The sequence below is a fragment of the Anthonomus grandis genome, chromosome 23 (genome assembly GCF_022605725.1).
Source record: "Anthonomus grandis grandis chromosome 23, icAntGran1.3, whole genome shotgun sequence".
NCBI lineage: Eukaryota > Metazoa > Arthropoda > Insecta > Coleoptera > Curculionidae > Anthonomus > Anthonomus grandis.
Window position 1 is genome coordinate 584,320 of NC_065568.1, and position 72,089 is coordinate 656,408.

The 72,089-nt window shown below is 38.7% G+C and overlaps 1 protein-coding gene across 2 annotated transcripts; it reads left to right on the forward strand.

Moving 5' to 3' along the window:
* The first annotated feature begins 2,528 nt into the window (after nt 1–2,528).
* On the forward strand, nt 2,529–18,476 carry LOC126749267 (uncharacterized). 2 transcript variants are annotated; one of them, XM_050458966.1, is made up of 2 exons: nt 2,529–10,455; nt 18,094–18,476. In XM_050458966.1, exon 1 carries the CDS (start codon nt 5,531–5,533, stop codon nt 6,773–6,775), a length of 1,245 nt encoding a protein of 414 aa, XP_050314923.1. In that variant the 5' UTR covers nt 2,529–5,530; the 3' UTR covers nt 6,776–10,455; nt 18,094–18,476. The 2 variants fall into 2 exon arrangements, with proteins under 2 accessions (XP_050314923.1, XP_050314922.1); XM_050458965.1 differs by lacking the exon at nt 18,094–18,476 and adding an exon at nt 11,038–11,454.
* Nucleotides 18,477–72,089: the final 53,613 nt, after the last annotated feature.

Here is a 72,089-nt window from a genome sequence, read left to right on the forward strand (position 1 = left end):
AGAGCCTAACAAGATCACCTCCTCTAACTTTGGGAACACAGGAGACAAAAAAATCTGAGGAAGAGAGAAAAAATATGTTAAATTAAACAGAAAATATAAACCTTGAGGAAACTTTCATTTCTGAGAGTGAGACAGATACAGCTGTAGCCTCATCTCGGCGGGAAATTGGTTAAATCAGATCCGAACAGGCTAATAAAAGGAATCTGTTCCAGGCATCAACCGATTCCAAACTCTCTAAAGAGGGAACTTTATGGACGGTCGTTCAAACTAAAAAAAGGAAAAAAATTTCAACAAGCCCGCAAGATGCAGAAGAAGAAATGTACCCAAAATTAAATAGACTCTCCGACCTAATCTTAACTCTTCACAACTTTACTAAAGAGAACAGGAACGTTCATGTTAAGGTCAAGGAACATGCTATGGAAATGAGGTCCGCCATAGCATCAGTCAAAGCAGAGTGCCGAAACAACAAACTTAAGATGCAGGAGATGGAAGAGAGTTACCAAAAAACGGCTAGCGGTGAGCTAGGAAAAAATAAGGGTGCAGCAAGCAAACAACCAGTGTAAGAGATGCCAACAAACTGAAAGCTTCCTCTTAGAATCCAAAATAGAAAACTTTGAGGATTTTGAAAAAGTTTCAAAATTTGAATGGAATTCAAATAACTATCAGGTCACTAAGCTTAACAAATCTGACATACTAAAAATCAAGTGGAAAAATTTCTTTTTTTTGGCAGGCGCAGACCCAAAAAATAGATCAAACAATTGCAAGCGATTTTTGGACCGATTTCCGGAAACAGCGGAAGGAAACACAGTAAGGAGTGGAAGTATAAATACAATCGAACAATGCACAAGCTACTTGGACGAAAATGGCCAAAAAATATCCTTAACTAAAACGGTGACAGCTGCCTTTATTTCTCACAATGAACAGGGCAGACCAAACATGGAGAAGACATTCAAAACCTTAAGAGAAATAAAAAATAGGCTTAGCGCTGACGTAAAGGAACTTTCATCTACCATACCTCCTGGTATAAAATCTTACCAGGAGTACAGAAAGATGCTAGAAGTGATTTCTATATAGTCTATTCCTAAATAAAAACGAGAATTTAGAAGGGAAAAAAGAGAGGACGGAAGCGATTATTATTGAGAGTAATAATAAGTCTTATGCGGAAACACTTAAACGTATGAAGGAAAACATAAAAGACTCAGATACAGTGAATCAGATACAAATGGCAAGAAGCACAACAAATGGAGACCTTTTAATATCTGTCACAAAAAAGGGATTGGGCAGCGAAATAAAACAAAAAATAGAAGATATCGTTAACGGAGAACATAAAGTGAGACTACTCAACCCAAAGGCACAGAAAATGTTGCATATACATGGCATCGACACAATATCAACTATAGAGGACATCAAATATGCCCTAGAAGCGACTGGTAGTATAGAGGATCAATTTGAAGTCAAAGCTCTTCGTTCAAATAGGGGCAATTCACGATCAGCGACAATCAAGGCTAACCGAGAAGATGCCGAAAGACTAATAAAACACGCCAGAGTACGAATTGGTTTCAACATCTGCAGAATACAGGAACGAAAAGATTTGATGAGGTGCGGCAGATGCTGGGCATATGGGCATCGAAACACAATGTGCAAAAACACGAGAACTAAATGCTGCCTAAGATGTGCCGAAGAAGGACATATACGTGATCAATGCACAAAAAATGCTTTTTGCCCGCTATGTGAAAAGGAAGGACATGCAACTGGAACTGCAACTTGTAAAGCTTTTAAAGAAGATATGCTAGAAAATAAAGAACAACAAAAATTCCGATCTTCACAATAAAAATCTTACAAATAAATACGAATCGAAGTCTTGCCGCGCATGATATGGCAATGCTCACGGCAAAAAAGAACAAATGCGACCTAATTTTGATAAGCGAGCCTAATTTGAAAAAATTTAAAAATAATCGTAATATATATAATAACGAACCAATAACAGCTGCTATCATTAATGTAAGCCAAAACTTGACTGTGACAAAATATAGGACTGGTACATATTTTGTATGTGTGGAACTAGAACATTACTCTATATATAGTATCTATATCAGCCCTAACTGCACAATAAATACGTTTACACAAGGCATAACGGAAATTGAATTTGATATAAAAAATTACACTCAAAATAAAAAGATCATAGTAGCGAGTGATTTTAACGCTAAGAACCCACAATGGGGTGGAGAAGTGATAAACGAACGTGGGAACGTGCTAATGGAATGGTTCCTGTCCCTCGGACTTAACGTCATTAACAACGGAATATCTCCCACTATGGAAAGGTGGAATGGCTCATCCTTTATAGATATAACAGCAGTCTGTGAACAAATTATTACAAAAAATCCCGTATGGGGAGTCATAGATGTACCATCTATGAGTGACCATAACTACGTTATGAGGCAAATAACAGATGGTACAATGGCGCCGAAAGTAATGTATACATTTGGTTTCACAAATAAAGAAAAAATGAACACTGATTTTCAACAAAAAATCCAACACCACCAAGAAAAAGACAGACCAATATGTTTAATAAACTGCATCGCAAAAGTCTACGAAAATCTTATTAAAAAGAGAATGGCGGAGGAAATAGAAAGTAAGGGGTGTATAAACCATGCGCAGTTTGGTTTTACCAAGGGAAAGAGCACAATGCACGCTATCAGAGAAATATGCAATACAGTGCGAGAACTAGAAGGTACATATCACGCCCTAGTTCTTTTAGACGTCAAGAATGCTTTCAACTCTGCATCATGGCCATTAATTATACGCAAACTCAGAGAGAAAGGAATAAGCACGTACCTTATAAACATTATTGCATCTTAAAGACAGGAAAATCATAGTAGCAAAGGATATAGAAAAGGATATTGGTGGCGGAGTACCCCAAGGATCTGTACTTGGCCCGCTACTATGGTTAATTTTATACGACGATGTCATGACCCTACAAAGACCCAAGGTAAAGCTGATCTGCTATGCCGATGCCTGGCAATGCTCGTATCATCAAAGGTTCCAAGGGAACTAGTAATAATCACAAACGAAGTCTTATACGAAATCGACCTATGGATGGAATGGAACGCACTTCAACTTGCCCCCGAAAAAACAGAAGCCATTTTGTTATGTCATAGACCTCAAGGAGAAATACAGTTTAATCTAAATGGAATTGACATCAAACCAGTCCCAATAGTAAAATACCTTGGTATGACACTAGATCGCCATCTAAATTTTGGAAAACATTTACAAGAAGCACGCAAAAAACTAAACTACACTAAAGGTCACCAAAGCACTAATGGCAGTTCTCCCCAATATAAAAGGTCCTACATCAATGAAACGTAGAACGTTGGCAATGACAACACAGTCAATAATGATGTATGGAGCACCGATTTGGGAAAGAGCAGCCAATTTTACTAAATATTTGCAGACCATAAAATCTACACAAAGACCAATGGCTCTGCGCATATGTAGCGCATACTGTACAGTTTCCACAGATGCAGTACTAGTCCTGGCAATTCTATCTCCGCTGCATCTACTTGCACAGGAAAGAAAGGCACTTATGGAACAGGGCAGCAACACTGAAGCGGATAAAAACAGGGAAAGAGAACATACTATTCAAAAATGGTAAATAGAATGGGAAAGATCAGAAAAAGGGCGCTGGACATATCGCCTGATACAAAATATCAAAAGATGGATAGACAGAAAGTGGGGAGAATTAAATTACTACACAACGCAATGTTTTACAGAGCATGGAACCTTTAGTACATACCTTCAAAAAATAAAAAAGAAAACAAACGATAAATGTTTATATTGTCACGAAAGGGATGACGCAGAACACACGATTTTTAAATGTGACCTATGGACGGAAAATAGAAATATATTATTTAATACTACAGGGAGCCTAAACCCGGAAAACCTAGTAGAAAAAATGTTAAAATCAAAAGAAAACTGGAGAAAGATCGAAAAATTATTAGAGACGATAATGCAAGAAAAAACACAGCTCAAATTAGAATTAGAAAATAGTCAAGACATATAGTTCTCTAATAGAGAAAAATACGGCCCGGGGTAAGAACTGATGCGAAATCCAATAGGATAATTCCAGTTCAAATGCTTCCCCTTCCATCGGCAAAGGGGCCAGCGGTGTTTTAGTGGGTATGGGATGGGTCTAACCGAGTCCCACAGTGCTGGTTACATTTTCTCATCACTGTAACCAGCGTAAATGCATTTCATCGCTATACAAAAAAAAAAAGGGTTAGGTTGGGTTGGGTTGGGTTCCCCTTCGAGGAGCCGCTAGACCTTGTCGCTGATGGAGGGGGCTCAGACAGCCGTCCAGCCTTAAACACCCATTGTGCCCGGTTGGACGACTGTCTGCAAAGGACGGCTCAGGCGCTTACTCGTAGCGCCTCCTAAAAAAAAAAAAAAAAAAAAAATGTTATCCAGTACTCTCACCCTACTTACCCTGTAAACGCTATCCTTATCACACGGTTTCGCTGCCTGGCAGCAACCACTTTTCCCCTCCGACGCTATTAGGTAACGAGGGCTAGGAGACTCCTTTTCTTTCCACCATCCTACCTGAAAAAAAAAATTAAAAAAAGAAAAAAAAAATGGATATATCGACTATGACATGGCAATGGACACGGAACAAAAAAACCTACTAAAATGAAAAATACAAACCAAGAACCGAAGTTTACGGTGCAGGGGAGGGACACCTCAGTACCGGTCGGTGCCGCGGGTGAGCGAGCAGGCCCCGCCCGACCATCAGCAACCTACTGCCCAGCTCCACTGACAGGAAACCAGGTCATAGAGCAGAATAGCGCGACTGGAACCTCTCTGAAAGAAAAAAGGAAGAAATCCAAATCCTGTAAATGTAATAAAAATGATGGCAAGAAACAGAAGCAATAGTCTGACCGCCTGTGTTTCACCAAAAAATGAAAAAAACAAGAAAAATATCAGATACGTCCTTTGACAGATCACTAGAAATGGATGATGAACCATACAAGAAGTCTGATCTGATGACTGATCCTGAACGAAACCATTGACAACATAATTCTAGCCAGCGAGTTTTTAAACAAACACATTGAAAATAATACAAAAAGAGAAGTAAAAGAAGCAAACATAAAACTAAGAAGACAGGTAGAAGTACTAAAGCAACAATGTATAAAGGAATTACTAGAAGATATTAAAAGTGAAAAAATAAAGAAAATGACTTTCGAGGTAGACAGTCAAACAAGTCCAATAAAAAACAGGGACACAGAAAACACTAACACTAACGAACAAGTAAATAAATTCAAAACAAGAACAATCGGCACACAAACATATGACAAACACCAAGACTTTGTACATGAAGAAGACCTGCAACGTCAAACAGCTACGAGGACTAGAAAAAAATATCAAACAAAAAGTTTGAAGAAGGGGTCTTCAAAAATACAGAAATCATAGTAGGAAACCCAATAAATATTGCAACGCCTCTACTAAAGTTATATTAGTAGAACCAAATGATCAGCAGATGGAGAAAGGCATACAAAGCCAATATAAAATACGATTCCCTGAAATCGAATACACGGTGGAAGGCTACGAATCTTTAGAAGTCATTACAAAAACGAAAACTACAAAAGGCTGCTCAGAAGTCACACACAAACTAGTAGTTATAAGGTATAACGATAATGAGGCAGAACTGTGGGAAAACTTAATCATGCTAAGGGACTCTCTGGACAACAATGGGATGGTGACTATACACCAGATACAAAACTGCTCCACAAACTACCTTAGAAAACTGGTCGAAGCAATCTTCCACCAAACAAACATAAAGATCCAAATATACACCACCGGACAGCATGGGGAAAACACAAATAGGGCAAGTAACCAAGGTCCACGGATACGAGAAAGAGAGACCTATGCGATAATAGTGGATAATAAAAACCAGGACTACTCCCAGGTACTTAAGGAGGTAAAACAAAAAATAGGCAAATCTGAGCATAAGGAATGCATTAGGTCGATAAGGACAACTAAGACAGGAAACCTGTTAATTACAACTGAAAAAAACTTGGAAGCATTACAAAACATAGAATCGACACTCAAACAAAGTTCGCTTGAAGTTAGAACCAGCACGGGCCGATTATCAAATGATGAAGACAAAACAACAATATTTATTAAGGGGCTGGAAAAATCTGCCGAAAAACAAGAAATTATTAATGCTCTTCTAGAGAAGGCTCCAACTCTAAAAAATGAAGATATTTCGCTTGGACAAGTAAGAGAAGTCGCAAATTGCACCTTGACAGCCAGTGTTAAAATCCCATCGAAAGAGGCAGATCAGCTGACCCAAAATAGATTTCTCCGTGTAGGGTTAGTGAGATGCATACTACAAAAGCAAATTCGTATGGAAAGATGTAGTACCTGCTGGTCATACGACCATAATACACAAAATTGTGATGGACCAAATAGAACTTCACTGTGTTATAGGTGTGGCAAAACTGGACACGCTGTTAAGGAATGCGAAGAAGATGAGTACTGCCCTCTCTGCCACATCCCTGGGCACAGAGCGGGTACTGCAAGATGCCATACATTTAAGAGGTCCCTCTCTAATAGGAGAAGAGAGGATTCAAAAAAGGTACAAGCGCAAAACTCTGGTAAAGGGAAGAAGGTCACCGAGCTAAAATTAACATCAATCGGTGTAGAGCCGCACACGACCTGCTCTATAGTGATATTACAAAAAGCCACCTTGACATTTTCCTCTGACAGGAACCGAATATAGCTCTAAGTAAAAATTTCATATGTGATCTCGACACTAATATTTTTATCTACATTGACCATAAGATTACAACTGTTAAAACCTCTATAACACCTAACCTAACCTAACTTAACCTAAGGACACGGCTTTGCTGCGGTGGAATTGGAAAACTGTGTCCTGTACTCTGTATATATGTCTCCAAATGTTGAGGATGAAAATCTTGAGAGACTCCTCCATGATATCAGTACCCATAGAAGAACTACGAATAAAGAAGTTATTCTAAATGCAAAGACTCCTATAATTGGGTCTAAAATACAAAACGCCAGAGGACAAATCCTCTCTGACTGGATAGCATAGGAGGAACTTGTAGTAGCCAGCCAGGGAAACGACCCTACTTTCTTGAGCTCTACGGGCAATTCGCGCATCGATTTTACCTTGACGTTACCCTTAATCTACATGAGAGTCGCTAACTGGAGGCTGGAACAACATGCCGAAAACCTAAGTGACCACTGCTCAATTCTTTTCGAGGTACATGGGCAAAACAAAACGGACAAAAGGGCAGAAGAATCTGTAAAATGAAAAATTTTGCCGAGGACTCCGGTCTTACAAAAATAACAGACACAGATATAAGAACAGAAGATTATACCGACGTAATACGAAAGCTATGCGATAAACACTTTAAGCAAATTAAACCAAATAGCCCAAACCGTAAACCGCAATACTGGTGGAATGAAACAATAAATATAATAAGAAAAAACTGTACTAGTCTAAGAAGAAAAATCATGCGCATGAAGAAACAAAACAAGCTTACTGAAGAAGCGCTAACAAACTACAAAGAAACAAAAAAGCAACTTAAAAACGAAAAAAAAAAAGCAAAAAACAAAAATGGAATGAGCTCTGTAGCGACCTTGAAGAAAACATATGGGGTAGATAGAAGCAACAAAGAAAATCGGTTTACAGTGCAGGGGAGGGATCCCCCGTACCGGTCGGTGTCGCGGGTGATGAAACAGGCCTGCCCCGACCGCCAGCAAGCTACTGTTTATCGTCCTCGGTAGGGAACCAGGCTGGGACGAGGACTGCAACTGGAACACCACCACAGACAGGGTTAAATCCCTTTGAAAGAAGGAGCTCGATCCAAAGAACACCACCTAGTATGAACGAAGATACTCTAGTAGCAGAAAAGGACATAACTAACCCAAGCAAGAAGCGAAAGGCGTGCACTAACAGTCCACCCCTGGCAGAGCGCATAAAGGACATCGAGACTTCCCCGAAAATCAATGATTTACAAAAAAAGGTAGGGGAAATGGAAAAATTTATCTCTGAAAATAGAAACGTACACAGAGAAATAAAAGATATATTTGCACATATGAAGTCCCTGTTAAGAAGCATAGTACAGGAACACAAATTAGACAAACTATTAAAGACAGAACAAGAGGTGGGCTACAAAAATGAGATAAAAAAGCTAGAGGACCTGATTATTCTTGAAAGAAATAACTCTAAAGGAACAAATATAGCATGCAAAACTTGTGAAACAAAACCGGAAAAACAAAACAAATTAGACACCATAGACACAGAGATGCCATATAAACATTTCCTTATAATTGTGGATAAACAGTGGGCAAATAGTATTTTTAAAAATACTAAAATTAAGATCGGCGACCCTACAGACTGTAAGGATTCTAAAGTAAAAGTTGTCTTCGTAGAGCCAAAAGACGAAGAAATGAAAGAAAGCATTCAAAGGACATACCGATTTAAATTTCCCGAACTAGCAGAGATTAAAGACGATTACGGTACTCTGTATCGGACTACCAAATACAAAACCGATAATGGAGATATTAAGACTGAAGAACAAGAGGTGGTCAGAATAAAAATAACTGAGTAACAAACGATATAGGCACAGCTCCAAAGACTAAAAGAGGCCTATATCGGGCATAAATGTATTGCATTACATCACATCAAGTCAATGACACTACAAAAACTTCAAAAACTGGTTGAAGCGGTGTTCCATGACACTGAGACAATGGTAATAATATACACCACAAGTCAAAAAAGCATGGAGGGCAATACAAGAAAAATCTTAAGCCAAGAAAGAAATAAGGAAGGCAGTACTTACGCACTTGTTGTGAACAAGAAAGGACAGGCCTATAAGGATACACTGGTGGAAATAAAAAAGGCAATCACAGACCCGAAAATCAGGGATATCATAAAGAGTGTACGGTAAACAAAGGACGGATCAGTGCTAATCATTACTGAGAAAAAACAAGCTGAGACCATAGCTCTACAAAATACCATAGCGGCTATAAAGGAAAGAGTTCAAGAGTCGCACACCAGCGTAAAGGGCCTAAGCCCGGAGCTACCACAAACCATACACCTAAAAGGTATGGATGAAACCACTACAAAGGAAGAAGTGATAGAAGCCATAGAGTCTAAGTTAGGAAAATTAAAAGACACAGAATTTAAATTAAGCGAGTTTCGACCAAATGCTGGCAGCACTTTAGCGGTATCACTATCTCTAAGTGACGCTAACGCTGCTAAGCTGATCCAACAAGGTGATATAAGAATTGGAATCGTAAGCTGCAACATGGAGGAGCGGATAATACTGACTAGATGCAAAAAGTGTTGGGAATACGACCACGGAACCAAGAACTGTATGGGCGTCGATAGATCTTGCTTTAAATGTGGGGCTATGGGCCATCTTGCTACAACATGCAAAAAAGAAGAGGCCTGTCCTCTATGCAGACAGACAGGGCACAGGGCAGGATCTGGGCGATGCGTCATATACAAGAATGCCCTTGCTACTCAAAGAAAAAGTATAAGAAAAGTAAGAGAACAAGCTGCTCAAGACAACCAAAAAGAAGAAAAAAATATTGACAAAGACATAATCTGCGATAATGCTATTATGCTAAACTAAATATATAAAATGGCGCTGAATATTCTATAAATAAACACAAACGGCTGCCTGGCCGCCCATGATATGGCAAATTTTACAGGCCTCCAAAAAAAAATGCGACTTTATATGTGAACCACACAAGAAAAAATGTCAAAGCAGAAAAAACATATATCAAAACGAACAGGCCACTGTAGCTATAATAAATTCAAGTAAACAATATTCTGTTATAAAATAGAACCAAGGAGAACACTTTGTGAATGTGCAAACCATGGCATTTTCACTATATAGCGTATATATTAGCTCAAATTGCACATATATGTAGAATTTGTCGACTGCTACTCAACCTACTTGAACTAACGGACTTGGAGTTGACAAGAAATAGAGCCAATCTGACAAAAATAATAATAATAACAGGGGATTTTAATGCTAAGAATCAATATTGGGGAGGTAATGTCACAATAAAAAAGGGACTGCACTTCTAGAATGGATAATGGCCGTCGACCTGCAAGTCCTAAATGATGAACTGTACCCACTCCAGAGAGATGAAATGGATACTCATATATAGACCTTACAATGGTATGCACGAAACTAAGTAATAATAACGCTACATGGAAAGTCCTTGATGAATCAACAATGAGCGACCACAACTATATAAGGACACAACTACAACTCGAAAATCCCAGGCGGCAACAAATTGCCACCCATATATTTAACCATAGGTCAACATAAAATGCAATATAAAAGGGTGGACAAGAAAAGAGTGCTGGACTAGCCTATCTCGCGGAGAGTGGTCGTGCAAGTTCTTTAAAACAAAGTAAGTAAATAAAATAAAGCTCAGGGGCGCCAGTGACCAAATTACCCTTAAAACACCCCTATAGAATTTAAGTAAAGGGCCACACAATACTTACTATAAAAACTACTGCATAAAATAAACACCCAAGTATCTACGAATTTTAAGTCTTGTAAAAGCTCTGCCTCTGGAAATTAGGGTCAAATAAAAGCTTTAAAATTTATTTTCAAATGACAGGTAAATTTAATTCAAATTTAGGTTGTTAATTATATAATTTTAATTGGGGGAATAACCGTAAGGTTATGAAAATATCAACACTACTAAAAAAACGAGCTATTATACCATGATATTACTTAATAAAGCTTATAAAAAAATACAACAAAGATAAACCCACCTTATTGTGATCACAATTTGGTTTACACTTCTGCCGATATAAAAAAATAGAAAACTGTGTTATCACACCTTTTGTGTCGATAAGTAATATCTTAAGCACTACTTTTGAATAAAATAAATACTTGCAAAAATTACACTTTGGACACGGTAAGTTTTCAATTTAGCCTTAATTTAAGTTACAAAAGAAATATATATTATTCAATTTATTTTCAGCATATAGGCTGCACCAAATTTACAAAAAAAACGACTTATCTGGGAGCCTGGGACACCACAACAGACTCAAGGAAGCGAGGACACCATCAAACAACTGGACATATCTGGAGCTTCATTATACCAAACTAACTTTCATCCAATCTGGAAACTGGAGACCAACGAGGAAGAATATAACTGCTTTGGATCTTTCTTTTCACCCTATCCTTCAACCCTAAAATACCCCAGTACCCACGTAACTTTTGTCATAAATTTAAGAATAAATATTTAATTTAAATTTAGAGTACTTATTTAATTATTTAATTTGTTGTAATAAAATTTTAGAAATAAGCTATTATGTAATAAAATTATTCTTTAGTGTCAATAAAATGTACAGTTAATATCAAAACTTCAAGATGAATAAAGAACTTATTTTTAATATTTTTGGCTTATTATTTATGTCTTAATATTAATAAAATTATTACAAAAAATAGGTTTATCTTTTACTTACACAATGGTGAAATTTTGTGGCTTTTATATACTTTTTTTTTACACTTTCAGAATTCAGCAATGGGAAAGCAACAGAATTAATAAAATTGTTCTAGCTTTCGAGTCCTCCAATATAAATTGATTTATTTAAGCTAAAAATAAATTTAAACCTATTATAGTCACCCAAAAAAACCAATTAAGCTGGAATAAAGTCTCAGAAACTTACCGAAAGATTTTCTATGCTACTATAAGACCAAAACCATTTATCCTGACCAAAGTCAGCAAATGAATTTCAAAAGAACTCCTACAGAGATATAATTCATTTAATTTGCTAATTTTGTAGCTATTAATCCACAAAGGAACGCAAAAATTACTAAAGCGTTAAATTGCCACAAAACAACGATTTTAGTCTGTACTAGTTGCACAGAAGTGGATCTGGGCAGAAAATGACCGATGCTCGGCGGTTTACCGTGAGCGAAAAACCCAAAAAAAACGAAGAACGCGTACAAAGAATGCCAGACCAGGATTCTTTTCAATCGACTATTATTTATACAGGATGGCTGTGAATTAAATAGTAATATACAGTTCGATAATTTTTAATTGTTTGATTAAATAGTTAAGAAACTTTGTTTTTAAAGAATTAGATTAATATATAAAATGGTTTAAACAAAAATTAACCGTTACAATTCCCCCCCCACTAAAAAAGGAGGTTTACGTTAAGTAAACCGAGAAAACTAAAACTATCTTACGACCTATTTACTCTAATCTACATCATCCGTAGGATGCCGCTTTAAATCTTTTATGTGCCATACTCCACAAGACTTTCCATCATCATTTTTTAACTCATAAGTCCAAGGACCTAATTTTTTAGCAACAACAAAAGGTCCTATAAATCGAGGAGCTAGTTTAGCCGTAAAATATCTTGATGCGTCAGATAAGACATAATTTCGACGCCACACTAAATGATTTGGCAAAAGTTCTTCTGGCCGACGCCTTAAATCATAAACTTTCTTATTTACTTCATAAGCCTTAACTAATTTTTGTTTAACTTCCTTAAAGATATCATGTAAGAGCTCAGAATACTCACTTGGTAAATTTGATCTATCAAAAGAGATAGGAAAAGCTACCGTATCTATTGATTCATTTTTGATCAGAAGTTGCCTACCAAAGACCATAAAGTTAGGAGAATATCCAGTCACCTCATGAACTGAACCACGAATTGCCGCTCCAATACGATTTAAATGTTTATCCCATAAGCGATGGTTTTCAGATACAATAGACATAAGCATAGTTTTCATAATTCTGTTGATACGCTCGGTAAAAATAATAAAATAAATTAAAAAATAATAAGTTAAAAAAATAAATAATAAGTTAAATAAATAATAAGTTAATAAAATTAATAAATTAAAAAAATAATAAAATAACGTAGTCCTCTATTAAACGACAAATTGAAGCACTAGTTGCTGCTCTCAAGGGAAAAATTAATGGAAACTTTGTAAAACAACACACAACAACCAAAATATGTGTATAACCCGAAGTTGATCTTGGAAGAGGACCAAACAAATCTGCACAAATTAATTGAAATAGCTTGGAAACTGATGCCTGAGGACTAAGCATTAATCCAGCAGGAGCTTTCTGTTCAGGTTTAACTGAAATACACACCTTACAACGTCTTACAAAATTGGCTACATCAGAGCGCATTTTAGGCCAATAATATTTTTGACACAAAAGTTTGTAGGTTTTAAAGATAGCACATGACAATAAAGATACCACATGACAATATGTGTTATGAATATCTTGAATTAAAGTTTTTCGTTTATAACGGGGTAAACTTCACGCCAAAAGTCATTATCTTGAGCCAAAGCAGAATGGTTTGTCTTAACATGCTTGAAAAGTCGAGAACCGTTTAACCTAAAGGTTGAATATTTAGTCGGATGTGATGAAACTTTATCAAGTAATTTTTTGAACCACTTATTGTGGCTGAGTCTAAATCGGAGGATTGACTAATCGTGTCAATAACAGGTACTGTTCGAGACAAGGTATCGGGTACTATATGTTCTTTGCCCTTTCTATGTACAACTGTGTAATCATATGCTTGCATTCTAATAGCCCAACTCGCTAGACTGCCTGTGGGATTTTTCAGATTATTGAGCCAACAAAGAGAACTGTGATCTGTAACTACAGTGAATTTAGAGCCTTCTAAATATGGTCGTAATTTTTCTACATTTCAAATAACTGCTAAACATTCTCTTTCTGTTACTGTGTAATGTCTTTCATTCTTGTTTAGTGACCTAGAGATATAAGTAATCACCTTCTCACCTTCTGCTTGCTTTTGTGACAAAACCGCCCCTAATCCAAAGACTGACGCATCTGTCTGGACGATAAATGGTAATGAAAAATCTAGACAGGAAATAACTGGAGCATTAACCAAACAGTCTTTTATTTTTCGAAATGCCTCCTCACAGTGATGATCCCAAATGAAACGCTGATTTTTCCTAGTAAGTTTTGATAAAGGAGCAATTAAAGAAGAGAAATTCGGAACGAATCTTCGAAACCATGAGATAACACCGATTATTTGACGAACTTCCTTGACAGTCTTTGAAGTTGAAATATTTAATATACTGCTTACTTTCTCCGGGTCTACGTGTAGTCCGTTTTTATCCACCACATATCCTAGGTATTTTAGTTCTGGTCTACAGAATTTACATTTTTCCTTGGAAACTGTCAAATTTGCATCTTTAAGTTTTTTAAAAACTTGCTTCAGGATTTCAATGTGTTGTTCAAAGGTTTGTCTTATAATACAGATGTCGTCTTGATAAACTATTACATATTTCTCTAATTCGGGGCCAATAACTTGGTCAATTAAACGTTGCCATGTTGCTGGAGAGTTTGATAAACCCATTGGCAAACGACAAAACTCAAATAATCCTTTGCCTGGTATTGTAAAGGCTGTAAGGGGTCGCGACGATTCTTCTAATGGTACCTGAAAAAAGGCTGACTTAATATCTAGTGATGAAATGTAGCGTCCATCTCTAAGTTTATCTAAGGTTGCTTGCACATAAGGTATGGGATAGGCATCTTTGACTGTGGATTGGTTTAACTTTCGATAATCTACAACAAATCGCCATGAAGCATCAGATTTTTTAACTTATAAGATTGGTGAAGACCAAGGGCTGTTACTGGGTCTAACGATTCCTTCTTTTAAAAGTTTTTCCAATTCACCATTAATATTCTGTAACATTACAGGAGATACGGGATAGTATCGCTGTTTTATGTACTGCTAGAAATCTAGTTTCTACATGTGCCAATATGACAGGCATAAGTAAAGCAACAATTTACAGACTTCTTAGTGACAGAAAAAGTGAAAACCGTGAGAACTTGCCTAAGAAGAGTGTAAAGAAAACTGCCGATAGGAAGCCGATAGCAGTTGATGAGACAGCAAAGCATATCATCAGGAGGACAGTACATTCATTTTAATTTAAGAATGAAATCCCAACTATCGACAAAATTTTGACACTTATAAAAGAAGACGAAAATGTACCAGAAATGGGAAAAAAAAATTATGGAAAATTTTACACGAATTACATTTTTCTTGGCAAAAGCAAAATAGAAAATCTATTTTAATAGATAAGAAGAAATAGAATAAGAAGAAATAGTCTGTTGGAGAAGAAAGTATTTAAGGCAAATTAAGGAGTATCGAAAGGAAGAAACATTTATTATTTGGATGAAACCTAGCTTAACGAAGGACACACCGTGAGCAAGTGCTGGCAGGATAAAAATATTGGAAGCTCCCGTCAAGCTTTTTTAGAAGGTTTATCGACTGGCTTGAAGTCTCCTTCTGGTAAGGGCCACAGATTAATAATTACAAATAATGGGAGCTATAAAGGATTTTTAAATGGCGGTCTGTTTGAATTCCAATCGAAGTCAACTAAGGATTACCACGAAGAAATGAACACATAAAACATAAAAGACATGTTGTTGACGAAATGGCAAATCAACACAATATAACTGTACTTCGTTTGCCACCTTACCATTGTGAATTAAATCCTATAGAGTTAAATTGGGCTCAAGTAAAAGGATTTGTGGCTAGAAATAATAAAACCTTTAAATTGAAAGATGTGAGAGAACTTCTGAAAGCAGCAGTGGATAACGTTACCCAAGAAAACTGGAGCAATGCTGTGAATCATGCTATAAAAGAAGAAGAAAAGATGTAGACCCTCGATAATCTTCTAGAAGAAACTGTAGAACCCTTAGTTATAACAGTGAGAATGTATGATTCGGATGAAAGCGACGAGAGTAATGAAATGTGTGATTTATAAATTGATTTTTTTTTTTTTTGTATATTTCGTAAATATTTTTATTGTAATATATGTAAATATGGTTAATAAATTAAAAGATCCTTATATTTATGTACCTTTCTTATAAATGACAAGATATGTTTGGAGAGTTGCATTTATTATTGGTTGGTATTAAAAAAAATGAAATTTTACAACAATTTTTTAAACATTTAAAAAACAATCAAATTGCGGTATTAAACAAATTTTTGCCGGCCCCGGCAGCGCGGTTGGTATGTGCCTGCCTAGCAGTCGTGTGGCTCTGGGTTCGAGTCCCAGATTTGGCATGGTCGGTTGTGAGTGTCCGATTTAGTTTTTAATTATAGAGGTTGTTCCAATTGGAACTCGTGACTAAATGTGCTCAGCACAAGGTCAATAAATAAATAAAAAAAAAAAACAAATTTTTATATTTCATTTTATTTGCCACAGTTTTATAATGAGGCTTTTCCGTTTTTAAGAAATGTTTCTTGTTAATTTAATAAATATATGTTTCTACCTACCAACCATACTTTTTCTAAAAATCTTTATCTAATAAATAATAGATAAAATCCAACATTATTTATAAATTTTTCATAACAGATAATTAGTTAACTTAAAAATTAAAATCAATATCCATCGACGGGACGACACTGGCAACCCGTTTGTCATAAAAATGAACTCGAAACCATTGTTCCGAATTTTACGACCTATTGTATTTGAGACCATACAGGACTTAACATTAAAAATACACTTAAAATTGGTAAAAACAGCCTGGTTTAACATTTTGTTACATGTAGAAAAATGGAAGACTCACCCTATATTTATGCTACTTCTGCATAAATAATGAGGCACTGTGCTCTCACCAAAAAGGAAATAGAGTATACCCAAAAATATTTAATTTATTTTTCAAACCGAAAAATTAATTTTTAGTCTTTTTAATTATTATTTTTTTTTACATATATGTATTTTAAATCCAAAGTAACAATTATACCGGACAATCCGCCAAATATATATCAAAAATTTTAATTAAAATTCAAACAATCAAAACTAAAATTTTTCACCCATCAATAAAGGATATAAACATTCAATATTACTTAAACGCTACAAAATTTATTATTAAAATCGTATTAATTGCATTGTACCAGCATTTCTGTAAAAATAATATTTTAAAACAGCAAATCTCTTGTTACCATGCACAGAAAATACCAAAATTCTACATAAACATCAACGGTATTATCATAAAAACTCAACGCTTATACCTTAACAATACACAAGAATTTCTCAACAACAAAAAAACAACGCACAATTTGAACCGAAGATTGACCAAAACATGCTACGTTATAAATATAAACTCGAAGTCTTTTATTTAAATTTTAATAAAAGAAGATTATGAATTTTTTTTTTGTTTTCCAAACCTAGTTTTGTTTTAATCTACTAGGAAAAAATAATCCTTTTTTTTTGCAGATATCCCAAAATACCAAAACCAAAACACTGAAAACATTATTTCAATAAGAAAAAAATTAAACCCTATTTTCCAGAGCTAAAAATATAATAACACACGTTTAGGGCGCCATTTTGCCACCCATATATTTAACCATAGATCAACATAAAATACAATATAAAAGGGTGGACAAGAAAAGAGTGCTGGGCTAGCCTATCTCTCGGAGAGTGGTCGTGCAAGTTCTTTAAAACAATGGAAGTAAATAAAATAAAGCTCAGGGGCGCCAGTGACCAAATTACCCTTAAAACACCCCTATAGAATTTAAGTAAAGGGCCACACAATACTTACTATAAAGACTACTGCATAAAATAAACACCCAAGTATCTACGAATTTAAAGCTCTGCCTCTGGAAATTAGGTCAAATAAAAGCATTAAAATTTATTTTCAAATGACAGGTAAATTTAATTCAAATTTAGGTTGTTAATTATATAATTTTAATTGGGGGAATAACCGTAAGGTTATGAAAATATCAACACTACTAAAAAACGAGCTATTATACCATGATATTACTTATTAAAGCTTATAAAAAAATACAACAAAGATAAACCCACCTAATTGTGATCACAATTTGGTTTACACTTCTGCCGATATAAAAAAATAGAAAACTGTGTTATCACACCTTTTGTGTCGATAAGTAATATCTTAAGCACTACTTTTGAATAAAATAAATACTTGCAAAAATTACACTTTGGACACGGTAAGTAAAAATAGGTAAGTTTTCAATTTAGCCTTAATTTAAATTACAAAAGAAATATATATTATTCAATTTGTTTTCAGCATATAGGCTGCACCAAATTTACAAAAAAAACGACTTACCTGGGAGCCTGGGACACCACAAAAGACTCAAGAAATCGAGGACACCATCAAACAACTGGACATATCTGGAGCTTCATTATACCAAACTAACTTTCATCCAATCTGGAAACTGGAGACCAATGAGGAAGAATAGAACTGCTTTGGATCTTTCTTTTCACCCTATCCTTCAACCCTAAAATACCCCAGTACCCACGTAACTTTTGTCATAAATTTAAGAATAAATATTTAATTTAAATTTAGAATACTAATTTAATTATTTAATTTGTTGTAATAAAATTTTAGAAGTAAGCTATTATGTAATAAAATTATTCTTTAGTGTCAATAAAATGTACAGTTAATATCAAAACCTCAAGATGAATAAAGAACTTATTTTTAATATTTTTGGCTTATTATTTATGTCTTAATATTAATAAAATTATTACAAAAAATAGGTTTATCTTTTACTTACACAATGGTGGAATTTTGTGGCTTTTAAATACTTTTTTTTTTACACTTTCAGAATTCAGCAATGGGAAAGCAACAGAATTAATAAAATTGTTCTAGCTTTCGAGTCCTCCAATATAAATTGATTTATTTAAGCTAAAAATAAATTTAAACCTATTATAGTCACCCAAAAAAACCAATTAAGCTGGAATAAAGTCTCAGAAACTTACCGAAAGATTTTCTATGCTACTATAAGACCAAAACCATTTATCCTGACCAAAGTCAGCAAATGAATTTCAAAAGAACTCCTACAGAGACATAATTCATTTAATTTGCTAATTTTGTAGCTATTAATCCACAAAGGAACGCAAAAATTACTAAAGCGTTAAATTGCCACAAAACAGCGATTTTAGTCTGTACTAGTTGCACAGAAGTGGATCTGGGCAGAAAATGACCGATGCTCGGCGGTTTACCGTGAGCGAAAAACCCAAAAAAAAACGAAGAACGCGTACAAAGAATGCCAGACCAGGATTCTTTTCAATCGACTATTATTTATACAGGATGGCTGTGAATTAAATAGTAATATACAGTTCGATAATTTTTAATTGTTTGATTAAATAGTTAAGAAACTTTGTTTTTAAAGAATTAGATTAATATATAAAATGGTTTAAACAAAAATCAACCGTTACAAAATCTATAAAAATGGATACACAGATGCCCTTAAGATGACCATAGAATTCAAAAAGGAACTGGTAGAAAAAAGAAAAACGACAAATATAAAAAAATATAGTCAAATGATCAGAAACGCACATAGAAAAAGCACCCCCAGAATACGATGCAGCGAGGATTACCAAATGCCCTATTGGTGGACAGAGGAGGTAGAGTCAAAAATCTTGAATACCAAACACAAAAGAAGGGAATTTCAAAGGTGCAAAAACGCAGAAGAACGAGAACAACATAAAAACATTTATAAAAAAGCTAAGAAGGAGCTAAGGAAAGCAATCAATAAGGCAAAGAAGCGTTCATGGACGAAATTATGTGATGAATTAGATGGCGACATATTAGGGCAGGCGTATAAAATAGTAATGAGTCAACTGAAGCAACAAATTCCCAAGACAAATCTAACCGCAATAGAGAAACTATTAATCTTAAAAGAGCTCTTTATACTCCCTAAAAAAGAAACAGGTTTACCCCTTGAAAAGTATAACTGTGATAACGAAACTATGGGTGATAGCGTAAATGACTGTGATATTTTCGATACCAATGAAATTTTAGAAGCAGCGGCAAAGCTGAAGCCTAAAAAAGCCCCGGGCCCAGATGGGATATCTCCGGAGCTAATAAAGCATCTTGTTAAACACAATACTGAATACTACAGGGAACTATTTAACCAACTACTGGACTCTGGTACATTCCCAAGAGAATGGAAGCAAGCAAAACTTATACTTATAGAAAAGCCAAAGAAAACTCTAACAGAATCCCCAAAATACAGACCAATATGTCTCATTAATACTGTGGCAAAAGTAATGGAACATCTAATAAAATCACGACTATTAAGAGAAATAGAAGAAATAGGAGGATTTAGTGAGACACAGTATGGGTTTGTTAAAGGCAAATGTACAGTCCATGCAATAAAAAAAATACAACGATGCGCAATGCAGCCAAACACGTATCACGCCCTTATACTATTGGACATTAAAAACGCCTTTAACACTGCTTCCTGGGAAATTATTATAAAAAATTTGAGAGAACTAGATATTAGTGATTATCTAATTAAAATAATAGAATCTTATCTAAGCGACAGGACAATAGTTATAGACAAAAACTGTGAAGAAGAAGTCGGAGGAGGAGTACCACAGGGATCGGTCCTTGGTCCCACAATGTGGAATGTCCTTTATGATGGCATAATGAGAATTGCTGTCCCCGAAAATGTGCAGCTTATCTGTTATGCCGACGATATTGCAATGATGATCTCGTCCAAAAATAAAAATGAATTAATGTGGAAAGCAAATGAAGCTCTCCACACAATAGAGATGTGGGTGATGGCAAACAAGCTTCAAATTGCGCCTGAAAAAACAGAAGCTATTCTTCTGGGACATAAATGGCAAAAGGATATATACTTCAGACTAGGAAGAGAGAATGTCACACCACAAAAGCAGGTAAGGTACCTAGGAATAATCCTCGATAGACGACTGCAATTCGGCAAGCACATTGAGGTCACATGCAACAAGGCCAAAAAAGTAATAAGGGCACTAAATGCTGTTCTCCCTAATATTGGAGGGCCGACAGACCAAAAAAGAAAAATATTGGCAATGGCTGTACAGTCCGTGATCTTGTACGGGGCACCAATATGGCGCGCATCATTAGCAAGCCAAAGAATACTCAGGGCAACAAAAACTATACAAAGGCCTATGGCTCTCAGAGTATGCAGCGCCTATTGCACCGTTTCAACAGATGCTATTTTGGTACTGGCAGGATTACCCCCACTCCATCTCTTGGCTGAAGAGAGATCCAGACTTTTCCGATATGGAAGAACAACCACGGCTGCCGAAAAGGCGACTGAAAGAAATGTCACGATGCGATTATGGCAACAAGAATGGGACATTTCGACAAATGGCCATGAAATATTATGACATGGATCCATAGAAAATGGGGGGAAATTAAACTACCACTTGACAGCATTTCATGGGTCATGGCACCTTCGGCAATTATCTAAAAAAATAAAAAAGAAACAAAATGCACTGTGTTTCTTTTGTGAACAAGAAGACAGCGCAGAGCACACGATATTTACATGCACAAAGTTTACACAAATGAGGACTACTTTGATAAATAACATTGGAACAATTAACCCAGAAAATCTAATTGAAAAAATGTTAAGCTCCAAGAAAAAATGGACACTTGTCGAAGACTTCCTGACCAAAATCATGCTAACTAAGATAGAGTACAGATTGAAAGAAACAACGAAGGATAAAAGGCAAAGCTAGATATTATCAGATGTTTAGTCAACTCCATGACAGTTCCTGGTAATATTGTATCAGCTAGAGAGGATAGGGTTTTTAGTGGGTCTGAGTGAGCTCCAACCCCACACTCCTCTGGGCGATAGAACAGAGGGTCGTCTGATTGCAGATTTTCCCAAACCTCTATAAAAAAAAAAAAAAAAAAGGGTTGGGTTGGGTTCCCCCTCGAGGAGCTGCTAGACCTTGACGCTGGTGGAGGGGCTCAGACAGCCATCGGAACTTGAGTCTTGAGGGAGCAAGATCTGGTGGTTGTCTGCAAAGGACGGCCCAGGCGTTTATTTAACGCTTCCTAATCTACTTACCTTTGACTGTCCAGACTTACCTCTTAAAGTTAATTTCCTTAGTTCCCCTGCTCCCTGGAGCGGTGTTGTCTATCCCCTCCAATGCTATTAGGTCTCGAGGGCTAGGAGATCCTTTTCATTCCTCATCGTTTTTAAACGCAAAAAAAAAAAAAAAAAAAAAAAAAAAAAAAAAAAAAAAAAGCGACGACTATGGAGAACTTCTGAGAAGGACACTCGTTAAAAACCAAACTAATATGAAAATGTGGGAATCTGAAAACTATGTACCCCAGGAGGGTACGGCAGGAAGCTGCCGAGAATCCCTCTCTACCACGGTAGGCTGCCCCACGAATTCTGGGGGGGGCAAAATTCCGCGAAATAAAGAATATAAGCAAAATCCAATAGCAGCATGGGAGCTACAAGATATTTCCATAAGGAGAAACTCTCTCCCACGAAGCCCTCCGTGGCAAACGCCATACGTAGTCACGGAGTGTCGCGAAAGAGCTTGTTCAGAATCAGGTGCTGATTCTAAGAAAAGAAAAACCCATGACACGTCATATAATGAAGAAAACAATCCTTCCAAGAAGAAGACAAGCAATAGTGGCACAGGACATGAAGAAGACAGTACCGTCCATGAAACGACATTAATGCACGAAACAAAAATTACCCCGGCTATGGAACACCTTAATAAAAAAATCACAGAATTAATCCAATTTAGTAATGCAAACCAAAACACTCACAGGAAGATAAAAGAGTTAGCGAAGACAATAAAGGCAGGAGCTGTAAAGGTATTTACAGAATACAAAGGAGAAGAGATAAACAAACAAAAAAAGAGGGAAGAAGAAAAAAACACTATAGACGAACTGAAATTAAAAGTGTTCACCCTAGAAGCGGAAAAAAAGGCTCTTGGACATGGAACAAAAAAAATCCAAGGCAGTGAAACAGAAAAAGATAACTGGTGTGCAACTTGCAAAAGGAAAATAGACACAACAATATCATCTCTTGAAGACATAAAAGAGCTTATACAAAAGCCCTGGAGCCAAAGTACATATAAAAGGGCTGAGATAGAGGAAGGGGAAAAAATTAGTGGCCGTCCTGAACACACGATGCTTTTTGCCACGGATGAGGTCTCTGCTGAAGGAAACGTGACTAAGAATAAGAGAGGCCATTTAGAAGAAGGCTTGCTAGAGCGCTTCCCAGGAATCATGGAAGAAGAAAGCACTGAATACGACTTTGGGCACCTCATCGCTGTTGAAGAAGCGTACCGAGTCCGGTCCAGAAAAAATGTTAATGATGCTGGAAAGATTAGAAGCTTAACAATACTGTTAAGAAGAGCTAGCGATTCAGAACTGAATAAAAACGTTTTCCGAATGCTAAAAGAAATAGGAGTGCTGTCTAAAGACATGGGCATGGAGCAAGTCACCATTATTGCTCCAACATACCTAGATGTAAACCTATTCAGAAAAATTATAGAATGTGCCTTATATACAAACGCTGTTACAGTAAAAGTAAGCAATTATTGTAGAAAGCGATCAAAAAAGAACATATGACGAGATGCTAAGGAAGCTGAAGAAAGCTGTGGACAAAGATACCGTAGACCAAATCAAGCAAGTAAAGAAAACTGCTAACGGTAACCTCTTACTGCAAATTAAGGAAGAGTGTAGACCAGAAATGATAAAAAACAAAATTAAATCGGCATTCTCAGACAAATACAATAATATAGAAAGCAAAATAAGAACATCGGGAGGAAAAAATCTTAAAACAGTTTTCATTAGAGATATCGGCGGCACAACAACAAAAGAAGAAGTTGAATACACCCTCATAAAACAAGGATTCCTGCACAAAGACGAGAGTTCAGAGATAGGCATGTACGCAAATCGATATGGCGGCCACACAGCCGTACTTTCTCTTTCAAGCTGTTTAGCGGAAAGATTGCTTCAGCAATACAAGGTTAGGATCGGACTCAATGACTGTCGTATCCAGGAAAGGGTCAACATAGAGAGGTGTTATAAATGCTGGCAATTTGGACACTCGTCTCGTAACTGCACAAACGACGAAATTAACATGCAAAATAAGTGTTTTAAGTGTGGACAAGAAGGGCACCGTAAACCAGAATGTCAAAGCCAGATCACGTTCTGTCCCAGTTGCCAGGTAGAAGGACATCAGTCGGGCACATCCAAGTGCCAACGCTCCAGAGAAGCTATTCAAAAAGAACGGTGGTACAGACGCTCATCCTCGACTACCACATTGAATACAAATGACCAATAAAACTACAGACAACCTTTCTATACTGCAAATAAATGTTCAAAGGAAAGCAGAAGCCCAAAATCTAGCCCAAATGGTGCAACCTCTTGTGCATTCAAGAACCCAATCTGAAAATTACGAGGTTACCCAACAAGACATTATTCTCTTCCGAGGAACCTCATATAAACGCTGCTATCTACTGTAATAAAGGTAACTCAAACAGCTACGATATTTACAGCTATCATAAGCACATTAATTTTGTTTTTGTTGAAGGAAAAAATTATGGCATATACTCCTTTTACGTATCACCCAACTGTTCCATACTGGAATTCGATGATAGTATAAATGAACTTTTTGTACATGTTAAACACACAACAGATACTCGAAAAATACCAGTTATTATAACTGGCGACTTTAATGCAAAGAACGTCATATGGGGCGGCAGATCTACCGACCGACGGGGTGAAATAGTACATGCGGCTGTGACTTCCCTAGGCCTGGTGACTTTAAATGATGGACTTTTTCCAACACTCGCTCGACAAAATGGTACTTCTTTCACTGACCTCACTTTGGCCTCTGAAGCGTTGACAAGACATGACATAAAATGGACAGTACTAAAAGACGATGAGAGTCTTAGTGACCATAAGTTTATCTTAATTCAAGTGTCAACTAAGCCGCTGAAGACATGTAAGTATGTAGAGCGACTGGATTTAAAGCTATTTAAAGAAAATCTTACAAAAGCAACAGTCACAAACATCAACCCAAAAGATATAAACAAAACCATTAACAACATAATTACTGCACACAAATCATCCTGTAGCAAAATAAGAGCAGGTAACAACTACAAACTGCCTTATTGGTGGAATGACGATATCCAAAATGAGCTTAAAACTATGAAAAACCAACGCAGAATTCTTTTAAGGAAGACTAAAAACGAGGAACGACGCCTAGCTCTCCATGAAGCCTACAGAGAAGCCAGGAGAAAAGTATGTAAAATGATTACAACATCTAAAAAAAAAAATTGGCGAGAACTGTGTAGCAAACTGGATAAAGACATTTACGGCGACGCATGGAAAATAGTTAAGGGACAACTTAAGTTCTCTGGGCCTACTGTAAGCGTAAGACCGACTGAGAAGATAGAGACTTTTGAGAGTCTTTTCGCTACAAAACCCCATGCTGCGATGCCTGAAATTAGAAACTGCCACCCGCCCCTGGAAGTATCCGAGGAAGAGCTTACTACTGCTGTAAGCAAAATAAAACCCAAAAAATCTCCAGGTCCGGATGGTATTTTGCCAGAACATGCGAAACTAGCTATACTACAGTAAAAAGATTTTTTTCGAAAACTGTTTACAGAGTGCATCCAACAAGCATATTTTCCGCTTCCATGGAAAAATTCTAAATTAATTCTGGTGGAAAAACCCATAAAACCCGATAATAACACAAAAAGTTACAGACCTATCTGCCTCATAGATGTTTTAGGTAAAGTATTGGAAAGAATTATCACTCAAAAACTTACAGTTGAACTAGAAAAAACCGGAGATCTACATAAAAACCAATACGGCTTCCGTAAAGGTAGGTCTACAATGGATGCGACAAAACGAATAATAGATGCAGTAAAAGAGCACAGAGAGGATATTATTGCTATCATTTGCGTAGACGTTAAAAATGCGTTTAATACCGCAAGCTGGCCAATAATCATCTCCAAGCTCAAGAAACGCGGAATAAATCTGAATTTGGTGAGGATTATACGGTCTTATTTACAGGATAGGACAATTCAGCTGGATCGGAAAACAAAGCGTAAAACCACGGCCGGGGTACCTCAAGGCTCGGTCCTAGGTCCCGTGCTGTGGGATATTCTGTACGATGATATCATGGATCTTGATGCTGACCTGGACGGAGTTGAGCTCTTAGAACACTGAAAGGCTAGAATTAGTAAACAACAACTTTGTTTGAGTCCAACATGTGCACAGGGGCAAGAGGGGTGTTTTGTTTACAAACACATTTGCCGATTCTCTGTTGTCAAGTCGACGCAAATTTACAACGGAGGAAATTTTTAGCTATATTTTAACAACCATTATAACGTTAATTTAACTTATTTATGTTGTATTTTATAGAAAAATTTAAAATAAAAAGTATAAATACCACAATTAACCTATTTTAAGCATAAATATAATATCCTTAAGCAAAAAAAAAAACAAAATTATTAACATTCTTATCCCTAAAACTGCTTCTAAAAAATTTGAGGCGATAACACCGGAGCTTAAGCGCCTAAGCCATACGAGTAGTGTCATCTGTCAAACGGCCTCTTTGTTTATTTTCGGGATTCGTGTATTTTCATTAATTTTTGGTTTAAAAACGAAAAAGACCACATTTTAGTGTTTTTTTAAATTGCTAGGATGGCGAAAACTTGTGTCGTTTGTGCCGCATCATGATAAAAAGGTGATTCAAGCCGATCTTTTCACAAGTAAGTACCGATGCTTTCATAACATCACATCATAGGGTTACCATCATCATAAACGTAGAATAGGGGATCTTATAGATATAAACCTAATAAAAACTTGAATATGAAAGTGTGGGTAAAATACCAAAATATTTATATTTTTAAATGTACCTATCTATATATATTTATGTTTTTTTAATATAGCCATTAGGAAGATATATGAAATTACTAATTTTTTATTGCCTTTAAAAAATTTTGAAATTTATTTAGATGTTGATATCTATGTATAAAGTTAATTTTGTCTTTCCCTAAAATTTGGTCGATAATTTTTTGTTTGTTTTACCATATTGCAACTTACAATAATACATATAGTAATTGGCACCACATATTAATTTATTACTGTAATTTTTTTTGCTTTTTGATTAAATATCAAATACTTATTATAGATTGCCTAATATATGCCCAAAGGGAACAATGGAATTCATTAATGGAAATCAACACAATTAAAAAGAACATATTTGTTTGTTCAGATCACATCCTTAGAAGTGATTTCTTATATAAGGAAGATAATATATCAGCTCTACCTCAAAGGTATTTTTTTTTAAATATATTTTTCTAGTATAAAAAATCGTCACAAAAAGTATTAGTGTTACTCATATAAGCTTTAATTATACCTAATACCTATTAAATTAGGTATGTGTGTAAAATTATTTTTTTACTAGGATTTCTGATGCACTGGTTAAAAACACAGCAGCCGATAATTCAGTTAATTTACCAAGTGATTTACCCTTCAAAGCTGCAGGGGTAGTTTTCCTGAAGAGTGCAAAACCTTCTTTAGCTTCCAAAATAGTATATAGTACAAATAGTGAAGCTAATATAGACAATTATGGATAATTAAAATAGATTAATATTCTTGATACACCAAATTTTATATAATTACAGATCTGATCATTCATCATCATCAACAATAACTATTTCTCATCCAAGCCGTTTTTGTTTAACTGCTACACATTCCCTGACTCTGCCAAGGAAAAGGTACAAATACACTCAAAATAGACTACTAGTTTTATGCCATGTATCATCCTATTCTATATATCTTATTTAAAAGTGATATAGTATTTTATTGTGTTATATTTGTTTAATTAAATGCAATTAATCAAATGTTTAATATTACAAAGATTCTTTATAATAACATACATTTTATTGATCAATTGGATTATCATAATAATTTTTTTTATTTTTTTCTTTTTAATTTTGGTAATACTATATTTTTATGTATATTATTCTAGGGTAAAATCAAAATGATATCCTGAGGACCTAAGCACCAAATGATGATTCACCAAATTATGGAAAAAAAAATAAAGAACAAAAAATTTTAATTCAAAGATTGCAACAAAAAAATTTGCGCCAAAGAAATTGAATTAGATTTCTCAAGTCATTATTAAAATACTTAAGAAATAATAACATGATTTTCGAAAAAGCCCAACATACTACATATTTTATTTGACTTGTAAAAGTACTTGTTTGTATATTACTACTAATAAACTATCTAATCTATTGTACATAATCTTTATTCTTAGGTAAGCTTTGTTTTTTAGTATAAATTAATATGATATAATAATTGGTATTAGGTATTATATAGGTCACTGTTAAATGTCTCAAAACCATTGTACAGGCTAAATACTCATAATAAAAATCTCCTATAAAAAACCTGCAACTCCTTCACAATTTGAACATCCTTGTAGTTTTAACTCTTTCCGCTGAAACAATACTGTCCCTTTGAAAAAGTCAGCACCATAGAAGTATATATTATGTTGTGATATAAAGTAAGTGATGTAAAACTGAGTTTTGTCCAATATAACAATAACAATAAAATTATGCAAAATAATAAAAATTTGTGTCTTAAAACATGATTTATTAAGAAATCTATAATATTATATTAATAAAATATTTAGTTTCCATAAAAATGTTTTGACAAAAATGCTGCCTTTTATTAGGACCTTCCTCTAACGAAGTCATACACATAAATAGCTCGTAAATGGTAATATTACTTATACTCGAACTCTATAATAATTAATAAAAATTTATCAGGTAAATATTTGTTGACGACGTCACTGGTAAAGAGTGCTTGTATCGGTGGCATCAACAATGCGACATCAACAATATCGACCGGCGTTGCGGTGCCATTACCGTTTTCTCGTTGCTTCGTACTTTATTTTCATGTATTTAACGTATATTGACTTCAATATAGAGTATCTTATCAAATTTATTTTTAAAAAATGCTTGATATTTTATTAAAGGGGAGCAGTGGTATTGTTTTGAGCCTTCGGAAACAACTGAAAATTTTTATGATATTATAAAGTGATTCTTGCCATTTCTCTATAAGCATTTGGCATCATCGCATCAGAGATGTTGCAAGCAAACAAACCTGCCCATAGTTCCACGGTATGCTACTTCTAGCCTTTCAATGTTCTAAGGTTGAGCTCATATGCTACGCGGATGACTTAGTTATCATTATTAGTGCAAAAACAGCAAAAGAAATCTCGCTACTAGGAGATACAGCACTGCACGCAGTCCATACATGACTGATGGCAAATGAGCTCCAACTAGCCCCAGAAAAAACGGCAGCCGTCGTTTTCAGAAGAAGCCATATCATTCGTCGCGAAACCTCCTTCAGACTGGGCGATTGTGAAATACGTCCCGCGAAGAGCATAAAATACCTCGGAATAGTGCTCGATTACAACCTCTTTCAACGACTTTTTCAGGATTTTCAAAGTGCTCTCATTCCCTTAGTTCTGCTCGGATCCTGTTATAACCCGGTGTTTTCGTAATCTAGGTGACCCAAATAAGACGCTGGTATACTTAGTTTGATTTCGAAAAAAATCAATTTTTCCTGAAAAAATTCGATACGGGGGGGTATACCCGAAAAATGAAAAAACCCAAACTTTGAAGGTCGATATCTCGGCTTCTATGGGAGCTATCGGGAAAATTCCAACGGTTTTGTCTTAGTTTCGTCATTCTAAATCCAACGAGACCATCCGCAAGGTCGTAGCTCTTACGATAGCCGAGATATGGCATTTTTGATGCCCATTTTTGGCCTGAAAAACGGACGTCGAAAACGACTTTTTCAGGATTTTCAAAGTGCTCTCATTCCCTTAGTTCTGCTCGGATCCTGTTATAACCCGGTGTTTTCGTAATCTAGGTGACCCAAATAAGACGCTGGTATACTTAGTTTGATTTCGAAAAAAATCAATTTTTGCTGAAAAAATTCGATACGGGGGGGTATACCCGAAAATGAAAAAACCCAAACTTTGAAGGTCGATATCTCGGCTTCTATGGGAGCTATCGGGAAAATTCCAACGGTTTTGTCTTAGTTTCGTCATTCTAAATCCAACGAGACCATCCGCAAGGTCGTAGCTCTTACGATAGCCGAGATATGGCATTTTTGATGCCCATTTTTGGCCTGAAAAACGGACGTCGAAAACGACTTTTTCAGGATTTTCAAAGTGCTCTCATTCCCTTAGTTCTGCTCGGATCCTGTTATAACCCGGTGTTTTCGTAATCTAGGTGACCCAAATAAGACGCTGGTATACTTAGTTTGATTTCGAAAAAAATCAATTTTTGCTGAAAAAATTCGATACGGGGGGGTATACCCGAAAATGAAAAAACCCAAACTTTGAAGGTCGATATCTCGGCTTCTATGGGAGCTATCGTGAAAATTCCAACGGTTTTGTCTTAGTTTCGTCATTCTGAATCCAACGAAACCATCCGCAAGGTCGTAGCTCTTACGATAGCCGAGATATGGCATTTTTGATGCCCATTTTTGGCCTCAAAAACGGACGTCGAAAACGTCTTTTTCAGGATTTTCAAAGTGCTCTCATTCCCTTAGTTCTGCTCGGATCCTGTTATAACCCGGTGTTTTCGTAATCTAGGTGACCCAAATAAGACGCTGGTATACTTAGTTTGATTTCGAAAAAAATCAATTTTTGCTGAAAAAATTCGATACGGTATACCCGAAAAATGAAAAAACCCAAACTTTGAAGGTCGATATCTCGGCTTCTATGGGAGCTATCGGGAAAATTCCAACGGTTTTGTCTTAGTTTCGTCATTCTGAATCCAACGAAACCATCCGCAAGGTCGTAGCTCTTACGATAGCCGAGATATGGCATTTTTGATGCCCATTTTTGGCCTGAAAAACGGACGTCGAAAACGACTTTTTCAGGATTTTCAAAGTGCTCTCATTCCCTTAGTTCTGCTCGGATCCTGTTATAACCCGGTGTTTTCGTAATATAGGTGACCCAAATAAGACGCTGGTATACTTAGTTTGATTTCGAAAAAAATCAATTTTTGCTGAAAAAATTCGATACGGGGGGGTATACCCGAAAAATGAAAAAACCCAAACTTTGAAGGTCGATATCTCGGCTTCTATGGGAGCTATCGTGAAAATTCCAACGGTTTTGTCTTAGTTTCGTCATTCTGAATCCAACGAAACCATCCGCAAGGTCGTAGCTCTTACGATAGCCGAGATATGGCATTTTTGATGCCCATTTTTGGCCTCAAAAACGGACGTCGAAAACGTCTTTTTCAGGATTTTCAAAGTGCTCTCATTCCCTTAGTTCTGCTCGGGTCCTGTTATAACCCGGTGTTTTCGTAATCTAGGTGACCCAAATAAGACGCTGGTATGCTTCTATGGGAGCTATCGGGAAAATTCCAACGGTTTTGTCTTAGTTTCGTCATTCTGAATCCAACGAAACCATCCGCAAGGTCGTAGCTCTTACGATAGCCGAGATATGGCATTTTTGATGCCCATTTTTGGCCTGAAAAACGGACGTCGAAAACGACTTTTTCAGGATTTTCAAAGTGCTCTCATTTCCTTAGTTCTGCTCGGATCCTGTTATAACCCGGTGTTTTCGTAATCTAGGTGACCCAAATAAGACGCTGGTATACTTAGTTTGATTTCGAAAAAAATCAATTTTTGCTGAAAAAATTCGATACGGTATACCCGAAAAATGAAAAAACCCAAACTTTGAAGGTCGATATCTCGGCTTCTATGGGAGCTATCGGGAAAATTCCAACGGTTTTGTCTTAGTTTCGTCATTCTGAATCCAACGAAACCATCCGCAAGGTCGTAGCTCTTACGATAGCCGAGATATGGCATTTTTGATGCCCATTTTTGGCCTCAAAAACGGACGTCGAAAACGACTTTTTCAGGATTTTCAAAGTGCTCTCATTCCCTTAGTTCTGCTCGGATCCTGTTATAACCCGGTGTTTTCGTAATATAGGTGACCCAAATAAGACGCTGGTATACTTAGTTTGATTTCGAAAAAAATCAATTTTTGCTGAAAAAATTCGATACGGTATACCCGAAAAATGAAAAAACCCAAACTTTGAAGGTCGATATCTCGGCTTCTATGGGAGCTATCGTGAAAATTCCAACGGTTTTGTCTTAGTTTCGTCATTCTGAATCCAACGAAACCATCCGCAAGGTCGTAGCTCTTACGATAGCCGAGATATGGCATTTTTGATGCCCATTTTTGGCCTCAAAAACGGACGTCGAAAACGTCTTTTTCAGGATTTTCAAAGTGCTCTCATTCCCTTAGTTCTGCTCGGGTCCTGTTATAACCCGGTGTTTTCGTAATCTAGGTGACCCAAATAAGACGCTGGTATGCTTCTATGGGAGCTATCGGGAAAATTCCAACGGTTTTGTCTTAGTTTCGTCATTCTGAATCCAACGAAACCATCCGCAAGGTCGTAGCTCTTACGATAGCCGAGATATGGCATTTTTGATGCCCATTTTTGGCCTGAAAAACGGACGTCGAAAACGACTTTTTCAGGATTTTCAAAGTGCTCTCCTTCCCTTAGTTCTGCTCGGATCCTGTTATAACCCGGTGTTTTCGTAATCTAGGTGACCCAAATAAGACGCTGGTATACTTAGTTTGATTTCGAAAAAAATCAATTTTTGCTGAAAAAATTCGATACGGGGGGGTATACCCGAAAAATGAAAAAACCCAAATTTTGAAGGTCGATATCTCGGCTTCTATGGGAGCTATCGGGAAAATTCCAACGGTTTTGTCTCAGTTTCGTCATTCTAAATCCAACGAGACCATATGCAAGGTCGTAGCTCTTACGATAGCCGAGATATGGCATTTTTGATGCCCATTTTTGGCCTGAAAAACGGACGTCGAAAACGACTTTTTCAGGATTTTCAAAGTGCTCTCATTTCCTTAGTTCTGCTCGGATCCTGTTATAACCCGGTGTTTTCGTAATCTAGGTGACCCAAATAAGACGCTGGTATACTTAGTTTGATTTCGAAAAAAATCAATTTTTGCTGAAAAAATTCGATACGGTATACCCGAAAAATGAAAAAACCCAAACTTTGAAGGTCGATATCTCGGCTTCTATGGGAGCTATCGGGAAAATTCCAACGGTTTTGTCTTAGTTTCGTCATTCTGAATCCAACGAAACCATCCGCAAGGTCGTAGCTCTTACGATAGCCGAGATATGGCATTTTTGATGCCCATTTTTGGCCTCAAAAACGGACGTCGAAAACGACTTTTTCAGGATTTTCAAAGTGCTCTCATTCCCTTAGTTCTGCTCGGATCCTGTTATAACCCGGTGTTTTCGTAATATAGGTGACCCAAATAAGACGCTGGTATACTTAGTTTGATTTCGAAAAAAATCAATTTTTGCTGAAAAAATTCGATACGGTATACCCGAAAAATGAAAAAACCCAAACTTTGAAGGTCGATATCTCGGCTTCTATGGGAGCTATCGTGAAAATTCCAACGGTTTTGTCTTAGTTTCGTCATTCTGAATCCAACGAAACCATCCGCAAGGTCGTAGCTCTTACGATAGCCGAGATATGGCATTTTTGATGCCCATTTTTGGCCTCAAAAACGGACGTCGAAAACGTCTTTTTCAGGATTTTCAAAGTGCTCTCATTCCCTTAGTTCTGCTCGGATCCTGTTATAACCCGGTGTTCTCGTAATCTAGGTGACCCAAATAAGACGCTGGTATACTTAGTTTGATTTCGAAAAAAATCAATTTTTGCTGAAAAAATTCGATACGGTATACCCGAAAAATGAAAAAACCCAAACTTTGAAGGTCGATATCTCGGCTTCTATGGGAGCTATCGGGAAAATTCCAACGGTTTTGTCTTAGTTTCGTCATTCTGAATCCAACGAAACCATCCGCAAGGTCGTAGCTCTTACGATAGCCGAGATATGGCATTTTTGATGCCCATTTTTGGCCTCAAAAACGGACGTCGAAAACGACTTTTTCAGGATTTTCAAAGTGCTCTCATTCCCTTAGTTCTGCTCGGATCCTGTTATAACCCGGTGTTTTCGTAATCTAGGTGACCCAAATAAGACGCTGGTATACTTAGTTTGATTTCGAAAAAAATCAATTTTTGCTGAAAAAATTCGATACGGTATACCCGAAAAATGAAAAAACCCAAACTTTGAAGGTCGATATCTCGGCTTCTATGGGAGCTATCGGGAAAATTCCAACGGTTTTGTCTTAGTTTCGTCATTCTGAATCCAACGAAACCATCCGCAAGGTCGTAGCTCTTACGATAGCCGAGATATGGCATTTTTGATGCCCATTTTTGGCCTCAAAAACAAACGTCGAAAACGACTTTTTCAGGATTTTCAAAGTGCTCTCATTCCCTTAGTTCTGCTCGGATCCTGTTATAACCCGGTGTTTTCGTAATCTAGGTGATCCAAATAAGACGCTGGTATACTTAGTTTGATTTCGAAAAAAATCAATTTTTGCTGAAAAAATTCGATACGGTATACCCGAAAAATGAAAAAACCCAAACTTTGAAGGTCGATATCTCGGCTTCTATGGGAGCTATCGGGAAAATTCCAACGGTTTTGTCATAGTTTCGTCATTCTAAATCCAACGAGAACATCCGCAAGGTCGTAGCTCTTACGATAGCCGAGATATGGCATTTTTGATGCCCATTTTTGGCCTCAAAAACGGACGTCGAAAACGACTTTTTCAGGATTTTCAAAGTGCTCTCATTCCCTTAGTTCTGCTCGGATCCTGTTATAACCCGGTGTTTTCGTAATATAGGTGACCCAAATAAGACGCTGGTATACTTAGTTTGATTTCGAAAAAAATCAATTTTTGCTGAAAAAATTCGATACGGTATACCCGAAAAATGAAAAAACCCAAACTTTGAAGGTCGATATCTCGGCTTCTATGGGAGCTATCGTGAAAATTCCAACGGTTTTGTCTTAGTTTCGTCATTCTGAATCCAACGAAACCATCCGCAAGGTCGTAGCTCTTACGATAGCCGAGATATGGCATTTTTGATGCTAATTTTTGGCCTCAAAAACGGACGTCAAAAACGTCTTTTTCAGGATTTTCAAAGTGCTCTCATTCCCTTAGTTCTGCTCGGATCCTGTTATAACCCGGTGTTTTCGTAATCTAGGTGACCCAAATAAGACGCTGGTATACTTAGTTTGATTTCGAAAAAAATCAATTTTTGCTGAAAAAATTCGACACGGTATACCCGAAAAATGAAAAAACCCAAACTTTGAAGGTCGATATCTCGGCTTCTATGGGAGCTATCGGGAAAATTCCAACGGTTTTGTCTCAGTTTCGTCATTCTAAATCCAACGAGACCATCCGCAAGGTCGTAGCTCTTACGATAGCCGAGATATGGCATTTTTGATGCCCATTTTTGGCCTCAAAAACAAACGTCGAAAACGACTTTTTCAGGATTTTCAAAGTGCTCTCATTCCCTTAGTTCTGCTCGGATCCTGTTATAACCCGGTGTTTTCGTAATCTAGGTGATCCAAATAAGACGCTGGTATACTTAGTTTGATTTCGAAAAAAATCAATTTTTGCTGAAAAAATTCGATACGGTATACCCGAAAAATGAAAAAACCCAAACTTTGAAGGTCGATATCTCGGCTTCTATGGGAGCTATCGGGAAAATTCCAACGGTTTTGTCATAGTTTCGTCATTCTAAATCCAACGAGAACATCCGCAAGGTCGTAGCTCTTACGATAGCCGAGATATGGCATTTTTGATGCCCATTTTTGGCCTCAAAAACGGACGTCGAAAACGACTTTTTCAGGATTTTCAAAGTGCTCTCATTCCCTTAGTTCTGCTCGGATCCTGTTATAACCCGGTGTTTTCGTAATATAGGTGACCCAAATAAGACGCTGGTATACTTAGTTTGATTTCGAAAAAAATCAATTTTTGCTGAAAAAATTCGATACGGTATACCCGAAAAATGAAAAAACCCAAACTTTGAAGGTCGATATCTCGGCTTCTATGGGAGCTATCGTGAAAATTCCAACGGTTTTGTCTTAGTTTCGTCATTCTGAATCCAACGAAACCATCCGCAAGGTCGTAGCTCTTACGATAGCCGAGATATGGCATTTTTGATGCTAATTTTTGGCCTCAAAAACGGACGTCAAAAACGTCTTTTTCAGGATTTTCAAAGTGCTCTCATTCCCTTAGTTCTGCTCGGATCCTGTTATAACCCGGTGTTTTCGTAATCTAGGTGACCCAAATAAGACGCTGGTATACTTAGTTTGATTTCGAAAAAAATCAATTTTTGCTGAAAAAATTCGACACGGTATACCCGAAAAATGAAAAAACCCAAACTTTGAAGGTCGATATCTCGGCTTCTATGGGAGCTATCGGGAAAATTCCAACGGTTTTGTCTTAGTTTCGTCATTCTGAATCCAACGAAACCATCCGCAAGGTCGTAGCTCTTACAATAGCCGAGATATGGCATTTTTGATGCCCATTTTTGGCCTGAAAAACGGACGTCGAAAACGACTTTTTCAGGATTTTCAAAGTGCTCTCATTCCCTTAGTTCTGCTCGGATCCTGTTATAACCCGGTGTTTTCGTAATCTAGGTGACCCAAATAAGACGCTGGTATACTTAGTTTGATTTCGAAAAAAATCAATTTTTGCTGAAAAAATTCGACACGGTATACCCGAAAAATGAAAAAACCCAAACTTTGAAGGTCGATATCTCGGCTTCTATGGGAGCTATCGGGAAAATTATAACGGTTTTGTCTCAGTTTCGTCATTCTAAATCCAACGAGACCATCCGCAAGGTCGTAGCTCTTACGATAGCCGAGATATGGCATTTTTGATGCCCATTTTTGGCCTCAAAAACAAACGTCGAAAACGACTTTTTCAGGATTTTCAAAGTGCTCTCATTCCCTTAGTTCTGCTCGGATCCTGTTATAACCCGGTGTTTTCGTAATATAGGTGACCCAAATAAGACGCTGGTATACTTAGTTTGATTTCGAAAAAAATCAATTTTTGCTGAAAAAATTCGATACGGGGGGGTATACCCGAAAAATGAAAAAACCCAAATTTTGAAGGTCGATATCTCGGCTTCTATGGGAGCTATCGGGAAAATTCCAACGGTTTTGTCTTAGTTTTGTCATTCTGAATCCAACGAAACCATCCACAAGGTCGTAGCTCTTACGATAGCCGAGATATGGCATTTTTGATGCCCATTTTTGGCGTCAAAAACGGACGTCGAAAACGACTTTTTCAGGATTTTCAAAGTGCTCTCATTCCCTTAGTTCTGCTCGGATCCTGTTATAACCCGGTGTTTTCCTAATCTAGGTGACCCAAATAAGACGCTGGTATACTTAGTTTGATTTCGAAAAAAATCAGTTTTTGCTGAAAAAATTCGATACGGGGGGGTATACCCGAAAAATGAAAAAACCCAAACTTTGAAGGTCGATATCTCGGCTTCTATGGGAGCTATCGGGAAAATTCCAACGGTTTTGTCATAGTTTCGTCATTCTAAATCCAACGAGAACATCCGCAAGGTCGTAGCTCTTACGATAGCCGAGATATGGCATTTTTGATGCCCATTTTTGGCCTCAAAAACGGACGTCGAAAACGACTTTTTCAGGATTTTCAAAGTGGTCTCATTCCCTTAGTTCTGCTCGGATCCTGTTATAACCCGGTGTTTTCGTAATCTAGGTGACCCAAATAAGATGCTGGTATACTTAGTTTGATTTCGAAAAAAATCAGTTTTTGCTGAAAAAATTCGATACGGGGGGGTATACCCGAAAAATGAAAAAACCCAAATTTTGAAGGTCGATATCTCGGCTTCTATGGGAGCTATCGGGAAAATTCCAACGGTTTTGTCTTAGTTTTGTCATTCTGAATCCAACGAAACCATCCACAAGGTCGTAGCTCTTACGATAGCCGAGATATGGCATTTTTGATGCCCATTTTTGGCGTCAAAAACGGACGTCGAAAACGACTTTTTCAGGATTTTCAAAGTGCTCTCATTCCCTTAGTTCTGCTCGGATCCTGTTATAACCCGGTGTTTTCCTAATCTAGGTGACCCAAATAAGACGCTGGTATACTTAGTTTGATTTCGAAAAAAATCAGTTTTTGCTGAAAAAATTCGATACGGGGGGGTATACCCGAAAAATGAAAAAACCCAAACTTTGAAGGTCGATATCTCGGCTTCTATGGGAGCTATCGGGAAAATTCCAACGGTTTTGTCATAGTTTCGTCATTCTAAATCCAACGAGAACATCCGCAAGGTCGTAGCTCTTACGATAGCCGAGATATGGCATTTTTGATGCCCATTTTTGGCCTCAAAAACGGACGTCGAAAACGACTTTTTCAGGATTTTCAAAGTGGTCTCATTCCCTTAGTTCTGCTCGGATCCTGTTATAACCCGGTGTTTTCGTAATCTAGGTGACCCAAATAAGATGCTGGTATACTTAGTTTGATTTCGAAAAAAATCAGTTTTTGCTGAAAAAATTCGATACGGGGGGGTATACCCGAAAAATGAAAAAACCCAAATTTTGAAGGTCGATATCTCGGCTTCTATGGGAGCTATCGGGAAAATTCCAACGGTTTTGTCTTAGTTTTGTCATTCTGAATCCAACGAAACCATCCACAAGGTCGTAGCTCTTACGATAGCCGAGATATGGCATTTTTGATGCCCATTTTTGGCGTCAAAAACGGACGTCGAAAACGACTTTTTCAGGATTTTCAAAGTGCTCTCATTCCCTTAGTTCTGCTCGGATCCTGTTATAACCCGGTGTTTTCGTAATCTAGGTGACCCAAATAAGACGCTGGTATACTTAGTTTGATTTCGAAAAAAATCAATTTTTGCTGAAAAAATTCGATACGGGGGGGGGTATACCCGAAAAATGAAAAAACCCAAACTTTGAAGGTCGATATCTCGGCTTCTATGGGAGCTATCGGGAAAATTATAACGGTTTTGTCTCAGTTTCGTCATTCTAAATCCAACGAGAACATCCGCAAGGTCGTAGCTCTTACGATAGCGGAGATATGGCATTTTTGATGCCCATTTTTGGCCTCAAAAACGGACGTCGAAAACGACTTTTTCAGGATTTTCAAAGTGCTCTCATTCCCTTAGTTCTGCTCGGATCCTGTTATAACCCGGTGTTTTCGTAATATAGGTGACCCAAATAAGACGCTGGTATACTTAGTTTGATTTCGAAAAAAATCAATTTTTGCTGAAAAAATTCGATACGGGGGGGTATACCCGAAAAATGAAAAAACCCAAATTTTGAAGGTCGATATCTCGGCTTCTATGGGAGCTATCGGGAAAATTGCAACGGTTTTGTCTTAGTTTTGTCATTCTGAATCCAACGAAACCATCCACAAGGTCGTAGCTCTTACGATAGCCGAGATATGGCATTTTTGATGCCCATTTTTGGCGTCAAAAACGGACGTCGAAAACGACTTTTTCAGGATTTTCAAAGTGCTCTCATTCCCTTAGTTCTGCTCGGATCCTGTTATAACCCGGTGTTTTCCTAATCTAGGTGACCCAAATAAGACGCTGGTATACTTAGTTTGATTTCGAAAAAAATCAGTTTTTGCTGAAAAAATTCGATACGGGGGGGTATACCCGAAAAATGAAAAAACCCAAACTTTGAAGGTCGATATCTCGGCTTCTATGGGAGCTATCGGGAAAATTCTAACGGTTTTGTCTTAGTTTCGTCATTCTGAATCCAACGAAACCATCCGCAAGGTCGTAGCTCTTACGATAGCCGAGATATGGCATTTTTGATGCCCATTTTTGGCCTCAAAAACGGACGTCGAAAACGACTTTTTCAGGATTTTCAAAGTGGTCTCATTCCCTTAGTTCTGCTCGGATCCTGTTATAACCCGGTGTTTTCGTAATCTAGGTGACCCAAATAAGACGCTGGTATACTTAGTTTGATTTCGAAAAAAATCAGTTTTTGCTGAAAAAATTCGATACGGGGGGGTATACCCGAAAAATGAAAAAACCCAAATTTTGAAGGTCGATATCTCGGCTTCTATGGGAGCTATCGGGAAAATTCCAACGGTTTTGTCTTAGTTTTGTCATTCTGAATCCAACGAAACCATCCACAAGGTCGTAGCTCTTACGATAGCCGAGATATGGCATTTTTGATGCCCATTTTTGGCCTCAAAAACGGACGTCGAAAACGACTTTTTCAGGGTTTTCAAAGTGCTCTCATTCCCTTAGTTCTGCTCGGATCCTGTTATAACCCGGTGTTTTCGTAATCTAGGTGACCCAAATAAGACGCTGGTATACTTAGTTTGATTTCGAAAAAAATCAATTTTTGCTGAAAAAATTCGATACGGTATACCCGAAAAATGAAAAAACCCAAACTTTGAAGGTCGATATCTCGGCTTCTATGGGAGCTATCGGGAAAATTCCAACGGTTTTGTCTTAGTTTCGTCATTCTGAATCCAACGAAACCATCCGCAAGGTCGTAGCTCGTACGATAGCCGAGATATGGCATTTTTGATGCCCATTTTTGGCCTCAAAAACGGACGTCGGAAACGACTTTTTCAGGATATTCAAAGTGCTCTCATTCCCTTAGTTCTGCTCGGATCCTGTTATAACCCGGTGTTTTCGTAATCTAGGTGACCCAAATAAGACGCTGGTATACTTAGTTTGATTTCGAAAAAAATCAATTTTTGCTGAAAAAATTCGATACGGTATACCCGAAAAATGAAAAAACCCAAACTTTGAAGGTCGATATCTCGGCTTCTATGGGAGCTATCGTGAAAATTCCAACGGTTTTGTCTTAGTTTCGTCATTCTGAATCCAACGAAACCATCCGCAAGGTCGTAGCTCTTACGATAGCCGAGATATGGCATTTTTGATGCCTATTTTTGGCCTCAAAAACGGACGTCGGAAACGACTTTTTCAGGATATTCAAAGTGCTCTCATTCCCTTAGTTCTGCTCGGATCCTGTTATAACCCGGTGTTTTCGTAATCTAGGTGACCCAAATAAGACGCTGGTATACTTAGTTTGATTTCGAAAAAAATCAATTTTTGCTGAAAAAATTCGATACGGTATACCCGAAAAATGAAAAAACCCAAACTTTGAAGGTCGATATCTCGGCTTCTATGGGAGCTATCGGGAAAATTCCAACGGTTTTGTCTTAGTTTCGTCATTCTGAATCCAACGAAACCATCCGCAAGGTCGTAGCTCGTACGATAGCCGAGATATGGCATTTTTGATGCCCATTTTTGGCCTCAAAAACGGACGTCGGAAACGACTTTTTCAGGATATTCAAAGTGCTCTCATTCCCTTAGTTCTGCTCGGATCCTGTTATAACCCGGTGTTTTCGTAATCTAGGTGACCCAAATAAGACGCTGGTATACTTAGTTTGATTTCGAAAAAAATCAATTTTTGCTGAAAAAATTCGATACGGTATACCCGAAAAATGAAAAAACCCAAACTTTGAAGGTCGATATCTCGGCTTCTATGGGAGCTATCGTGAAAATTCCAACGGTTTTGTCTTAGTTTCGTCATTCTGAATCCAACGAAACCATCCGCAAGGTCGTAGCTCTTACGATAGCCGAGATATGGCATTTTTGATGCCTATTTTTGGCCTCAAAAACGGACGTCGGAAACGACTTTTTCAGGATATTCAAAGTGCTCTCATTCCCTTAGTTCTGCTCGGATCCTGTTATAACCCGGTGTTTTCGTAATCTAGGTGACCCAAATAAGACGCTGGTATACTTAGTTTGATTTCGAAAAAAATCAATTTTTGCTGAAAAAATTCGACACGGTATACCCGAAAAATGAAAAAACCCAAACTTTGAAGGTCGATATCTCGGCTTCTATGGGAGCTATCGGGAAAATTCCAACGGTTTTGTCTTAGTTTCGTCATTCTGAATCCAACGAAACCATCCGCAAGGTCGTAGCTCTTACAATAGCCGAGATATGGCATTTTTGATGCCCATTTTTGGCCTGAAAAACGGACGTCGAAAACGACTTTTTCAGGATTTTCAAAGTGCTCTCATTCCCTTAGTTCTGCTCGGATCCTGTTATAACCCGGTGTTTTCGTAATCTAGGTGACCCAAATAAGACGCTGGTATACTTAGTTTGATTTCGAAAAAAATCAATTTTTGCTGAAAAAATTCGACACGGTATACCCGAAAAATGAAAAAACCCAAACTTTGAAGGTCGATATCTCGGCTTCTATGGGAGCTATCGGGAAAATTATAACGGTTTTGTCTCAGTTTCGTCATTCTAAATCCAACGAGACCATCCGCAAGGTCGTAGCTCTTACGATAGCCGAGATATGGCATTTTTGATGCCCATTTTTGGCCTCAAAAACAAACGTCGAAAACGACTTTTTCAGGATTTTCAAAGTGCTCTCATTCCCTTAGTTCTGCTCGGATCCTGTTATAACCCGGTGTTTTCGTAATATAGGTGACCCAAATAAGACGCTGGTATACTTAGTTTGATTTCGAAAAAAATCAATTTTTGCTGAAAAAATTCGATACGGGGGGGTATACCCGAAAAATGAAAAAACCCAAATTTTGAAGGTCGATATCTCGGCTTCTATGGGAGCTATCGGGAAAATTCCAACGGTTTTGTCTTAGTTTTGTCATTCTGAATCCAACGAAACCATCCACAAGGTCGTAGCTCTTACGATAGCCGAGATATGGCATTTTTGATGCCCATTTTTGGCGTCAAAAACGGACGTCGAAAACGACTTTTTCAGGATTTTCAAAGTGCTCTCATTCCCTTAGTTCTGCTCGGATCCTGTTATAACCCGGTGTTTTCCTAATCTAGGTGACCCAAATAAGACGCTGGTATACTTAGTTTGATTTCGAAAAAAATCAGTTTTTGCTGAAAAAATTCGATACGGGGGGGTATACCCGAAAAATGAAAAAACCCAAACTTTGAAGGTCGATATCTCGGCTTCTATGGGAGCTATCGGGAAAATTCCAACGGTTTTGTCATAGTTTCGTCATTCTAAATCCAACGAGAACATCCGCAAGGTCGTAGCTCTTACGATAGCCGAGATATGGCATTTTTGATGCCCATTTTTGGCCTCAAAAACGGACGTCGAAAACGACTTTTTCAGGATTTTCAAAGTGGTCTCATTCCCTTAGTTCTGCTCGGATCCTGTTATAACCCGGTGTTTTCGTAATCTAGGTGACCCAAATAAGATGCTGGTATACTTAGTTTGATTTCGAAAAAAATCAGTTTTTGCTGAAAAAATTCGATACGGGGGGGTATACCCGAAAAATGAAAAAACCCAAATTTTGAAGGTCGATATCTCGGCTTCTATGGGAGCTATCGGGAAAATTCCAACGGTTTTGTCTTAGTTTTGTCATTCTGAATCCAACGAAACCATCCACAAGGTCGTAGCTCTTACGATAGCCGAGATATGGCATTTTTGATGCCCATTTTTGGCGTCAAAAACGGACGTCGAAAACGACTTTTTCAGGATTTTCAAAGTGCTCTCATTCCCTTAGTTCTGCTCGGATCCTGTTATAACCCGGTGTTTTCCTAATCTAGGTGACCCAAATAAGACGCTGGTATACTTAGTTTGATTTCGAAAAAAATCAGTTTTTGCTGAAAAAATTCGATACGGGGGGGTATACCCGAAAAATGAAAAAACCCAAACTTTGAAGGTCGATATCTCGGCTTCTATGGGAGCTATCGGGAAAATTCCAACGGTTTTGTCATAGTTTCGTCATTCTAAATCCAACGAGAACATCCGCAAGGTCGTAGCTCTTACGATAGCCGAGATATGGCATTTTTGATGCCCATTTTTGGCCTCAAAAACGGACGTCGAAAACGACTTTTTCAGGATTTTCAAAGTGGTCTCATTCCCTTAGTTCTGCTCGGATCCTGTTATAACCCGGTGTTTTCGTAATCTAGGTGACCCAAATAAGATGCTGGTATACTTAGTTTGATTTCGAAAAAAATCAGTTTTTGCTGAAAAAATTCGATACGGGGGGGTATACCCGAAAAATGAAAAAACCCAAATTTTGAAGGTCGATATCTCGGCTTCTATGGGAGCTATCGGGAAAATTCCAACGGTTTTGTCTTAGTTTTGTCATTCTGAATCCAACGAAACCATCCACAAGGTCGTAGCTCTTACGATAGCCGAGATATGGCATTTTTGATGCCCATTTTTGGCGTCAAAAACGGACGTCGAAAACGACTTTTTCAGGATTTTCAAAGTGCTCTCATTCCCTTAGTTCTGCTCGGATCCTGTTATAACCCGGTGTTTTCGTAATCTAGGTGACCCAAATAAGACGCTGGTATACTTAGTTTGATTTCGAAAAAAATCAATTTTTGCTGAAAAAATTCGATACGGGGGGGGGTATACCCGAAAAATGAAAAAACCCAAACTTTGAAGGTCGATATCTCGGCTTCTATGGGAGCTATCGGGAAAATTATAACGGTTTTGTCTCAGTTTCGTCATTCTAAATCCAACGAGAACATCCGCAAGGTCGTAGCTCTTACGATAGCGGAGATATGGCATTTTTGATGCCCATTTTTGGCCTCAAAAACGGACGTCGAAAACGACTTTTTCAGGATTTTCAAAGTGCTCTCATTCCCTTAGTTCTGCTCGGATCCTGTTATAACCCGGTGTTTTCGTAATATAGGTGACCCAAATAAGACGCTGGTATACTTAGTTTGATTTCGAAAAAAATCAATTTTTGCTGAAAAAATTCGATACGGGGGGGTATACCCGAAAAATGAAAAAACCCAAATTTTGAAGGTCGATATCTCGGCTTCTATGGGAGCTATCGGGAAAATTGCAACGGTTTTGTCTTAGTTTTGTCATTCTGAATCCAACGAAACCATCCACAAGGTCGTAGCTCTTACGATAGCCGAGATATGGCATTTTTGATGCCCATTTTTGGCGTCAAAAACGGACGTCGAAAACGACTTTTTCAGGATTTTCAAAGTGCTCTCATTCCCTTAGTTCTGCTCGGATCCTGTTATAACCCGGTGTTTTCCTAATCTAGGTGACCCAAATAAGACGCTGGTATACTTAGTTTGATTTCGAAAAAAATCAGTTTTTGCTGAAAAAATTCGATACGGGGGGGTATACCCGAAAAATGAAAAAACCCAAACTTTGAAGGTCGATATCTCGGCTTCTATGGGAGCTATCGGGAAAATTCTAACGGTTTTGTCTTAGTTTCGTCATTCTGAATCCAACGAAACCATCCGCAAGGTCGTAGCTCTTACGATAGCCGAGATATGGCATTTTTGATGCCCATTTTTGGCCTCAAAAACGGACGTCGAAAACGACTTTTTCAGGATTTTCAAAGTGGTCTCATTCCCTTAGTTCTGCTCGGATCCTGTTATAACCCGGTGTTTTCGTAATCTAGGTGACCCAAATAAGACGCTGGTATACTTAGTTTGATTTCGAAAAAAATCAGTTTTTGCTGAAAAAATTCGATACGGGGGGGTATACCCGAAAAATGAAAAAACCCAAATTTTGAAGGTCGATATCTCGGCTTCTATGGGAGCTATCGGGAAAATTCCAACGGTTTTGTCTTAGTTTTGTCATTCTGAATCCAACGAAACCATCCACAAGGTCGTAGCTCTTACGATAGCCGAGATATGGCATTTTTGATGCCCATTTTTGGCCTCAAAAACGGACGTCGAAAACGACTTTTTCAGGGTTTTCAAAGTGCTCTCATTCCCTTAGTTCTGCTCGGATCCTGTTATAACCCGGTGTTTTCGTAATCTAGGTGACCCAAATAAGACGCTGGTATACTTAGTTTGATTTCGAAAAAAATCAATTTTTGCTGAAAAAATTCGATACGGTATACCCGAAAAATGAAAAAACCCAAACTTTGAAGGTCGATATCTCGGCTTCTATGGGAGCTATCGGGAAAATTCCAACGGTTTTGTCTTAGTTTCGTCATTCTGAATCCAACGAAACCATCCGCAAGGTCGTAGCTCGTACGATAGCCGAGATATGGCATTTTTGATGCCCATTTTTGGCCTCAAAAACGGACGTCGGAAACGACTTTTTCAGGATATTCAAAGTGCTCTCATTCCCTTAGTTCTGCTCGGATCCTGTTATAACCCGGTGTTTTCGTAATCTAGGTGACCCAAATAAGACGCTGGTATACTTAGTTTGATTTCGAAAAAAATCAATTTTTGCTGAAAAAATTCGATACGGTATACCCGAAAAATGAAAAAACCCAAACTTTGAAGGTCGATATCTCGGCTTCTATGGGAGCTATCGTGAAAATTCCAACGGTTTTGTCTTAGTTTCGTCATTCTGAATCCAACGAAACCATCCGCAAGGTCGTAGCTCTTACGATAGCCGAGATATGGCATTTTTGATGCCTATTTTTGGCCTCAAAAACGGACGTCGGAAACGACTTTTTCAGGATATTCAAAGTGCTCTCATTCCCTTAGTTCTGCTCGGATCCTGTTATAACCCGGTGTTTTCGTAATCTAGGTGACCCAAATAAGACGCTGGTATACTTAGTTTGATTTCGAAAAAAATCAATTTTTGCTGAAAAAATTCGATACGGTATACCCGAAAAATGAAAAAACCCAAACTTTGAAGGTCGATATCTCGGCTTCTATGGGAGCTATCGGGAATATTCCAACGGTTTTGTCTTAGTTTCGTCATTCTGAATCCAACGAAACCATCCGCAAGGTCGTAGCTCTTACAATAGCCGAGATATGGCATTTTTGATGCCCATTTTTGGCCTGAAAAACGGACGTCGAAAACGACTTTTTCAGGATTTTCAAAGTGCTCTCATTCCCTTAGTTCTGCTCGGATCCTGTTATAACCCGGTGTTTTCGTAATCTAGGTGACCCAAATAAGACGCTGGTATACTTAGTTTGATTTCGAAAAAAATCAATTTTTGCTGAAAAAATTCGATACGGGGGGGTATACCCGAAAAATGAAAAAACCCAAACTTTGAAGGTCGATATCTCGGCTTCTATGGGAGCTATCGGGAAAATTCCAACGGTTTTGTCTTAGTTTCGTCATTCTGAATCCAACGAAACCATCCGCAAGGTCGTAGCTCTTACGATAGCCGAGATATGGCATTTTTGATGCCCATTTTTGGCCTCAAAAACGGACGTCGGAAACGACTTTTTCAGGATATTCAAAGTGCTCTCATTCCCTTAGTTCTGCTCGGATCCTGTTATAACCCGGTGTTTTCGTAATCTAGGTGACCCAAATAAGACGCTGGTATACTTAGTTTGATTTCGAAAAAAATCAATTTTTGCTGAAAAAATTCGATACGGGGGGGTATACCCGAAAAATGAAAAAACCCAAACTTTGAAGGTCGATATCTCGGCTTCTATGGGAGCTATCGGGAAAATTCCAACGGTTTTGTCTTAGTTTCGTCATTCTGAATCCAACGAAACCATCCGCAAGGTCGTAGCTCTTACAATAGCCGAGATATGGCATTTTTGATGCAAATTTTTGGCCTGAAAAACGGACGTCGAAAACGACTTTTTCAGGATTTTCAAAGTGCTCTCATTCCCTTAGTTCTGCTCGGATCCTGTTATAACCCGGTGTTTTCGTAATCTAGGTGACCCAAATAAGACGCTGGTATACTTAGTTTGATTTCGAAAAAAATCAATTTTTGCTGAAAAAATTCGATACGGGGGGGTATACCCGAAAAATGAAAAAACCCAAACTTTGAAGGTCGATATCTCGGCTTCTATGGGAGCTATCGGGAAAATTCCAACGGTTTTGTCTTAGTTTCGTCATTCTGAATCCAACGAAACCATCCGCAAGGTCGTAGCTCTTACGATAGCCGAGATATGGCATTTTTGATGCCCATTTTTGGCCTCAAAAACGGACGTCGGAAACGACTTTTTCAGGATATTCAAAGTGCTCTCATTCCCTTAGTTCTGCTCGGATCCTGTTATAACCCGGTGTTTTCGTAATCTAGGTGACCCAAATAAGACGCTGGTATACTTAGTTTGATTTCGAATAAAATCAATTTTTGCTGAAAAAATTCGATACGGGGGGGTATACCCGAAAAATGAAAAAACCCAAACTTTGAAGGTCGATATCTCGGCTTCTATGGGAGCTATCGGGAAAATTCCAACGGTTTTGTCTTAGTTTCGTCATTCTGAATCCAACGAAACCATCCGCAAGGTCGTAACTCTTACGATAGCCGAGATATGGCATTTTTGATGCCCATTTTTGGCCTGAAAAACGGACGTCGAAAACGACTTTTTCATGATTTTCAAAGTGCTCTCATTCCCTTAGTTCTGCTCGGATCCTGTTATAACCCGGTGTTTTCGTAATCTAGGTGACCCAAATAAGACGCTGGTATACTTAGTTTGATTTCGAAAAAAATCAATTTTTGCTGAAAAAATTCGATACGGTATACCCGAAAAATGAAAAAACCCAAACTTTGAAGGTCGATATCTCGGCTTCTATGGGAGCTATCGGGAAAATTCCAACGGTTTTGTCTTAGTTTCGTCATTCTGAATCCAACGAAACCATCCGCAAGGTCGTAGCTCTTACGATAGCCGAGATATGGCATTTTTGATGCCCATTTTTGGCCTGAAAAACGGACGTCGAAAACGACTTTTTCATGATTTTCAAAGTGCTCTCATTCCCTTAGTTCTGCTCGGATCCTGTTATAACCCGGTGTTTTCGTAATCTACGTGACCCAAATAAGACGCTGGTATACTTAGTTTGATTTCGAAAAAAATCAATTTTTGCTGAAAAAATTCGATACGGTATACCCGAAAAATGAAAAAACCCAAACTTTGAAGGTCGATATCTCGGCTTCTATGGGAGCTATCGGGAAAATTCCAACGGTTTTGTCTTAGTTTCGTCATTCTGAATCCAACGAAACCATCCGCAAGGTTGTAGCTCTTACGATAGCCGAGATATGGCATTTTTGATGCCCATTTTTGGCCTCAAAAACGGACGTCGGAAACGACTTTTTCAGGATATTCAAAGTGCTCTCATTCCCTTAGTTCTGCTCGGATCCTGTTATAACCCGGTGTTTTCGTAATCTAGGTGACCCAAATAAGACGCTGGTATACTTAGTTTGATTTCGAAAAAAATCAATTTTTGCTGAAAAAATTCGATACGGGGGGGTATACCCGAAAAATGAAAAAACCCAAACTTTGAAGGTCGATATCTCGGCTTCTATGGGAGCTATCGGGAAAATTCCAACGGTTTTGTCTTAGTTTCGTCATTCTGAATCCAACGAAACCATCCGCAAGGTCGTAGCTCTTACGATAGCCGAGATATGGCATTTTTGATGCCCATTTTTGGCCTCAAAAACGGACGTCGAAAACGACTTTTTCAGGATTTTCAAAGTGCTCTCATTCCCTTAGTTCTGCTCGGATCCTGTTATAACCCGGTGTTTTCGTAATCTAGGTGACCCAAATAAGACGCTGGTATACTTAGTTTGATTTCGAAAAAAATCAATTTTTGCTGAAAAAATTCGATACGGGGGGGTATACCCGAAAAAAGAAAAAACCCAAACTTTGAAGGTCGATATCTCGGCTTCTATGGGAGCTATCGGGAAAATTCCAACGGTTTTGTCATAGTTTCGTCATTCTAAATCCAACGAGAACATCCGCAAGGTCGTAGCTCTTACGATAGCCGAGATATGGCATTTTTGATGCCCATTTTTGGCCTCAAAAACGGACGTCGAAAACGACTTTTTCAGGATTTTCAAAGTGCTCTCATTCCCTTAGTTCTGCTCGGATCCTGTTATAACCCGGTGTTTTCGTAATCTAGGTGACCCAAATAAGACGCTGGTATACTTAGTTTGATTTCGAAAAAAATCAATTTTTGCTGAAAAAATTCGATACGGGGGGGTATACCCGAAAAATGAAAAAACCCAAACTTTGAAGGTCGATATCTCGGCTTCTATGGGAGCTATCGGGAAAATTCCAACGGTTTTGTCTTAGTTTCGTCATTCTGAATCCAACGAAACCATCCGCAAGGTCGTAGCTCTTACGATAGCCGAGATATGGCATTTTTGATGCCCATTTTTGGCCTCAAAAACGGACGTCGAAAACGACTTTTTCAGGATTTTCAAAGTGCTCTCATTCCCTTAGTTCTGCTCGGATCCTGTTATAACCCGGTGTTTTCGTAATCTAGGTGACCCAAATAAGACGCTGGTATACTTAGTTTGATTTCGAAAAAAATCAATTTTTGCTGAAAAAATTCGATACGGGGGGGTATACCCGAAAAAAGAAAAAACCCAAACTTTGAAGGTCGATATCTCGGCTTCTATGGGAGCTATCGGGAAAATTCCAACGGTTTTGTCATAGTTTCGTCATTCTAAATCCAACGAGAACATCCGCAAGGTCGTAGCTCTTACGATAGCCGAGATATGGCATTTTTGATGCCCATTTTTGGCCTCAAAAACGGACGTCGAAAACGACTTTTTCAGGATTTTCAAAGTGCTCTCATTCCCTTAGTTCTGCTCGGATCCTGTTATAACCCGGTGTTTTCGTAATCTAGGAGACCCAAATAAGACGCTGGTATACTTAGTTTGATTTCGAAAAAAATCAATTTTTGCTGAAAAAATTCGATACGGGGGGGTATACCCGAAAAATGAAAAAACCCAAACTTTGAAGGTCGATATCTCGGCTTCTATGGGAGCTATCGGGAAAATTCCAACGGTTTTGTCTTAGTTTCATCATTCTGAATCCAACGAAACCATCCGCAAGGTCGTAGCTCTTACGATAGCCGAGATATGGCATTTTTGATGCCCATTTTTGGCCTCAAAAACGGACGTCGAAAACGACTTTTTCAGGATTTTCAAAGTGCTCTCATTCCCTTAGTTCTGCTCGGATCCTGTTATAACCCGGTGTTTTCGTAATCTAGGTGACCCAAATAAGACGCTGGTATACTTAGTTTGATTTCGAAAAAAATCAATTTTTGCTGAAAAAATTCGATACGGGGGGGTATACCCGAAAAATGAAAAAACCCAAACTTTGAAGGTCGATATCTCGGCTTCTATGGGAGCTATCGGGAAAATTCCAACGGTTTTGTCTTAGTTTCGTCATTCTGAATCCAACGAAACCATCCGCAAGGTCGTAGCTCTTACGATAGCCGAGATATGGCATTTTTGATGCCCATTTTTGGCCTGAAAAACGGACGTCGAAAACGACTTTTTCATGATTTTCAAAGTGCTCTCATTCCCTTAGTTCTGCTCGGATCCTGTTATAACCCGGTGTTTTCGTAATCTAGGTGACCCAAATAAGACGCTGGTATACTTAGTTTGATTTCGAAAAAAATCAATTTTTGCTGAAAAAATTCGATACGGTATACCCGAAAAATGAAAAAACCCAAACTTTGAAGGTCGATATCTCGGCTTCTATGGGAGCTATCGGGAAAATTCCAACGGTTTTGTCTTAGTTTCGTCATTCTGAATCCAACGAAACCATCCGCAAGGTTGTAGCTCTTACGATAGCCGAGATATGGCATTTTCGATGCCCATTTTTGGCCTCAAAAACGGACGTCGGAAACGACTTTTTCAGGATATTCAAAGTGCTCTCATTCCCTTAGTTCTGCTCGGATCCTGTTATAACCCGGTGTTTTCGTAATCTAGGTGACCCAAATAAGACGCTGGTATACTTAGTTTGATTTCGAAAAAAATCAATTTTTGCTGAAAAAATTCGATACGGGGGGGTATACCCGAAAAATGAAAAAACCCAAACTTTGAAGGTCGATATCTCGGCTTCTATGGGAGCTATCGGGAAAATTCCAACGGTTTTGTCTCAGTTTCATCATTCTAAATCCAACGAGACCATCCGCAAGGTCGTAGCTCTTACGATAGCCGAGATATGGCATTTTTGATGCCCATTTTTGGCCTCAAAAACGGACGTCGAAAACGACTTTTTCAGGATTTTCAAAGTGCTCTCATTCCCTTAGTTCTGCTCGGATCCTGTTATAACCCGGTGTTTTCGTAATCTAGGTGACCCAAATAAGACGCTGGTATACTTAGTTTGATTTCGAAAAAAATCAATTTTTGCTGAAAAAATTCGATACGGGGGGGTATACCCGAAAAATGAAAAAACCCAAACTTTGAAGGTCGATATCTCGGCTTCTATGGGAGCTATCGGGAAAATTCCAACGGTTTTGTCTTAGTTTCGTCATTCTAAATCCAACGAGACCATCCGCAAGGTCGTAGCTCTTACGATAGCCGAGATATGGCATTTTTGATGCCCATTTTTGGCCTGAAAAACGGACGTCGAAAACGACTTTTTCAGGATTTTCAAAGTGCTCTCATTTCCTTAGTTCTGCTCGGATCCTGTTATAACCCGGTGTTTTCGTAATCTAGGTGACCCAAATAAGACGCTGGTATACTTAGTTTGATTTCGAAAAAAATCAATTTTTGCTGAAAAAATTCGATACGGGGGGGTATACCCGAAAAATGAAAAAACCCAAACTTTGAAGGTTGATATCTCGGCTTCGATGGGAGCTATCGGGAAAATTCCAACGGTTTTGTCTTAGTTTTGTCATTCTGAATCCAACGAAACCATCCGCAAGATCGTAGCTCTTACGATAGCCGAGATATAGCATTTTTGATGCCCATTTTTGGCCTCAAAAACGGACGTCGAAAACGACTTTTTCAGGATTTTCAAAGTGCTCTCATTCCCTTAGTTCTGCTCGGATCCTGTTATAACCCGGTGTTTTCGTAATCTAGGTGACCCAAATAAGACGCTGGTATACTTAGTTTGATTTCGAAAAAAATCAATTTTTGCTGAAAAAATTCGATACGGGGGGGTATACCCGAAAAATGAAAAAACCCAAACTTTGAAGGTCGATATCTCGGCTTCTATGGGAGCTATCGGGAAAATTCCAACGGTTTTGTCTCAGTTTCGTCATTCTGAATCCAACGAAACCATCCGCAAGGTCGTAGCTCTTACGGTAGCCGAGATATGGCATTTTTGATGCCCATTTTTGGCCTGAAAAACGGACCTCGAAAACGACTTTTTCAGGATTTTCAAAGTGCTCTCATTCCCTTAGTTCTGCTCGGATCCTGTTATAACCCGGTGTTTTCGTAATCTAGGTGACCCAAATAAGACGCTGGTATACTTAGTTTGATTTCGAAAAAAATCAATTTTTGCTGAAAAAATTCGATACGGGGGGGTATACCCGAAAAATGAAAAAACCCAAACTTTGAAGGTCGATATCTCGGCTTCTATGGGAGCTATCGGGAAAATTCCAACGGTTTTGTCTTAGTTTCGTCATTCTGAATCCAACGAAACCATCCGCAAGGTCGTAGCTCTTACGATAGCCGAGATATGGCATTTTTGATGCCCATTTTTGGCCTCAAAAACGGACGTCGAAAACGACTTTTTCAGGATTTTCAAAGTGCTCTCATTCCCTTAGTTCTGCTCGGATCCTGTTATAACCCGGTGTTTTCGTAATCTAGGTGACCCAAATAAGACGCTGGTATACTTAGTTTGATTTCGAAAAAAATCAATTTTTCCTGAAAAGATTCGATACGGGGGGGTATACCCGAAAAATGAAAAAACCCAAACTTTGAAGGTCGATATCTCGGCTTCTATGGGAGCTATCGGGAAAATTCCAACGGTTTTGTCTTAGTTTCGTCATTCTAAATCCAACGAGACCATCCGCAAGGTCGTAGCTCTTACGATAGCCGGGATATGGCATTTTTGATGCCCATTTTTGGCCTCAAAAACGGACGTCGAAAACGACTTTTTCAGGATTTTCAAAGTGCTCTCATTCCCTTAGTTCTGCTCGGATCCTGTTATAACCCGGTGTTTTCGTAATCTAGGTGACCCAAATAAGACGCTTGTATACTTAGTTTGATTTCGAAAAAAATCAATTTTTGCTGAAAAAATTCGATACGGGGGGGTATACCCGAAAAATGAAAAAACCCAAACTTTGAAGGTCGATATCTCGGCTTCTATGGGAGCTATCGGGAAAATTCCAACGGTTTTGTCTTAGTTTCGTCATTCTAAATCCAACGAGACCATCCGCAAGGTCGTAGCTCTTACGATAGCCGAGATATGGCATTTTTGATGCCCATTTTTGGCCTGAAAAACGGACGTCGAAAACGACTTTTTCAGGATTTTCAAAGTGCTCTCATTCCCTTAGTTCTGCTCGGATCCTGTTATAACCCGGTGTTTTCGTAATCTAGGTGACCCAAATAAGACGCTGGTATACTTAGTTTGATTTCGAAAAAAATCAATTTTTCCTGAAAAAATTCGATACCCGAAAAATGAAAAAACCCAAACTTTGAAGGTCGATATCTCGGCTTCTATGGGAGCTGTCGGGAAAATTCCAACGGTTTTGTCTTAGTTTCGTCATTCTAAATCCAACGAGACCATCCGCAAGGTCGTAGCTCTTACGATAGCCGAGATATGGCATTTTTGATGCCCATTTTTGGCCTCAAAAACGGACGTCGAAAACGACTTTTTCAGGATTTTCAAAGTGCTCTCATTCCCTTAGTTCTGCTCGGATCCTGTTATAACCCGGTGTTTTCGTAATCTAGGTGACCCAAATAAGACGCTGGTATACTTAGTTTGATTTCGAAAAAAATCAATTTTTGCTGAAAAAATTCGATACGGGGGGGTATACCCGAAAAATGAAAAAACCCAAACTTTGAAGGTCGATATCTCGGCTTCTATGGGAGCTATCGGGAAAATTCCAACGGTTTTGTCTTAGTTTCGTCATTCTAAATCCAACGAGACCATCCGCAAGGTCGTAGCTCTTACGATAGCCGAGATATGGCATTTTTGATGCCCATTTTTGGCCTGAAAAACGGACGTCGAAAACGACTTTTTCAGGATTTTCAAAGTGCTCTCATTTCCTTAGTTCTGCTCGGATCCTGTTATAACCCGGTGTTTTCGTAATCTAGGTGACCCAAATAAGACGCTGGTATACTTAGTTTGATTTCGAAAAAAATCAATTTTTGCTGAAAAAATTCGATACGGGGGGGTATACCCGAAAAATGAAAAAACCCAAACTTTGAAGGTTGATATCTCGGCTTCGATGGGAGCTATCGGGAAAATTCCAACGGTTTTGTCTTAGTTTTGTCATTCTGAATCCAACGAAACCATCCGCAAGATCGTAGCTCTTACGATAGCCGAGATATAGCATTTTTGATGCCCATTTTTGGCCTCAAAAACGGACGTCGAAAACGACTTTTTCAGGATTTTCAAAGTGCTCTCATTCCCTTAGTTCTGCTCGGATCCTGTTATAACCCGGTGTTTTCGTAATCTAGGTGACCCAAATAAGACGCTGGTATACTTAGTTTGATTTCGAAAAAAATCAATTTTTGCTGAAAAAATTCGATACGGGGGGGTATACCCGAAAAATGAAAAAACCCAAACTTTGAAGGTCGATATCTCGGCTTCTATGGGAGCTATCGGGAAAATTCCAACGGTTTTGTCTCAGTTTCGTCATTCTGAATCCAACGAAACCATCCGCAAGGTCGTAGCTCTTACGGTAGCCGAGATATGGCATTTTTGATGCCCATTTTTGGCCTGAAAAACGGACCTCGAAAACGACTTTTTCAGGATTTTCAAAGTGCTCTCATTCCCTTAGTTCTGCTCGGATCCTGTTATAACCCGGTGTTTTCGTAATCTAGGTGACCCAAATAAGACGCTGGTATACTTAGTTTGATTTCGAAAAAAATCAATTTTTGCTGAAAAAATTCGATACGGGGGGGTATACCCGAAAAATGAAAAAACCCAAACTTTGAAGGTCGATATCTCGGCTTCTATGGGAGCTATCGGGAAAATTCCAACGGTTTTGTCTTAGTTTCGTCATTCTGAATCCAACGAAACCATCCGCAAGGTCGTAGCTCTTACGATAGCCGAGATATGGCATTTTTGATGCCCATTTTTGGCCTCAAAAACGGACGTCGAAAACGACTTTTTCAGGATTTTCAAAGTGCTCTCATTCCCTTAGTTCTGCTCGGATCCTGTTATAACCCGGTGTTTTCGTAATCTAGGTGACCCAAATAAGACGCTGGTATACTTAGTTTGATTTCGAAAAAAATCAATTTTTGCTGAAAAAATTCGATACGGGGGGGTATACCCGAAAAATGAAAAAACCCAAACTTTGAAGGTCGATATCTCGGCTTCTATGGGAGCTATCGGGAAAATTCCAACGGTTTTGTCTTAGTTTCGTCATTCTAAATCCAACGAGACCATCCGCAAGGTCGTAGCTCTTACGATAGCCGAGATATGGCATTTTTGATGCCCATTTTTGGCCTGAAAAACGGACGTCGAAAACGACTTTTTCAGGATTTTCAAAGTGCTCTCATTCCCTTAGTTCTGCTCGGATCCTGTTATAACCCGGTGTTTTCGTAATCTAGGTGACCCAAATAAGACGCTGGTATACTTAGTTTGATTTCGAAAAAAATCAATTTTTGCTGAAAAAATTCGATACGGGGGGGTATACCCGAAAAATGAAAAAACCCAAACTTTGAAGGTTGATATCTCGGCTTCGATGGGAGCTATCGGGAAAATTCCAACGGTTTTGTCTTAGTTTTGTCATTCTGAATCCAACGAAACCATCCGCAAGATCGTAGCTCTTACGATAGCCGAGATATAGCATTTTTGATGCCCATTTTTGGCCTCAAAAACGGACGTCGAAAACGACTTTTTCAGGATTTTCAAAGTGCTCTCATTCCCTTAGTTCTGCTCGGATCCTGTTATAACCCGGTGTTTTCGTAATCTAGGTGACCCAAATAAGACGCTGGTATACTTAGTTTGATTTCGAAAAAAATCAATTTTTGCTGAAAAAATTCGATACGGGGGGGTATACCCGAAAAATGAAAAAACCCAAACTTTGAAGGTCGATATCTCGGCTTCTATGGGAGCTATCGGGAAAATTCCAACGGTTTTGTCTCAGTTTCGTCATTCTGAATCCAACGAAACCATCCGCAAGGTCGTAGCTCTTACGGTAGCCGAGATATGGCATTTTTGATGCCCATTTTTGGCCCGAAAAACGGACCTCGAAAACGACTTTTTCAGGATTTTCAAAGTGCTCTCATTCCCTTAGTTCTGCTCGGATCCTGTTATAACCCGGTGTTTTCGTAATCTAGGTGACCCAAATAAGACGCTGGTATACTTAGTTTGATTTCGAAAAAAATCAATTTTTGCTGAAAAAATTCGATACGGGGGGGTATACCCGAAAAATGAAAAAACCCAAACTTTGAAGGTCGATATCTCGGCTTCTATGGGAGCTATCGGGAAAATTCCAACGGTTTTGTCTTAGTTTCGTCATTCTGAATCCAACGAAACCATCCGCAAGGTCGTAGCTCTTACGATAGCCGAGATATGGCATTTTTGATGCCCATTTTTGGCCTCAAAAACGGACGTCGAAAACGACTTTTTCAGGATTTTCAAAGTGCTCTCATTCCTTTAGTTCTGCTCGGATCCTGTTATAACCCGGTGTTTTCGTAATCTAGGTGACCCAAATAAGACGCTGGTATACTTAGTTTGATTTCGAAAAAAATCAATTTTTGCTGAAAAAATTCGATACGGGGGGGGTATACCCGAAAAATGAAAAAACCCAAACTTTGAAGGTCGATATCTCGGCTTCTATGGGAGCTATCGGGAAAATTCCAACGGTTTTGTCTTAGTTTCGTCATTCTGAATCCAACGAAACCATCTGCAAGGTCGTAGCTCTTACGATAGCCGAGATATGGCATTTTTGATGCCCATTTTTGGCCTCAAAAACGGACGTCGAAAACGACTTTTTCAGGATTTTCAAAGTGCTCTCATTCCCTTAGTTCTGCTCGGATCCTGTTATAACCCGGTGTTTTCGTAATCTAGGTGACCCAAATAAGACGCTGTTATACTTAGTTTGATTTCGAAAAAAATCAATTTTTGCTGAAAAAATTCGATACGGGGGGGTATACCCGAAAAAAGAAAAAACCCAAACTTTGAAGGTCGATATCTCGGCTTCTATGGGAGCTATCGGGAAAATTCCAACGGTTTTGTCTCAGTTTCGTCATTCTAAATCCAACGAGACCATCCGCAAGGTCGTAGCTCTTACGATAGCCGAGATATGGCATTTTTGATGCCCATTTTTGGCCTGAAAAACGGACGTCGAAAACGACTTTTTCATGATTTTCAAAGTGCTCTCATTCCCTTAGTTCTGCTCGGATCCTGTTATAACCCGGTGTTTTCGTAATCTAGGTGACCCAAATAAGACGCTGGTATACTTAGTTTGATTTCGAAAAAAATCAATTTTTGCTGAAAAAATTCGATACGGTATACCCGAAAAATGAAAAAACCCAAACTTTGAAGGTCGATATCTCGGCTTCTATGGGAGCTATCGGGAAAATTCCAACGGTTTTGTCTTAGTTTCGTCATTCTGAATCCAACGAAACCATCCGCAAGGTTGTAGCTCTTACGATAGCCGAGATATGGCATTTTTGATGCCCATTTTTGGCCTCAAAAACGGACGTCGGAAACGACTTTTTCAGGATATTCAAAGTGCTCTCATTCCCTTAGTTCTGCTCGGATCCTGTTATAACCCGGTGTTTTCGTAATCTAGGTGACCCAAATAAGACGCTGGTATACTTAGTTTGATTTCGAAAAAAATCAATTTTTGCTGAAAAAATTCGATACGGGGGGGTATACCCGAAAAATGAAAAAACCCAAACTTTGAAGGTCGATATCTCGGCTTCTATGGGAGCTATCGGGAAAATTCCAACGGTTTTGTCTCAGTTTCATCATTCTAAATCCAACGAGACCATCCGCAAGGTCGTAGCTCTTACGATAGCCGAGATATGGCATTTTTGATGCCCATTTTTGGCCTGAAAAACGGACGTCGAAAACGACTTTTTCATGATTTTCAAAGTGCTCTCATTCCCTTAGTTCTGCTCGGATCCTGTTATAACCCGGTGTTTTCATAATCAAGGTGACCCAAATAAGACGCTGGTATACTTAGTTTGATTTCGAAAAAAATCAATTTTTGCTGAAAAAATTCGATACGGTATACCCGAAAAATGAAAAAACCCAAACTTTGAAGGTCGATATCTCGGCTTCTATGGGAGCTATCGGGAAAATTCCAACGGTTTTGTCTTAGTTTTGTCATTCTGAATCCAACGAAACCATCCGCAAGATCGTAGCTCTTACGATAGCCGAGATATAGCATTTTTGATGCCCATTTTTGGCCTCAAAAACGGACGTCGAAAACGACTTTTTCAGGATTTTCAAAGTGCTCTCATTCCCTTAGTTCTGCTCGGATCCTGTTATAACCCGGTGTTTTCGTAATCTAGGTGACCCAAATAAGACGCTGGTATACTTAGTTTGATTTCGAAAAAAATCAATTTTTGCTGAAAAAATTCGATACGGGGGGGTATACCCGAAAAATGAAAAAACCCAAACTTTGAAAGTCGATATCTCGGCTTCTATGGGAGCTATCGGGAAAATTCCAACGGTTTTGTCTTAGTTTCGTCATTCTGAATCCAACGAAACCATCCGCAAGGTCGTAGCTTTTACGATAGCCGAGATATGGCATTTTTGATGCCCATTTTTGGCCTGAAAAACGGACGTCGAAAACGACTTTTTCAGGATTTTCAAAGTGCTCTCATTCCCTTAGTTCTGCTCGGATCCTGTTATAACCCGGTGTTTTCGTAATCTAGGTGACCCAAATAAGACGCTGGTATACTTAGTTTGATTTCGAAAAAAATCAATTTTTGCTGAAAAAATTCGATACGGGGGGGTATACCCGAAAAATGAAAAAACCCAAATTTTGAAGGTCGATATCTCGGCTTCTATGGGAGCTATCGGGAAAATTCCAACGGTTTTGTCTCAGTTTCGTCATTCTAAATCCAACGAGACCATCCGCAAGGTCGTAGCTCTTACGATAGCCGAGATATGGCATTTTTGATGCCCATTTTTGGCCTGAAAAACGGACGTCGAAAACGACTTTTTCATGATTTTCAAAGTGCTCTCATTCCCTTAGTTCTGCTCGGATCCTGTTATAACCCGGTGTTTTCGTAATCTAGGTGACCCAAATAAGACGCTGGTATACTTAGTTTGATTTCGAAAAAAATCAATTTTTGCTGAAAAAATTCGATACGGTATACCCGAAAAATGAAAAAACCCAAACTTTGAAGGTCGATATCTCGGCTTCTATGGGAGCTATCGGGAAAATTCCAACGGTTTTGTCTCAGTTTCGTCATTCTAAATCCAACGAAACCATCCGCAAGGTCGTAGCTTTTACGATAGCCGAGATATGGCATTTTTGATGCCCATTTTTGGCCTGAAAAACGAACGTCGAAAACGACTTTTTCAGGATTTTCAAAGTGCTCTCATTCCCTTAGTTCTGCTCGGATCCTGTTATAACCCGGTGTTTTCGTAATCTAGGTGACCCAAATAAGACGCTGGTATACTTAGTTTGATTTCGAAAAAAATCAATTTTTGCTGAAAAAATTCGATACGGGGGGGTATACCCGAAAAATGAAAAAACCCAAACTTTGAAGGTTGATATCTCGGCTTCGATGGGAGCTATCGGGAAAATTCCAACGGTTTTGTCTTAGTTTCGTCATTCTGAATCCAACGAAACCATCCGCAAGGTCGTAGCTCTTACGATAGCCGAGATATGGCATTTTTGATGCCCATTTTTGGCCTCAAAAACGGACGTCGAAAACGACTTTTTCAGGATTTTCAAAGTGCTCTCATTTCCTTAGTTCTGCTCGGATCCTGTTATAACCCGGTGTTTTCGTAATCTAGGTGACCCAAATAAGACGCTGGTATACTTAGTTTGATTTCGAAAAAAATCAAATTTTGCTGAAAAAATTCGATACGGGGGGGTATACCCGAAAAATGAAAAAACCCAAACTTTGAAGGTCGATATCTTGGCTTCTATGGGAGCTATCGGGAAAATTCCAACGGTTTTGTCTTAGTTTCGTCATTCTGAATCCAACGAAACCATCCGCAAGGTCGTAGCTCTTACGATAGCCGAGATATGGCATTTTTGATATCTCGGCTTCTATGGGAGCTATCGGGAAAATTCCAACGGTTTTGTCTTAGTTTCGTCATTCTAAATCCAACGAGACCATCCGCAAGGTCGTAGCTCTTACGATAGCCGAGATATGGCATTTTTGATGCCCATTTTTGGCCTGAAAAACGGACGTCGAAAACGACTTTTTCAGGATTTTCAAAGTGCTCTCATTCCCTTAGTTCTGCTCGGATCCTGTTATAACCCGATGTTTTCGTAATCTAGGTGACCCAAATAAGACGCTGGTATACTTAGTTTGATTTCGAAAAAAATCAGTTTTTGCTGAAAAAATTCGATACGGAGGGGTATACCCGAAAAATGAAAAAACCCAAACTTTGAAGGTCGATATCTCGGCTTCTATGGGAGCTATCGGGAAAATTCCAACGGTTTTGTCTTAGTTTCGTCATTCTGAATCCAACGAAACCATCCGCAAGGTCGTAGCTTTTACGATAGCCGAGATATGGCATTTTTGATGCCCATTTTTGGCCTCAAAAACGGACGTCGAAAACGACTTTTTCAGGATTTTCAAAGTGCTCTCATTCCCTTAGTTCTGCTCGGATCCTGTTATAACCTGGTGTTTTCGTAATCTAGGTGACCCAAATAAGACGCTGGTATACTTAGTTTGATTTCGAAAAAAATCAATTTTTGCTGAAAAAATTCGATACGGGGGGGTATACCCGAAAAATGAAAAAACCCAAACTTTGAAGGTCGATATCTCGGCTTCTATGGGAGCTATCGGGAAAATTCCAACGGTTTTGTCTTAGTTTCGTCATTCTGAATCCAACGAAACCATCCGCAAGGTCGTAGCTCTTACGATAGCCGAGATATGGCATTTTTGATGCCCATTTTTGGCCTCAAAAACGGACGTCGAAAACGACTTTTTCAGGATTTTCAAAGTGCTCTCATTCCCTTAGTTCTGCTCGGATCCTGTTATAACCCGGTGTTTTCGTAATCTAGGTGACCCAAATAAGACGCTGGTATACTTAGTTTGATTTCGAAAAAAATCAATTTTTGCTGAAAAAATTCGATACGGGGGGGTATACCCGAAAAATGAAAAAACCCAAACTTTGAAGGTTGATATCTCGGCTTCTATGGGAGCTATCGGGAAAATTCCAACGGTTTTGTCTTAGTTTTGTCATTCTGAATCCAACAAAACCATCCGCAAGATCGTAGCTCTTACGATAGCCGAGATATAGCATTTTTGATGCCCATTTTTGGCCTCAAAAACGGACGTCGAAAACGACTTTTTCAGGATTTTCAAAGTGCTCTCATTCCCTTAGTTCTGCTCGGATCCTGTTATAACCCGGTGTTTTCGTAATCTAGGTGACCCAAATAAGACGCTGGTATACTTAGTTTGATTTCGAAAAAAATCAATTTTTGCTGAAAAAATTCGATACGGGGGGGTATACCCGAAAAATGAAAAAACCCAAACTTTGAAGGTCGATATCTCGGCATCTATGGGAGCTATCGGGAAAATTCCAACGGTTTTGTCTTAGTTTCGTCATTCTGAATACAACGAAACCATCTGCACGGTCGTAGCTCTTACGATAGCCGAGATATGGCATTTTTGGCCTCAAAAACGGACGTCGAAAACGACTTTTTCATGATTTTCAAAGTGCTCTCATTCCCTTAGTTCTGCTCGGATCCTGTTATAACCCGGTGTTTTCGTAATCTAGGTGACCCAAATAAGACGCTGGTATACTTAGTTTGATTTCGAAAAAAATCAATTTTTGCTGAAAAAATTCGATACGGTATACCCGAAAAATGAAAAAACCCAAACTTTGAAGGTCGATATCTCGGCTTCTATGGGAGCTATCGAAAAAATTCCAACGGTTTTGTCTTAGTTTCGTCATTCTAAATCCAACGAGACCATCCGCAAGGTCGTAGCTCTTACGATAGCCGAGATATGGCATTTTTGATGCCCATTTTTGGCCTGAAAAACGGACGTCGAAAACGACTTTTTCAGGATTTTCAAAGTGCTCTCATTCCCTTAGTTCTGCTCGGATCCTGTTATAACCCGGTGTTTTCGTAATCTAGGTGACCCAAATAAGACGCTGGTATACTTAGTTTGATTTTGAAAAAAATCAGTTTTTGCTGAAAAAATTCGATACGGGGGGTATACCCGAAAAATGAAAAAACCCAAATTTTGAAGGTCGATATCTCGGCTTCTATGGGAGCTATCGGGAAAATTCCAACGGTTTTGTCTTAGTTTCGTCAATCTAAATCCAACGAAACCATCCGCAAGGTCGTAGCTCTTACGATAGCCGAGATATGGCATTTCTGATGCCCATTTTTGGCCTCAAAAACGGACGTCGAAAACGACTTTTTCATGATTTTCAAAGTGCTCTCATTCCCTTAGTTCTGCTCGGATCCTGTTATAACCCGGTGTTTTCGTAATCTAGGTGACCCAAATAAGACGCTGGTATACTTAGTTTGATTTCGAAAAAAATCAATTTTTGCTGAAAAAATTCGATACGGGGGGGTATACCCGAAAAATGAAAAAACCCAAATTTTGAAGGTCGATATCTCGGCTTCTATGGGAGCTATCGGGAAAATTCCAACGGTTTTGTCTTAGTTTCGTCAATCTAAATCCAACGAAACCATCCGCAAGGTCGTAGCTCTTACGATAGCCGAGATATGGCATTTCTGATGCCCATTTTTGGCCTCAAAAACGGACGTCGAAAACGACTTTTTCAGGATTTGCAAAGTGCTCTCATTCCCTTAGTTCTGCTCGGATCCTGTTATAACCCGGTGTTTTCGTAATCTAGGTGACCCAAATAAGACGCTGGTATACTTAGTTTGATTTCGAAAAAAATCAATTTTTCCTGAAAAAATTCGATACGGGGGGGTATACCCGAAAAATGAAAAAACCCAAATTTTGAAGGTCGATATCTCGGCTTCTATGGGAGCTATCGGGAAAATTCCAACGGTTTTGTCTTAGTTTCGTCAATCTAAATCCAACGAAACCATCCGCAAGGTCGTAGCTCTTACGATAGCCGAGATATGGCATTTTTGATGCCCATTTTTGGCCTCAAAAACGGACGTCGAAAACGACTTTTTCAGGATTTGCAAAGTGCTCTCATTCCCTTAGTTCTGCTCGGATCCTGTTATAACCCGGTGTTTTCGTAATCTAGGTGACCCAAATAAGACGCTGGTATACTTAGTTTGATTTCGAAAAAAATCAATTTTTCCTGAAAAAATTCGATACGGGGGGGTATACCCGAAAAATGAAAAAACCCAAACTTTGAAGGTTGATATCTCGGCTTCTATGGGAGCTATCGGGAAAATTCCAACGGTTTTGTCTTAGTTTCGTCATTCTAAATCCAACGAGACCATCCGCAAGGTCGTAGCTCTTACGATAGCCGAGATATGGCATTTTTGATGCCCATTTTTGGCCTGAAAAACGGACGTCGAAAACGACTTTTTCAGGATTTTCAAAGTGCTCTCATTCCCTTAGTTCTGCTCGGATCCTGTTATAACCCGGTGTTTTCGTAATCTAGGTGACCCAAATAAGACGCTGGTATACTTAGTTTGATTTCGAAAAAAATCAGTTTTTGCTGAAAAAATTCGATACGGGGGGGTATACCCGAAAAATGAAAAAACCCAAATTTTGAAGGTCGATATCTCGGCTTCTATGGGAGCTATCGGGAAAATTCCAACGGTTTTGTCTTAGTTTCGTCAATCTAAATCCAACGAAACCATCCGCAAGATCATAGCTCTTACGATAGCCGAGATATAGCATTTTTGATGCCCATTTTTGGCCTCAAAAACGGACGTCGAAAACGACTTTTTCAGGATTTTCAAAGTGCTCTCATTCCCTTAGTTCTGCTCGGATCCTGTTATAACCCGGTGTTTTCGTAATCTAGGTGACCCAAATAAGACGCTGGTATACTTAGTTTGATTTCGAAAAAAATCAATTTTTGCTGAAAAAATTCGATACGGGGGGGTATACCCGAAAAATGAAAAAACCCAAACTTTGAAGGTCGATATCTCGGCTTCTATGGGAGCTATCGGGAAAATTCCAACGGTTTTGTCTCAGTTTCATCATTCTAAATCCAACGAGACCATCCGAAAGGTCGTAGCTCTTACGATAGCCGAGATATGGCATTTTTGATGCCCATTTTTGGCCTGAAAAACGGACGTCGAAAACGACTTTTTCAGGATTTTCAAAGTGCTCTCATTCCCTTAGTTCTGCTCGGATCCTGTTATAACCCGGTGTTTTCGTAATCTAGGTGACCCAAATAAGACGCTGGTATACTTAGTTTGATTTCGAAAAAAATCAGTTTTTGCTGAAAAAATTCGATACGGGGGGGTATACCCGAAAAATGAAAAAACCCAAATTTTGAAGGTCGATATCTCGGCTTCTATGGGAGCTATCGGGAAAATTCCAACGGTTTTGTCTTAGTTTTGTCAATCTAAATCCAACGAAACCATCCGCAAGATCATAGCTCTTACGATAGCCGAGATATAGCATTTTTGATGCCCATTTTTGGCCTCAAAAACGGACGTCGAAAACGACTTTTTCAGGATTTTCAAAGTGCTCTCATTCCCTTAGTTCTGCTCGGATCCTGTTATAACCCGGTGTTTTCGTAATCTAGGTGACCCAAATAAGACGCTGGTATACTTAGTTTGATTTCGAAAAAAATCATTTTTTGCTAAAAAAATTCGATACGCTAAGTGTACCCGAAAAATGAAAAAACCCAAACTTTGAAGGTCGATATCTCGGCTTCTATGGGAGCTATCGGGAAAATTCCAACGGTTTTGTCTTAGTTTCGTCAATCTAAATCCAACGAAACCATCCGCAAGATCATAGCTCTTACGATAGCCGAGATATAGCATTTTTGATGCCCATTTTTGGCCTCAAAAACGGACGTCGAAAACGACTTTTTCAGGATTTTCAAAGTGCTCTCATTCCCTTAGTTCTGCTCGGATCCTGTTATAACCCGGTGTTTTCGTAATCTAGGTGACCCAAATAAGACGCTGGTATACTTAGTTTGATTTCGGAAAAAATCAATTTTTGCTGAAAAAATTCGATACGGTATACCCGAAAAATGAAAAAACCCAAACTTTGAAGGTCGATATCTCGGCTTCTATGGGAGCTATCGGGAAAATTCCAACGGTTTTGTCTTAGTTTCGTCATTCTGAATCCAACGAAACCATCCGCAAGGTCGTAGCTCTTACGATAGCCGAGATATGGCATTTTTGATGCCCATTTTTGGCCTCAAAAACGGACGTCGGAAACGACTTTTTCAGGATATTCAAAGTGCTCTCATTCCCTTAGTTCTGCTCGGATCCTGTTATAACCCGGTGTTTTCGTAATCTAGGTGACCCAAATAAGACGCTGGTATACTTAGTTTGATTTCGGAAAAAATCAATTTTTGCTGAAAAAATTCGATACGGGGGGGTATACCCGAAAAATGAAAAAACCCAAACTTTGAAGGTCGATATCTCGGCTTCTATGGGAGCTATCGGGAAAATTCCAACGGTTTTGTCTCAGTTTCGTCATTCTAAATCCAACGAGACCATCCGCAAGGTCGTAGCTCTTACGATAGCCGAGATATGGCATTTTTGATGCCCATTTTTGGCCTGAAAAACGGACGTCGAAAACGACTTTTTCAGGATTTTCAAAGTGCTCTCATTCCCTTAGTTCTGCTCGGATCCTGTTATAACCCGGTGTTTTCGTAATCTAGGTGACCCAAATAAGACGCTGGTATACTTAGTTTGATTTCGAAAAAAATCAATTTTTGCTGAAAAAATTCGATACGGGGGGGTATACCCGAAAAATGAAAAAACCCAAACTTTGAAGGTCGATATCTCGGCTTCTATGGGAGCTATCGGGAAAATTCCAACGGTTTTTGTCTCAGTTTCGTCATTCTAAATCCAACGAGACCATCCGCAAGGTCGTAGCTCTTACGATAGCCGAGATATGGCATTTTTGATGCCCATTTTTGGCCTGAAAAACGGACGTCGAAAACGACTTTTTCAGGATTTTCAAAGTGCTCTCATTCCCTTAGTTCTGCTCGGATCCTGTTATAACCCGGTGTTTTCGTAATCTAGGTGACCCAAATAAGACGCTGGTATACTTAGTTTGATTTCGAAAAAAATCAATTTTTGCTGAAAAAATTCGATACGGGGGGGTATACCCGAAAAATGAAAAAACCCAAACTTTGAAGGTCGATATCTCGGCTTCTATGGGAGCTATCGTGAAAATTCCAACGGTTTTGTCTTAGTTTCGTCATTCTGAATCCAACGAAACCATCCGCAAGGTCGTAGCTCTTACGATAGCCGAGATATGGCATTTTTCATGCCCATTTTTGGCCTCAAAAACGGACGTCGAAAACGACTTTTTCAGGATTTTCAAAGTGCTCTCATTCCCTTAGTTCTGCTCGGATCCTGTTATAACCCGGTGTTTTCGTAATCTAGGTGACCCAAATAAGACGCTGGTATACTTAGTTTGATTTCGAAAAAAATCAATTTTTGCTGAAAAAATTCGATACGGGGGGGTATACCCGAAAAATGAAAAAACCCAAACTTTGAAGGTCGATATCTCGGCTTCTATGGGAGCTATCGGGAAAATTCCAACGGTTTTGTCTTAGTTTCGTCATTCTAAATCCAACGAGACCATCCGCAAGGTCGTAGCTCTTACGATAGCCGAGATATGGCATTTTTGATGCCCATTTTTGGCCTGAAAAACGGACGTCGAAAACGACTTTTTCAGGATTTTCAAAGTGCTCTCATTCCCTTAGTTCTGCTCGGATCCTGTTATAACCCGGTGTTTCGTAATCTAGGTGACCCAAATAAGACGCTGGTATACTTAGTTTGATTTCGAAAAAAATCAATTTTTCCTGAAAAAATTCGATACGGGGGGGTATACCCGAAAATGAAAAACCCAAACTTTGAAGGTCGATATCTCGGCTTCTATGGGAGCTATCGGGAAAATTCCAACGGTTTTGTCTTAGTTTCGTCATTCTAAATCCAACGAGACCATCCGCAAGGTCGTAGCTCTTACAATAGCCGAGATATGGCATTTTTGATGCCCATTTTTGGCCTCAAAAACGGACGTCGAAAACGACTTTTTCAGGATTTTCAAAGTGCTCTCATTCCCTTAGTTCTGCTCGGATCCTGTTATAACCCGGTGTTTTCGTAATCTAGGTGACCCAAATAAGACGCTGGTATACTTAGTTTGATTTCGAAAAAAATCAATTTTTGCTGAAAAAATTCGATACGGGGGGGTATACCCGAAAAATGAAAAAACCCAAACTTTGAAGGTCGATATCTCGGCTTCTATGGGAGCTATCGGGAAAATTCCAACGGTTTTGTCTTAGTTTCGTCATTCTAAATCCAACGAGACCATCCGCAAGGTCGTAGCTCTTACGATAGCCGAGATATGGCATTTTTGATGCCCATTTTTGGCCTGAAAAACGGACGTCGAAAACGACTTTTTCAGGATTTTCAAAGTGCTCTCATTTCCTTAGTTCTGCTCGGATCCTGTTATAACCCGGTGTTTTCGTAATCTAGGTGACCCAAATAAGACGCTGGTATACTTAGTTTGATTTCGAAAAAAATCAATTTTTGCTGAAAAAATTCGATACGGGGGGGTATACCCGAAAAATGAAAAAACCCAAACTTTGAAGGTTGATATCTCGGCTTCGATGGGAGCTATCGGGAAAATTCCAACGGTTTTGTCTTAGTTTTGTCATTCTGAATCCAACGAAACCATCCGCAAGATCGTAGCTCTTACGATAGCCGAGATATAGCATTTTTGATGCCCATTTTTGGCCTCAAAAACGGACGTCGAAAACGACTTTTTCAGGATTTTCAAAGTGCTCTCATTCCCTTAGTTCTGCTCGGATCCTGTTATAACCCGGTGTTTTCGTAATCTAGGTGACCCAAATAAGACGCTGGTATACTTAGTTTGATTTCGAAAAAAATCAATTTTTGCTGAAAAAATTCGATACGGGGGGGTATACCCGAAAAATGAAAAAACCCAAACTTTGAAGGTCGATATCTCGGCTTCTATGGGAGCTATCGGGAAAATTCCAACGGTTTTGTCTCAGTTTCGTCATTCTGAATCCAACGAAACCATCCGCAAGGTCGTAGCTCTTACGGTAGCCGAGATATGGCATTTTTGATGCCCATTTTTGGCCTGAAAAACGGACCTCGAAAACGACTTTTTCAGGATTTTCAAAGTGCTCTCATTCCCTTAGTTCTGCTCGGATCCTGTTATAACCCGGTGTTTTCGTAATCTAGGTGACCCAAATAAGACGCTGGTATACTTAGTTTGATTTCGAAAAAAATCAATTTTTGCTGAAAAAATTCGATACGGGGGGGTATACCCGAAAAATGAAAAAACCCAAACTTTGAAGGTCGATATCTCGGCTTCTATGGGAGCTATCGGGAAAATTCCAACGGTTTTGTCTTAGTTTCGTCATTCTGAATCCAACGAAACCATCCGCAAGGTCGTAGCTCTTACGATAGCCGAGATATGGCATTTTTGATGCCCATTTTTGGCCTCAAAAACGGACGTCGAAAACGACTTTTTCAGGATTTTCAAAGTGCTCTCATTCCCTTAGTTCTGCTCGGATCCTGTTATAACCCGGTGTTTTCGTAATCTAGGTGACCCAAATAAGACGCTGGTATACTTAGTTTGATTTCGAAAAAAATCAATTTTTGCTGAAAAAATTCGATACGGGGGGGTATACCCGAAAAATGAAAAAACCCAAACTTTGAAGGTCGATATCTCGGCTTCTATGGGAGCTATCGGGAAAATTCCAACGGTTTTGTCTTAGTTTTGTCATTCTGAATCCAACGAAACCATCCGCAAGATCGTAGCTCTTACGATAGCCGAGATATAGCATTTTTGATGCCCATTTTTGGCCTCAAAAACGGACGTCGAAAACGACTTTTTCAGGATTTTCAAAGTGCTCTCATTCCCTTAGTTCTGCTCGGATCCTGTTATAACCCGGTGTTTTCGTAATCTAGGTGACCCAAATAAGACGCTGGTATACTTAGTTTGATTTCGAAAAAAATCAATTTTTGCTGAAAAAATTCGATACGGGGGGGTATACCCGAAAAATGAAAAAACCCAAACTTTGAAGGTCGATATCTCGGCTTCTATGGGAGCTATCGGGAAAATTCCAACGGTTTTGTCTCAGTTTCGTCATTCTGAATCCAACGAAACCATCCGCAAGGTCGTAGCTCTTACGGTAGCCGAGATATGGCATTTTTGATGCCCATTTTTGGCCTGAAAAACGGACCTCGAAAACGACTTTTTCAGGATTTTCAAAGTGCTCTCATTCCCTTAGTTCTGCTCGGATCCTGTTATAACCCGGTGTTTTCGTAATCTAGGTGACCCAAATAAGACGCTGGTATACTTAGTTTGATTTCGAAAAAAATCAATTTTTGCTGAAAAAATTCGATACGGGGGGGTATACCCGAAAAATGAAAAAACCCAAACTTTGAAGGTCGATATCTCGGCTTCTATGGGAGCTATCGGGAAAATTCCAACGGTTTTGTCTTAGTTTCGTCATTCTGAATCCAACGAAACCATCCGCAAGGTCGTAGCTCTTACGATAGCCGAGATATGGCATTTTTGATGCCCATTTTTGGCCTCAAAAACGGACGTCGAAAACGACTTTTTCAGGATTTTCAAAGTGCTCTCATTCCTTTAGTTCTGCTCGGATCCTGTTATAACCCGGTGTTTTCGTAATCTAGGTGACCCAAATAAGACGCTGGTATACTTAGTTTGATTTCGAAAAAAATCAATTTTTGCTGAAAAAATTCGATACGGGGGGGTATACCCGAAAAATGAAAAAACCCAAACTTTGAAGGTCGATATCTCGGCTTCTATGGGAGCTATCGGGAAAATTCCAACGGTTTTGTCTCAGTTTCGTCATTCTGAATCCAACGAAACCATCCGCAAGGTCGTAGCTCTTACGGTAGCCGAGATATGGCATTTTTGATGCCCATTTTTGGCCTGAAAAACGGACCTCGAAAACGACTTTTTCAGGATTTTCAAAGTGCTCTCATTCCCTTAGTTCTGCTCGGATCCTGTTATAACCCGGTGTTTTCGTAATCTAGGTGACCCAAATAAGACGCTGGTATACTTAGTTTGATTTCGAAAAAAATCAATTTTTGCTGAAAAAATTCGATACGGGGGGGTATACCCGAAAAATGAAAAAACCCAAACTTTGAAGGTCGATATCTCGGCTTCTATGGGAGCTATCGGGAAAATTCCAACGGTTTTGTCTTAGTTTCGTCATTCTGAATCCAACGAAACCATCCGCAAGGTCGTAGCTCTTACGATAGCCGAGATATGGCATTTTTGATGCCCATTTTTGGCCTCAAAAACGGACGTCGAAAACGACTTTTTCAGGATTTTCAAAGTGCTCTCATTCCCTTAGTTCTGCTCGGATCCTGTTATAACCCGGTGTTTTCGTAATCTAGGTGACCCAAATAAGACGCTGGTATACTTAGTTTGATTTCGAAAAAAATCAATTTTTGCTGAAAAAATTCGGTACGCCGGGGGTATACCCGAAAAAAGAAAAAACCCAAACTTTGAAGGTCGATATCTCGGCTTCTATGGGAGCTATCGGGAAAATTCCAACGGTTTTGTCTCAGTTTCATCATTCTAAATCCAACGAGACCATCCGCAAGGTCGTAGCTCTTACGGTAGCCGAGATATGGCATTTTTGATGCCCATTTTTGGCCTGAAAAACGGACGTCGAAAACGACTTTTTCAGGATTTTCAAAGTGCTCTCATTCCCTTAGTTCTGCTCGGATCCTGTTATAACCCGGTGTTTTCGTAATCTAGGTGACCCAAATAAGACGCTGGTATACTTAGTTTGATTTCGAAAAAAATCATTTTTTGCTGAAAAAATTCGATACGGGGGGGTATACCCGAAAAATGAAAAAACCCAAACTTTGAAGGTCGATATCTCGGCTTCTATGGGAGCTATCGTGAAAATTCCAACGGTTTTGTCTTAGTTTCGTCATTCTGAATCCAACGAAACCATCCGCAAGGTCGTAGCTCTTACGATAGCCGAGATATGGCATTTTTGATGCCCATTTTTGGCCTCAAAAACGGACGTCGAAAACGACTTTTTCAGGATTTTCAAAGTGCTCTCATTCCTTTAGTTCTGCTCGGATCCTGTTATAACCCGGTGTTTTCGTAATCTAGGTGACCCAAATAAGACGCTGGTATACTTAGTTTGATTTCGAAAAAAATCAATTTTTGCTGAAAAAATTCGATACGGGGGGGTATACCCGAAAAATGAAAAAACCCAAACTTTGAAGGTCGATATCTCGGCTTCTATGGGAGCTATCGGGAAAATTCCAACG

Excerpts from the sequence above, each read along its gene's own strand:
- LOC126749267 (XM_050458966.1), top strand. The coding sequence starts at position 5,531 with ATGGAGAAAGGCATACAAAGCCAATATAAAATACGATTCCCTGAAATC.